At 48.6% G+C, this 69,369-nt stretch overlaps 1 protein-coding gene across 1 annotated transcript; it reads right to left on the bottom strand.

Moving 5' to 3' along the window:
• Positions 1 to 27,792: 27,792 nt before the first annotated feature.
• On the bottom strand, positions 27,793 to 37,201 carry CIMIP1 (ciliary microtubule inner protein 1). Its single transcript, XM_007185249.2, has 4 exons — positions 37,104 to 37,201; positions 35,041 to 35,122; positions 33,517 to 33,618; positions 27,793 to 27,986 (listed from the first exon to the last, which is right to left on the bottom strand). Exons 1-4 carry the CDS (start codon positions 37,169 to 37,171, stop codon positions 27,825 to 27,827), a joined length of 414 nt encoding a protein of 137 aa, XP_007185311.2. The 5' UTR covers positions 37,172 to 37,201; the 3' UTR covers positions 27,793 to 27,824.
• Between the last annotated feature and the right edge of the window lie 32,168 nt (positions 37,202 to 69,369).

Here is a 69,369-nt window from a genome sequence, read left to right as displayed (position 1 = left end):
ACGTCCAACACTTCACGCACGGCTCACCACGCCACCCCCAACGAGCGCGGTGCTGCCATCTCCACTCGGTACAGGAAGGATCGGGGGCTCGGGGGCTCCGGGAGGAGCTGGGGTTTGAATCCTATTTGTCCAGTGCATCCAGAGACGGCTGAGGCCTGGTCTAGTCTACACTGGGGGGCCCCAGTCTCCTCACCCCACCTGCTGGGCCGAGGTAACACCCGGAGCCGGTGGCCATCATGTCCCTTTTCACCTCAGATCCGCTTTCCTCTCACACCTCCTCACCCTCCATGCCCCCTCTGCTGTGTGTCTGTGTGTCTGCGTGTGCATGTGTGTGCACGCATGCATCTACGGGTGTGTGTCTGTGCACGTGTGTCTGTGTATTTGTGTGTCTGTGTCCACACATGCATGTCTATGATTGCACACACGTCTGTGCGTGCATGTGCATGCATCTGTGTATGTCTGAGTGTACTGTGTCTGTGTGTGCACCTGTGTGCACCTGTGTGTATATGTGTATGTGTATGCATGTTTGTGTCTCTGTGGTTTTTTTTTATATATTTGATATACAGAAAAGAAAAACTTTATTACTACCTTTAGGGATTATTTTTGAAAAGCAAAAATCAAATCTTCATATTTTAAAAAACATTTTTTAATTTAATTTTATTTATTTTTTTATACAGCAGGTTCTTATTAGTTATCCATTTTATACATATTCGTGTATGCATGTCCATCCCAATCTCCCAGTTCATTTTTTTTTTAAAGACCACCTTCTTCCTCATTCTTTTTTTTTTAAAATTAATTAATTTATTTTTATATTTTTATTTTTGGCTGTGTTGGGTCTTCGTTTCTGTGCGAGGGCTTTCTCTAGTTGTGGCAAGCGGGGGCCACTCTTCATCGCAGTGCGCGGGCCTCTCACTATCGCGGCCTCTCTTGTTGCGGAGCACGGACTCCAGACGCGCAGGCTCAGTAGTTGTGGCTCACGGGCCTAGTTGCTCCGCGGCATGTGGGATCTTCCCAGACCAGGGCTCGAACCCGTGTCCCCTGCATTGGCAGGCTGATTCTCAACCACTGCGCCATCAGGGAAGCCCCTCCAACTTCTTTTGATGTATCTACTCCAAGAGGCCGTTTCGGCTCATAGCGGATGCCTTCTGTGTAGGCGTGTGTGTTTACCTGTGTATACGTGTGTGTCTGCTCGTGGGTACACAGTCTGTGTTTGTGACCTCCGGTGAGACTGCTGTGTGGCTGGCAGCAGACCTGTGTGGCACTGTGGACGGTGGGGGGGTGCTGGTCACGGGCGCACCGGGAGGTTTTCTGTGTGGGACTGTGGACAGTGGGGGGGAGGTGGTCACGGGCGCACCGGGAGGGTTTCTGTGTGGGACTGTGGATGGTGGGGGGGGGGCTGGTCACGGGCGCACCGGGAGGTTTTCTGTGTGGGACTGTGGACGGGGTGGGGGGAGCTGGTCACGGGCGCACCGGGAGGTTTTCTGCGTGGGACTGTGGATGGTGGTGGGGGGGCTGGTCACGGGCACAGGCCTCGAGCCCCCAGTGCATCCTCCTGGGAGACACGCAGCAGTCGGGTCTGGAGGGTGGGGTGTGGAGAGCGCGGCTTCTTCCACGCATTGTTTCAGCAGCTTCTTTGCACCGTCCCCCCGGCGCCCCGTGCCTCTGTGGCAGGGAGGAAAGGGTTTATCTCTGTACGGGAGGAAGCAGAGGTTTCCCTCAGGAGAGAAGAATGACAATGTTTATTTTCCCCCAGCGGAGTTAATATCCATGATGACTTTAGAACTCAAAAAACAAATCCTCTGAAACAAAAGCAGAGAGTTTAGGAGCTGTGGTCGAGTCTCCTGGGTCGTTCCTGGGGGAGGGCGCCCAAGTTCCTCGGTCAGTGTGGTGGGCCCTCCTTGGCACGTGCCCTGAAGACCCCACTTTCTCCTGGGTGGCCCTCATCACCCCTGTCAGGGACCAACTCTTGGCCTCTCTGTCTGACGGCTGCTGCCTCTGCTCAACCTGCCCCCAAGTTTGGGACGATGTCTTTCTCACCTGAGTGAGTGAATGAATGAATGAATGAATGACAGAAATTCTCTGTATTACTCAGGACATGTTTGGGTGTAACTGATAGAAAATCAACTCAAACTGACTGTAGCCCAAATTGGACATCGTTGGGCTCATGAAGCAGAAAAATTCAAGGTACCACTGGGTCGAGGGGCTCCAGGGATCAAATGATGTCACCAGGTTCTCTCTTCTGCTTCTTTTTTCTCACGTTTGTGTCCCTCTCTTTTCCTGCAGTCAGGTCCCTCCATGTATCAGGGGAAAGTGGTGCCAGGAAGCTCCACCTTATGTGGTCTTCATGGCTTGAGAAAGAGGATCCACCTCCTCTAGCATCAAGTCCCAGGGAAGCCCCTGATTAGTCTGTTTGGGTCACATGCCCAGTAGAATGGAGTCTTCTCATTGGTCAGCCTGGTTCACGGCCCGCCCCTGTACATGTGTTGGGGCAGGGTACCATGAATGACACATGATTGTGGATTCATGGGACCGCTGGAGTGCGGGATGTGGTTTCCTGAAACAAAGAGTGTTGAGCAGAAAGAGTACATTTTTCTATTCAATACATTCTTTGATAATTAAACAAAGGCAACATCTCTTTTTTCCCCTAGATTGGCCTAGTTTGGAAATCAGACTTGAGGTATGGCTTTTTATCTAACTTTGAGAACTTTCACAGCTCTTGTGATACATGGAACTTAAAACAAAACAAAATTAAAGTAAAAAAGTAGAATTTGACAGTAATCTTCTAGCTGCTGCATTTTTGCTTTTAGCTGTCCATCCACTAAATGAGTGTATGTCATCAACTCAAAACGTGGCCCCCAAATGCGTTCTCTCTGCCATTATAGTCTGAGAATTGGGTTCCAGGACACATTACCCCAAGTCTCACTGGGGACAGTAAATGAGCAAGATCCATTTCCCTATGGGCTGGCGAACGAGAAATGTACAGCTGGTCATTAAAAGCCTTAGTTCAGGATATGTTTTTTTCCATTAACATGACTGAAATTGTACTGAAAACCAAGCAGTTATCTCTGGGAGGCAAGGGAGTTTCAGGTAGGAGTTGGGGAAGAGGTGAGTTTTAGCACATAAAGTGGGAAGTCTGTGGGAGCCTGAGGGGGGCCTCGGCCTTGCTGCCCGTGACCACCTGTGATTCCAGTGAAGGGTCTTGGCCAACTCCTTTGGCCTCCACAATGCCCGCGGCCACCTCGGCGACTCTGTCATCATCTGCGGATTCCTGGGGTCCTGGAAACTTTCTTCTTTCCGTGTTTGTCTGGGATAGTCTGGAAAGGATGGTCTTGGGGTCAGATGTGTCTGTTTGTGTCCTGGCTCCCCTACTTCCAAGCCCTGCGACTACCCTTACCCCCCACCGCCCAGCTGGGAAACGGACGCCCGTGAATTTATTTACAACAAACACCCTATATGCCTGCGTATATGGGGACCCAAAACAGAAGGAGATTCTTCCCACTTTCCTAATAAGAATTAAAAACAAAAAGACCATATTGGCCAAGATGTAGATGAAATCATCAAAAGCCTAGTTATAATATTTCTTTAACTAGTTACACACGTGTATTTAAAAATCACATAATGCAGAGGTATTACTCTGGAAATATGGTTAATCCCCTCTTTCACATTTCATGGATTGGGTTTTTTGTTTTTTGTTTTTTGAATTGTATTTTACTTTTTTATACAGCAGGTTCGTATTAGTTATCCATTTTATCCACATCAGTGTATACATGTCCATCCCAATCTCCCAAATCATCACACCACCATGCCCCACCCCCGCTGCTTTCCCCCCTTGGTGTCCATACATTTTTTTCTCTACATCTGTGTCTCTATTTCTGCTCTGCAAACCGGTTCATTTGTACCATTTTTCTAGGTTCCACATATATGCATTAATATACGATATTTGTTTTTCTCTTTCTGACTTACTTCAGTCTGTATGACAGTCTCTAGATCCATTCATGTCTCTACAAATGACCCAGTTTTGTTCCTTTTTATGGCTGAGTAATATTCCCTTGTATATATGTACCACACATCTTCTTTATCCATTCGTCTGTCGATGGGCATTTAGGTTGCTTCCATGACTTGGCTATTGTAAATAGTGCTGCAATAAACATTGGGGTGCATGTGTCTTTTTGAATTATGGTTTTCTCTGGGTATATGCCCAGTAGTGGGTTTGCCGGGTCATACGGTAATTCTATTTTTAGTTTCTTAAGGAACCTCCATACTGTTCTCCATAGTGGCTGTATCAATTTACATTCCCACCAACAGTGCAAGAGGGTTCCCTTTTCTCCACACCCTCTCCAGCAGTTGTTTTTTGCAGATTTTCTGATGATGCCCATTCTAACTGGTGTGAGGTGATACCTCATTGTAGTTTTGATTTGCATTTCTTTAGGAATTAGTGATGTTGAGCAGCTTTTCATGTGCTTCTTGGCCATCTGTATGTCTTCTCTGGAGAAATGTCTATTTAGGTCTTCTGCCCATTCTTTGATTGGGTTGTTTGTCTTTTTTAATATCAAGCTGCATGAGCTGTTTATATATTTTGGAGATTAATCATTTGTCCATTAATTCATCTGCAAATATTTTCTCCCATTCTGAGGGTTGTCTTTTTGTCTTGTTTGTAGTTCCCTGTGCTTTGCAAAAGCTTTTAAGTTTCATTAGGTCCCATTTGTTTATTTTTGTTTTTTTTTCCATTACTCTAGGAGGTGGATCAAAAAAGATCTTGCTGTGATTTATGTCAGAGTGTTCTTCCTATGTTTTCCTCTAAGAGTTTTATAGGGTCTGGTCTTACATTTAGGTCTCTAATCCATTTTGATTTTATTTTTGTGTATGGTGTTAGGGAGTGTTCTAATTTCATTCTTTTACATGTAGCTGTCCAGTTTTCCCAGCACCACTTATTGAAGAGACAGTCTTTTCTCCATTGTATATCCTTGCCTCCTTTGTCATAGATTAGTTGACCATAGGTGCATGGGTTTATCTCTGGGCTTTCTATCCTGTTCCTTTGATCTATATTTCTGTTTTTGTGCCAGTTCCATATTGTCTTGATTACTGTAGCTTTGTAGTGTAGTCTGAAGTCAGGGAGTCTGATTCCTCCAGCTCCATTTTTTTTTCCCTCAAGACTGCTTTGGCTATTCAGGGTCTTTTGTGTCTCCATACAAATTTTAAGATTTTTTGTTCTAGTTCTGTAAAAAATGCCACTGGTAATTTGATAGGGATTGCACTGAATCTGTAGATTCCTTTGGGTAGTATAGTCATTTTCACAATACTGATTCTTCCCGTCCAAGAATATGGTATATCTCTCCATCTGTTTGTGTCATCTTTGATTTCTTTCATCAGTGTCTTATAGTTTTCTGAGTACAGGTCTTTTACCTCCTTAGGTAGATTTATTCCTGGGTATTTTATTCTTTTTGTTGCAATGGTGAATGGCATTTTTCAGATTTTTCATCGTTAGTGTATAGGAATGCAAGAGATTTCTGTGCATTAATTTTCTATCCTGCTACTTTACCAGATTCATTGATTAGCTCTAGTAGTTTTCTGGTGGCATCTTTAGGATTCTCTAGTACCATGTCATCTGCAAACAGTGACAGTTTTACTTCTTCTTTTCCAATTTGTATTCCTTTTATTTCTTTTTCTTCTCTGATTGCCATGGCTAGGACTTCCAAAACTATGTTGAATAATAGTGGCGAGAGTGGACATCCTTGTCTTTTTCCTGATCTTAGAGGAAATGCTTTCACTTTTTCACCATTGAGAATGATGTTTGCTGTGGGTTTGTCGTATATGGCCTTTATTATGTTGAGGTAGGTCCCCTCTGTGCCCACTTTCTGGAGAGTTTTTATCATAAATGGGTGTTGAATTTTGTCAAAAGCTTTTTCTGCCTCTATTGAGATGATCATATGGTTTTTATTCTTCAGTTTGTTAATATGGTGTATCACATTGATTGATTTGCGTATACTGAAGAATCCTTGCATCCCTGGGATAAATCCCACTTGATCATGGTGTATGATCCTTTTAATGTGTTGTTAGATTCTGTTTGCTAGTATTTTGTTGAGGATTTTTGAATCTATATTCATGAGTGATATTGGTCTGTAATTGTCTTTTTTTGAAGTATCTTTGTCTGGTTTTGGTATCAGGGTGATGGTGACCTCATAGAATGAGTTTGGGAGTGTTCTTTCCTCTGCAATTTTCTGGAAGAGTTTGAGAAGAATGGGTGTTAGCTCTTCTCTTAGTATTTGATAGAATTTACCTGTGAAGCCATCTGGTCCTGGACTTTTGTTTGTTGGAAGATTTTTAATCACAGTTTTAATTGCATTACTTGTGATTGGTCTGTTCATATTTTCTATTTCTTCCTGGTTCAGTCTTGGAAGGTTATACCTTTCTAAGAATTTGTCCATTTCTTCCAGTTTGTCCATTTTATTGGCATAGAGTTGCTTGTAGTAGTCTCTTATGATGCTTTGTATTTCTGTGGTGTCCGTTGTAACTTCTCCTTTTTCATTTCTAATTTTATTGATTTGAGCATGGATCAGTTTTACGTCAACGTTCCACTGGGGTCTCTTCCACCCAGGCCTCTGAGGGTCCAACATTCTCCAGGGCTCAGCATCTTCACTCCCATCTAGTTGCATGAGACACAGCACTTTTCAAATTCCCTCCGTAAGGCTCTTACTCTATATTCTGTTGTAAGGTACATTTGTGTGATGTTAGGACAGTTTTCCCTATATGGCTGGTAGATGTAAGCAGGTGATCTTCATAGGGCAATCATTTGCTTTATTGCATTTTAAAATGATCTAAATAGACTCATTCTGTTAGTTTTCTATTGTTGTGTAACAAAGTAGCACAAAATTAGTGCCTTAAAACAGCATGCATCTATGATCTCACAGTTCTTTGGTCAGAAGTCTGGGTACAGCTTAACTGGCTTCTCTTCTCGTATCTCACAAGGCTGAGACGAAATGTCTCATCTGGAGACCTGGCTAGGGTGGGATCTGCTTCCCAGCTCTGTCAGGTTCTTGCATTTTCTTGAAATCCCTTCACCTTTGCCATAATCTGTCAGTTAGGAGTGGGCCACAGTTCTGTCCACATTCCAGGGAAGGGACCACACAAAGGTGTGGACCCCAGGGGCAGGGTTGTGGGTCATCTTAGGATTCTGCCTGTGACACTTGTTTGCAATGAGAACTGTGATCTCCTTTGTGAAGACACTTTCCTGATAATGACCAAATCAGCGGGGGTTTCTTTCTCCTCTCGTTGATAACATCAAGGGAAGCCTCCCAAAGTAGCATTTATTGGCACCCTTCCCCCCTTTTAAGACATGTCTTTCTCTAACACAACTTTGCTGTTAGAAATAAAATACTTGTGAGGACATCTGATGACATAGAAACTCAGGGCAGTTCCTTCTTTTCTGAAGGACTCGGTCTTGGCAGATCTTCTTCCCCAGATCAAAAGAGGGAGGAGAAGGAGAAGTACATGGGCAGGGGAGGGGGTGCTGTCTGCACAACAGGAGACTGACTTCTCTTCCCAGCTGGGTGTTTACTCAGCCCTGGTCCTGTGTTGAGGCGAAAGTGTTGGGGAGAAACTGCCGGTATGATCAGCACGCCCATCCCCCCTCCAAGCTCCATGCCGTGACAGCAGTGGGGGGTGGAGCCCACCCGTCCTGTACCCCCCAGGGCCAGGTCATGGAAAAGCAACGAAGTTGGGGGTTTCACCTACAAGGATCACTGCAGCATGGGGCACAGGGGCAGGTGTTGGAGGGATGTGGCAAGATGCCACCAGCTGGCATCGGACAAGAGACATGGAGCGGACCCCCTCCTGCCCCAACATCAGACGGGGGAGAGCATGGAAGACAGAGGGGGATGAACCCCGGAACTCTATTCCCCCCACACTGCAGCCAAGGTGGGAGGAGGGCCGGGAATGGAACATTTGTTCATTTACTCCACAAATTATTGAGTGCTGGGCACTCTTTAAATAAGATAGCTGTTTAGAACCAAATGGGGCTAAGTCTTATTTCTTAATTTATATTTTAATCGAAGTACTTGCTACACGTAGAGCCAAATAGTGCCATAAAGTTTGTTAGGATGAAAAAAGCAGTATCCATAGTGCTCACCTGATCGGGGAAATTCCATCCATCACTTTTACCTGATTATTTCAGGGATTTTCCTCTTTGCACCTAAATCATAAGCTTGGACGGCTCCTCCTGATCTTGCAGTTTTAGGTGTTATCCACAGACTTCCTACCATGGAAACACGATTTCACTCTCTTTCTATTCAAGGCTCTCAAGTGCATCAACCCAGGCAGCGCCATCTGTGTCTCAGGGAGCCATTTCCAGGAAGGGGAGAAGCAGATGCAAAGGTCTTGAGGTGGGAACTGGGCGTTTCTGAGGAACTGGAAGGGGGTGAGTGAGGCTGGAACAGAGAGTGCGAGGGGGAGAGTGGCGGGGGAGGGAAGCAGTCAGGGAGGGGGCAGGGGCTGGGTTGTGGAGGATCCTGTGTGTGTGGAAAGATGTTATTCACAGAGCGAAGGGAGCCATTGGGTGCTTTGAGCAGGGGAGCGACATGGTAGGATTTGCTCCTGTAAAGTCCCACTTGGACCACCTTACACCCACCAGGATGACTGTCATCCCCCAAATGGAAAATAACAAGTGTTGGTGAGGATGTGAAGAAATTGGAACCCTCGTGTGTTGCTGGTGGGGATGGAAAATGGTGTGGCTGGTGGACAACAGCCCAGTGCCTCCTCAAAGGGCTAAGCATGGAATTACTATATGATTCAGAAATTTTACTTCCGGGTATGTATCCCAAAGAATTGAAATCAGGAACTCGAACAGATATTTGTACACCCATGTTCACAGTAGCATTATTCACAACAGCCAAAAGGTGAAGCAACCCAAGTGTCTGTCGATGGATGGACGGGTAAACCAAATGTGGTCCATCCACACAACGGAATACTATCCAGCCATAAAAAAGAATGTCATTCTGACACCCACTACGACGTGGATTAACCTTGAGAACATTACGCTAAGTAAAATAAGCCAGACACAAAAAGACAAATACTGTATGATTCCGCTTATAGGAGTCAAATTCAAAGAGACAGAAAGTAGATTGGTGATTGCCGGGGGCTGGGTGGAGGGGGGAATGGGGGGTTATTGTTTGGAGACGGATGCTGGTGATGGTTGTACAACAACATGAATGTACTTAATGCCACTGAACTGTGCACTTAAAAATGGGTAAGATGGTACATTTTATATGCTGTGTATTTGTCGCACACACGTGCACACACATGCACACGCAGCTCGCTCAAGGCTGCAAGGTGGAGGGACGGTGGGGGGCTGATTAGGGGCTGCAGGCATTCAGGTGAGCAATGATGGTGACCCTGGCCAGGGCCCCGGGAGGTGATGGGAAGTGGCTGGATTCTGGAGAGACTTGAGACAGAACCAATGAGGATTTGCGGCCCGATTGGGTTTGGAGTGTGAGATGAGTCCTAGCTTGAAGGCCTGAGCAAACTTCTCGGTCTTGAGAGTGGGGTCACGGGGAAGAGCTACCTCGAGAGAAGGTTCTGGACGCGTCCCACGTGGGACACCCGCTGCTCACCCCCTGCCAGGTGCGCACCGCGCGTCACCTTGTGTAGCACTATCCGCCCCAGCACACGTGTGCACTCACACACGGCACGTGAACACGGGGGCGATGGCCCTGGAGAAGGCGAACCAAGGCTCAGATGCACCACTTCCTGCTCGTGGCCACACAACTAGTGTGTCCTGGGATCCCGCTCTAGGCCGACCCCAGAGCCGGTGCTCTTTACCGGATGGAGAAGCCGGCCGTGCCTCAGGCTCCCCTGTGCTCATCAGAATAAAGAAAATCAGAAAGGAGGTGAGAGGCGTTCATTCTCTCCCTCCAGAGGGGAAAGGGGACTTGCCCCTGGGGTAAATAGAGAGACCGGGTTTTCACGGTTCAGGGAGGCAATCGAAGCTGGGAGATGTGAGGTCACGTGCCCAAGGCCACAGACCTGCCCTGACCCCATGCTCTCATCCATCACTGTCAATTATGATTCTACTACTAAAGATAATATTAGCTAGTATGTAATGAGAGCTGTCCTGGTGCCAGGGACTCTTCAGGCACTTGTTCCTGGGACCTTACGGGACACGACCAGCATTCCCATTGGACAGAGGAGGAAACCGAGGGTCTAAGAGTGAAAGTCACTATCCCAGGGGTCCCAGTGAGGGAGGGTGGAGCTGGGGGTGGCATTCAGGTCTTCGGGACTCCCGCTCCCCAGGGCCAGGTATCAGGGACTCAGAAGAGACAGGTGTTCAGAAGGGATGGATGTTCAGTGACCTGTCAGGAAAAGCAGGGATGTTTTGTCCCAGGCTTTGCCTTCTCCGTAAGCATCCTCGGCAAGTGGAACGTTGTTCCTTCTGCTAATGGGCTGCACGCACACATCCCTCTAAACCATTGCTAGGTTCTGAATCGTGTACTGTAAAAACAAAGGCTGTCACAGGCTTTTGCAAAGACGCTGGCTCAAGGCTCATTACTTCACACGCATGGGTAGCTCACTTAATCCTCCCAACCACCTGTGTGGCGGAAAAGACTGTGATCCTATGTAGCAGATGAGGAAGCTGAGGGTCAGAGAGGTTAAGTAACTTACTCCAAGTGGCACAGATGGTAAAAAGCCACAATGGTACTCCACCAGCTCTGCCGGCCTGCAGAGTCCAAGGAGAGGGGCCCCAGGGCCCAGGAGTCGGGGGAGGGCCAAGCAGGTCCAGGACTAGGGTGAGGCAAGTGCAACATTCCCCTGTGGTGCAAAATTTAAGGGGACGCCAGAAACAGTAAACAAGATAAGTGATGTTTTCATGCGATTTGCAAAAAATCAGAATTAATGCAAAAATCCATGATGAACAAAATATTAAAGCTTTAAAGACAGATAAGTAACAGGGCTGTGCTGAGACGTATTGGAGCCTGAGGCAAAGGGAAAAATCAGTAATACTGATCCTGTCTTCACTTAAAAATTTCCACGTTTTGTTCATCATGGAAATTTTGAATTTTTAAAATAGCATTTATCTTGAACACTGTTTTTTGGGAGTGTCCCATTAAAATTTGCACCCCATTCGCCCCACTCTCGGCCTTGGGGGAGCAGCCCCCAGAGGCCAGTTAACATGAAAGGATGGATGTTGGCATTTCGCGTGGCCACCAGCGGGGCCGTTTTGACCCAGTTGCCACCCTACTCGCCTCTCTGGTTTGGGGCCGTCCTTTGCCTGGATCCCCTCCATCACAGCTCCCCAGCCTGTCAGCTCCCAACCTCTCTTCTTTAAGGCGTTAGGTGGCCTTAAAGAGACCCCAGTGCTCCGCAGGGGAGACGTGTCGCCCCACGCTCATGCAGGGGGAGGGGAGGACCCCAGCTCAGCGCCTCTCTCCGCAGGGACCCCGGCGGCGGCCAGCCTGGGCACCTAAGTCCCCGCGGCCCGCACCTCCGCTCCTGTAACTCCACATCTGCCCAGAAGGGGGCGGCGTGGGCACGTGCATTCCCAGCCTGCGACCTGGGGGCGTTCCTTCTTCCCACTTTTGCTGCTTTTCCTTCTTCTTCCCAGCTGTCCCAAGTGACAGCCGACAAGGCTGCCCTTTAACCCCCGGCTGACAGTCCCTCTCGCGGGGAGGGATGACGAGAGGGAGGAGCCTCTGGGCGCTGTTTTGGTGAGCAGCATTTTTTCCCCTGGATTTGAACTGAAAAAATTCACACGTTCACACAGACGAAATGTGTATGAATGTTTACTGCGTGCCAGGCTCTTCTCCCACTGACTGCACAGCAGCCCTGAGAGGTGGTCGCTACTGTAAGCCCCACTTTCGTAGATGCGCGCGCTGCCTGGGCTCAGTGGGGCAGGGTCTCCCGGGAGACCACCAAGCGCAGATCTGATCCCGCACTCGGTGGCGTCAGTGTCCTGTCCACTGCCTCTCGACGCTCACCATTCCAGTCCAAGCTCAAGTGCCAGGGAGTTAATGTCCCCCCAGAGCAGCCCCCAGCCAAGGCAGTGCGAGCGCAGGACGAACGCCCAGGTCCCTGCCCGCAGGTACCCTCTGGTACCCCTCCCCCAGTTTTCAGGTGGGCTCGAGCCTCTGGGGCCCAGGGTGGTGGTTTGCCTTGATAACACCTCCTCTATCCCATCATCACCCCCGCCAGCAGTAACATTTATTTTTGCTGTTTATTGAGCACTTACTGTACGCCAGGAGCTGTGTCTAGGGTTTTGCAGGGTTTACCTTATTGGACCCTTTCAGCGGGTCCCATTTTACGGATGAGGAAGGGGGCCAGGTCACAGGGTCACAGGATTCAGACCCAGGTCTGATGGCCTTAGCTAGCTGAACGAACCAGACAGTGAAGAAATGGCAGGTCGAGGTTTTCCAGGCGTGAAGGAGTGAATGAGTGCCGGGCCTGGGTTCCTCCCAGGACAGTCACTGTGGACGGCTCTAGGAAGCCCGACGTCGTGGATGGCGGTGTGCAGGGGGGAGCTGGGGCACGTCCCCGGCTCTGAGAGTCACACCCGGAGACGGAAGACTCCATCCCCGCTCTGTGCCAGCTGGGGTGGAGGGATCGTTGTTCATCTCTCTGCATTTTATATTTTACTCATTTTTCTCCCAAAGGCGAGTGTGCATCGCTTTTCATAATTTGAAAAGAAAACCATAAAAAAATTAAGACTTTCAGGTAAAAGCACAGTTGGACATAAATTAACTGAGGAAATGTAGCTAAAGTGAGCTCTTAGCAGGATGCTTGGTCAAAAGTAGTTTCTGGAATGCAGGCAAGTGGATGGCTGAATGGTCGGATCTGGTTGATAAGTGTCTGCCCACTGTCCGCTCCAGAAGGTCAGGGTGCATTGCCCCCCTCCGAAGAGCCCCACCCTCAGGAACCCAATAGTTACTGACATGCTGTGATGACCACGTGTCATTAACCCTTTCAATCTCCACAGTAACCCCATGAGGTAGGTATTACTATTATTATTCTTCTTCCCATTTCTCAGGAAGATGGAGGCCCAGAGAGGTTAAGTAATTTGCTGAAGGCCACACAGCACAAAAGGGGTGAATCAGGAGTCTAGTCTCAGAATTTGGCCCCAGAGGCAGCTCCTGACCCCTAGGGGATGCTGAGCCCCCCGGCTCCCTGACCCTCCCACCTCGACTGGGACTCCAGCATGGTCTGCATTAAAAGCAGACATTTCCACAGCTAGTGAATTCCCTTTGGGCAAATCAGAGACTTTGAGTTCCACAGAGAGACTGGTGTCCTACAAAGAAGGAATTCAGGGTCAGCAGACCTGGGTGTGTGAGGCCCTGCAGCTCCACTGAGGGGGAAACTGAGGCACAGAGATGCCAAGCCCTTGCCTAAAGCCAGCCGCCAAGGAAGCAGGCCTCCTGCACCCGCTGGGTGTGGACTCTGTGCCTGCCCACAGGTGGGTTCTCCGTGGTCTGTCTCTGGGCGGTGGGGACGGGAGCCAGCGGGGGTGGAGGCCGTGATGCCGTGCCAGCCCCCCATCTCTCTGGAGGACCCGCCCCAGCCCCAGCTCCTTTCTGCGTGCCCCACCTCAACCCCCTCCCTCTGCCCCAGTCCCTCACTCCTGGCCAAATTCTCAGCTTCACCGCGACCTTCTCGGGTGCCTCAGAGCGCTGGTCCCAGTTTCCCTCCGGGTCTGGGGCTGTTGGAGTGACGTCTTGATGAGACCATCAGCCCCAAGGGGCCGGGACACCCTGCGGCCTGGCTCAGTGCATCACGGGCACAGAGCAGGTGCTCAGCCAAGTGCGTGCCGATGAACCAAAGAATGAACAAATGAATGAGCGGACGCCGGTGAGCACTCAGCCTGGAGGTGCCACAGGGTGTCTGGGGGAGGCGGAGGCACCGCTGTCAGCTGTGGCCGGGCTCCAGTCCCGTTTTCTCCTCCAAGAAAAACAAAAAGCGGTGATGATCATGGAAGGAGCCCTTGGCTTTCCCTCCCCAGGGAAAGCGGCTGATCTTTATATTTGGACTGTCCTCTCCCGTGTCTGGGAGAAGAACTTTCCTCCCTCTGGTGGGTGGGGGCCGGCCGTGACACTTTGTCTTAGATGCCCGCCCGCCCTCCCTCCCTCTCTCCTTCCCTCCTACCCTCCCTCCCTCCTTCCCTCACTCCTTCCTTCCCTCCCTCCCTCCCGCCCTCCCTCCTTCCCTCCCTCCCTCCCTCCTTCCCTCCTACCCTCCCTCCCTCCTTTCTTCCCTCCCTCCCTCCCTCCTGCCCTCCCTCCCTCCCTCCTTCCCTCCTACCCTCCCTCCCTCCTTTCTTCCCTCCCTCCCTCCCTCCTGCCCTCCCTCCCTCCTTCCTTCCCTCCCTCCCTCCCTCCCAAGCATGGGGTGGCGGTGGCAGTCCCGCCTCCCAGCCCTGGGCCCTGCAATTGCACCGGGTGGCCGGCCAGTGGGGCTCACAGACTGCCTGGGGGATGGAGCCGGGCTTGTGACAGCCCCTCTTCCATTTCTGTGTCAAAGGGAGGAGGTAACGGGGTGTGAGCAGGGCCCAGCTAGGGAGGGGTCTGCACTTGCTGTGCTTTCACAGAGTTTCCTCCCCAGGGTGGGGACTACCACCTGGCCCAGGGTCCCCGGCTTCTCCGGGGGGCAGGGAAAGTGCCTCTTAGGGAAGCCCATCCTGTTGGACCGCAGGCAGCAGGGGAGGGTGCTGGGCCCAGGGGCCTCCTGGTCCCCAGGTGAGGGCACAGGCACCTCCTGCTGCTGCCTCCCGAGGCGGGTGGAGGGGGTGCCAGGAGTCGGAAGGGTGACAGGTGACGGTCCTGGCAGGTAGGGGCCCTGGCTGGTGCTCTCTTGCCTGTGCGGGGCTCTGCAAGCCAGACAGATGGGGGAGGAGATGGGGGCCGGGGGCGAGACAACGGATGGCAGGGGCCGCTGGGTGGGTGGTGGCAACGGCTGTGTTTTCCGCGGGTGTCTGGCTGGTGACCTTTTGGAGGAATGGATTCAGAAATCACTGCTATTTGTCGAGGCCCAGTTCAGAGACATCCTCGGCGTTAAATGTCAGGCCCCCACTGTCACCAGGAAGCAGGAAGTGCATCCCAGCAGGACGCAGGCTGGCTGACACCTGACAGGGTGGATGGACGCCCCGCCGGCCCAGGGATGGGGGTTTGAGGCGCCTCTGGGGGATTTGAGGAGAGCGTGGGATGTGAGTGTCTGGAGGACCCAGGAAGAGTCGGGCTCATTGCTCTGCTTTGCAGGAAGCTGGCCTGCCCGGTGTCGGGGGGTGTCTCCAAGGGTACCCTGGTGACAGCTGCTCCCCCCGCAAAAGAGCCCCTCCTGCATGTCACCCCAGTGGGTCTCCTCGGCGTCCTCTGAGCGGAGCTACGTGCCCCCGTTTTGTAGTCAGGAAGCTGGGACTCAGGGACCCCGGGGGGGCTGCCCCTGCTCGTGGCTGGTACGCCGAGCATCGGGGACCCTCGACATTGGCCTCAGCTGCCCTTTCGGGGCTCCGACTCCCCAGGGGAAGGCTCTGGTCTCTAGTGATGAAACCAGCTCAGCCCGGGCCCAGCGGTGCCCCCCCGGCCCCCCGCGGCTTCTGGCCTCTGAGCTCAGGGCTGAGCCCTTCGTGGGGATGGGCCCCCTGCGTCTTCTCTCCCTGTGAGCCACCTGTGCGCTCAGGAGACGGACGACAGCTCTGTCACTTCCTGGCTGCCCGACGGGGGCCCCAGCGGGCGCTCCTCCCACCCCAAGTCTCAGTACCCTATCTGTAAAGTGGGGGGATCTGCAGATCTGCCCCGCAGGTGCCGGGAAGGAGAAGCAGGGCCTGGCGCTCCCACTGCGCTCAGATGCTCCCCCGTCTCTTCCAGGAGCTTTTGCTCTTTTCTCCTGGGCAGGGACTGGGGGTAACCTGCAGATTCCAAGCCTGACTCTCGTTCTGAACACCCTCCCGTGCGGGGGCAGGACTCCCCCCGGAGAGCCGCTTTCCCCGGGGAAGCCCGGCTGGTTCCAGGGTCATTTCTGGGAACAGGGACCTGGTCTCCATCCCGGTGGTGTGTCCTAGCTGGCCCTGTGCTGAGCTTGTTCCTGGCCTTGCTTGTGCAATTCAGCCACAAGGCCACGGGCGTGAGCCGCCCTGGGGTGCTGGTGCTGGGGGTCAGCTTGTGCCGTGGCCAGTAGCGGGCTGTGGCTGTACGTGATGGCGGGAGGCTGTGGGCTTTGAACCAGAGCCCTGGGCTGCAGCTGACTATTGAGCTTTGCTGGGCGTCAGGGGCCACACCTGGAGCGCCAGATAACGGCAGGTGACACGTGGGGCTTCCTCTCAGCAGGTTAGAGCCGAGCACCCCCAGAGTCCTCTCTACACCCAGGGGTGTACAGAGGTGCTGCCCCCCCATAGCCGGCTCTACTGGGCTCTGTGCCCGCTGTGGGGACTTGACCTCGTCTGTACTAAGGGGAAGGCACAGGATTAGCTCCTGTAATCCCCGGCCTGCTGTTGGCCACGGATGCTGACAGGATCCGGGCTGAAACTGCAAGACCTGTTCAACGGGCCAGGTATGCAGGGCCTGGCTGGGCTTGGCTTGGGGTTGAGGGGGGCTCTGAAAGGCCATTCTGGGGGAGGGCACAGGCCTTTCCTGGGCTCCCTCCTAGGTGTCTGCAAGCCCACGGAGGGGAGGTGGGCGCCAGCAGCTTCTCCAAGGGCTTAATAACAGACCAACGCATTCGGATTCTTGCAGAAAAACATTAGAGGAGTGTTTGCCCTCCGCAATTCCACGTCTGTTTCCCTGACTCTAAGCCTGAGAACAGTTTGCTCTGGGGGGGGGGGGGGTAACGTTCCAGTCCTCCGTTTCCTTTCCCATGTCTCAGTGTCCACAGGAGCAGCTTTGGACCCTCTGCTCCCTGTGCTGGGTGGGGCTGAAGTTAGAAATGGCAGGTACTCCCCTCTTGGTCTCCAGAGGGGACCCTGAGCCGGGATAAGGCAGCTCTGTTTGCACAAGAAAGAAGTTGTAATAAGCAACTGTGATCCGCCTCCTGTGCGTTGATTTTCTTAAACGGCACCTGAACCCCACACCCCGGGATATGGAGGGCTGGAGCTACAGACTCGCCCATCTGGAGGTTTGCCACCTGAAGCCGAGCTCTGGGCCAGTGTTTCAAAGGTTTGGCAGGAAATTAAATGTATCCAATGGAATTTTGCATTTATTATTTACTTTCAAACTTTTAAATACTGAAGTCTAGCATAATACAGGAACATGCACACATCATAAATATTCAGCTGGATGCGTCTTCACCGATGGAACATGCCTGTGTCACCGGCATCCAGATTGAGACCTAGAATGTGACCTCCCCACTCCGTCCCTGCCCCGAAAAGATCCCACCGTCCTGACTTCTCTCAGCATCTATCTGGTTTGTCTGTTTTTGCACTTTTTGTAAATGGAATCATACAGCACGTTCTCTTTTGTGTCTGGCTTCTTTGGCCCAGCATCCTGCGGGTTTATTTTTATCTCTGACCCCACCAGAACAGTCTTCCTGAGGCCGGGAAAGATTCCGCTAAGCAGGTCCATGGGGTAGTGATGGCTGACAGAGGTAATGACCAGATGACCACCATGGATGATTGAGATCTGACGTGGCAAACTGACAGCTCAAGGGCGGATCGTACTTAACTTGCCCTCTGCAGCGGGTAATATATGTTTCCATACATATATCAGATGTAGAAAGAACATACAAAAGAATAATTTCATGCACATTACCCAGAATCGACAACTTAATAAACTTCCGGTCATTTAAAAAAATTGAGCTGAAATTCACATTGCACGAAAAGAACCATCTACAGTGTATAGTTCAGTGTTGTTTTGTATATTCACAATGTCGTGCAACCATCACCTCTATCTGGTTCCAAAACTTCTTCATTGCCCCAAAAGGAAACCCTGAACCCATTAGCAGGCAATCCCCAGACCCCCTTCCTCCAGCCCCCAGTAGCCACAAATCTACTTTCTGTGTCTATGGATTTGCCTGATCTGGACATTTCAGACAAATGGGACCATACAATAGGTGACCTTCTGTGTCTGGCTTTTTTGGGTCAGCATCACGTTTCTGAAGTTCTTCCATGTTGTAGCATGTCTCAGTACTTCCTTCCTTTTTACGTCATTTTTTTCTTTAAAGCAGAGGAAGCAGCTTTTATTGATGAGTTATCTCCAGAAACCAAAAAGACCACGTGCCCATTTTCAGTTACCCACTATCCCTCCAGGATCTCACAGCTCCTCCTGGGGAGAGGATACAAATTGCCTTTTGGTTTTCCAAAGCCCCAGTCCTCTGATGAGGTTTCCTCTCTTTGTACATAAACGAAGAAAATGAAGCCATCACAGCTTTTCCATCAACATCTGATTTAAGGATGGGCCTCTCTCCTGAGATGACATCTTCTCTTTCTCAGCATTAAATTGTTCTTTTATGAGATAACTGTGATACTAAATGGTGTAGTCCAGGGGTAGGCAAACTTTTTCCGTAAAAGGATGGATAGCAAATATTTCAGCTTTGTGGGACATACAGTCTCCGTGGCAATGACTCTGCTCTGCCACGTGGAAAGCCGTTTTACCAATGTGCAAGTGAATGAGGGAGCTGTGTGCCAATAAAACTTTATTAATAAAAGAGGTGGCAAGCCAGATTTGGGCCCCCCTCATTTAGTAGATAGTGGCAGTGTTTATACATATTTTAAATGTTCTTAACTTGTAAAAATAAAAACTTCGCAAGGGTAGAGGTGCTAGTCCCTGCAGTAGACATGATTAACGGTAATGAAGACTCCTTGCCCCTTGAAGTTCAGCACGATTGCGTGACTTGCTTTGGGCAATGAGATGTGAACAGAAGACACGTGTTCCCCCCCCACCCCGCCCCCCAGGATGAAGCATTTCCAGGCCAGTGTGCATGGACCACAATAATGTTTGTCATGGACCACGCTGTCTACCATCACTGTCACTGCCACAAAAGGTGAACATCATGGTGTTCGAGGCCTGTTCTTTTACAGAGATGCTGGTGATGGCGGAGGTGAAGTAGAGAGTTACACTGACCCGTATGCTGAAGGATTGTTGGGTTGGGGGAGACAGGGGAAGCCAAGACCCCCAGCGGCAGGGAATGCCCTGGTCACTGAGTCTCATGGGAACACTGAGGAGGGGCAGAGGTTTATGGGGGGGGGGGGCGGGGAGGCGACAGCTGGAATCAAGAATTTAATTTCTGAATGTCAAGTTAGATGCCTTTTAGACATCCAAATGGAGACGTCAGAAAAGCAGTTGGAAGTAGGAGTTAATTTTAGAAATTGTAAACTGGGGCTGCTGGCATATTTGGTTTAACTTGCATAGTGTTCAACAGTAATTTAAACATTAGAAAAATCAAAAAAAAATTTTAAGTGTAAAAATTTGGGAAACTTTACATTATAAAGTTCAGGTTGTTCAGACTCCTTTGACTGATTAGAAGGTCTGGCTTTCCTGGCCACGAGTTCCCCAGGGCGAGGCTCTGCCTGAGCCGAGGGGCAACTGCTCCTTACACAGGACCTGGGCTCTGCGGTTTGTGGCCCCTCCTCACAGGGTCCTTGATCCTGAATTTGTATGCCAGTTGCTATTCATCATTTTGCTCAGGATGCTGTGTTCTGTGTAGTGAAGAGGAACTTTAACTGTGTCTCTACACCCATGTCTCGATTGAAACTGGGAAAACAAAGGATAGTGCAAGAGAGTCAATTTTCAAAGAAATTACGATGGTGTATGCTTTTTCTTACCCTTGGTGCATTTCCTTGTGTGTTGGAGGGTAACCCTCGCCACACCAGCCAGCAGATGAACTTGAGCTGTCCTGTGGAGGTACAGCCTACATACCTGAGATCAGGATGGGCCCCAGCACCACATTGGTAGCTCCCTTGGCTTTCTTTGGTGCAAGTGTTTGAATGTGGTCCTATATTTCAGTATAATTGTCTTATAAAAATGAGTGGGGAAACAGGAACTTGCTGAAACCAGGGATGAGGAGTAAAGGTCTCCCCCATTAATGCCATTGCAACCAAGATGGGTATTGTATTAGTTAGTTGTGTTTCCAGAGAAACAGAACTAATAGGAGATCTATCTATCTATCTATCTATCTATCTATCTATCTAGCCTATCAGCTATCGATTTATTATGAAGAATTGGCTCACACAATTATGGGGGCTGAGAAGTCCCATATCTGCCATCTGCAAGCTGAAGACCCAGGAAAGCTGGTGATGTAGCTCCAGTTTGAGTTTAGCAGATGGTGTAAATCCTGGTCCAAGGGCAGGAGAACATGAGGCAAGATGTCCCAGGTTGAGCAGCAAGGCTGGAAGGAAAAGGCGTGAACTCCTCATTCCTCCATGTTTTGTTCTATTCAGACCCTTGGATGGGTTGGAGGATGACCACCCACATTGGGGAGGGCGATCTGCGAGTCCACCGATACAAATGCTCATCTCGTCCTGAAACACCCGCACAGACACACTCAGAAATCATGTTTAATCTGGGCACCTCTGTGGCTTAGTCAAGTTAACATGCAAAATGAACCATCACAGGTGTCTCAGACACCGTGGTACGTCCCTGGCCCAAGGGCTCATGTCACAGGAGGCAAATCTGAAGGCTTTCTATTTAGTCTTGAACAAAACAAAACAAAAGAGCTGGTGTCGAATTTGAAATATGGCACTAAAAAGCACCTCTAAAAGACAAAGGGTAATTAGGGATTTTGTACAAATGTTTTCACTCTCTAACAAGGAGAACTTTCCTAATGGCAGGTAAAGCGACTGTTGAGAGTTTCAACATCTAACTTTCACACATGTTTTCCGGAAATCTTTATATTTGGACCTTTGAGGTGCCTGTAACTTTATTAGACTTTTATACTGTGAAGATTATATTGAGCTGTGAATGATTCAAGGGCTGAGCAGCTGTGACTCCACCTCAAGCAGCGTCTTTCTTCTTTCAGCAAGTATTCAGCACCTATTATGCACTGTGTATTGTTCTAGATGCTGTGTGTGTAACGGTGAGGAGAGCCGGACATGATTCCTGGCCTGCCAGGAATGTCAGGCTCTTAGAGGAGTAGAATATTAGTAAAAATATTACACAAATAAAGGCGGACTTGCTGGGTGACGCGCTGTCGTGAGTGGTGTGTGTCACCCTGAGAGCGTGGAGGCCGCGATGGGGCAGAGAAGGTCGCTCTTAGGCAGGGCCGCTGGCAGAAGGCGGAAGGTGAGTTGGAGTTGCATAGTGAAAAGCGTGCCCAGGTGTGGGCAGAGGGGGCGAGGGAAGGGTGAGGCTTAAATGGTGTCAGCAGTCAGACATCGAAAAGTGGGGTCCGACTATTACACTGGCGCTTAGTAGAGATCCAATAAATGCAATAAATGTAAGCCCTTACTTTATCCACCACCCCCCCCGCCCCGCCCCAGTGGCTGTCCAGCCTCTCTTTTCCTATAAGGGGCACTAGCCTGGCTCAGCCCTGGCCAAGCACCCCTTCCACAGCCTCTGGCTCCGGGGCTGGTTCACTCCACACCTCTGTGCCCGCCATGCAGCACGTGTTGAGCGAGATCAACATTCTATGTATATCCTCGTGGGAATGTTATAGTCAGACATCGAGAAGCAAGATTTATTTCCTAATTAAAAGAGAGCTTCCTGTACAGCAAATCAATCGATCACAACCACACACAAACACACAGACAACAGTTGCTTACTTACACTCGTGCCTAATTCCTCTGGGGAACAAGCAAGCCGCTCTCTTCTGATGCCTGGGGTTCCAAAAGCTGTGGCTTAACCAGAAGTCTTGGTCTGCATTTCCTCTAATCAGAAGTCTTGCCCCAGAATAGGCAGAACACAGCCTCTTAACCCCACGATTGTGTCCTGAAACGAAAACCCAATCAGGTAGCCTGCTTGTACTACAATTATGTACAACGAGTGTAAAATCCACACTTATTCTGGGCCCCATTTTTAAAGTTTCAATGAATGGCTCCAGAAAGATATTAAAGTTTTTTTTTTCCCCCCATGGGGGGATGGGGAAGAGTTTAATTGATTTGTGGGTTTTTGAAGGAGTGCCCAGCTTTCTCTGGCCACAGCCAGCTCTTAAACACGGTAGGTGCTGAGTAAATGTTGTACACTTAATTGAAAAGCCTGAGGACAGTCTCACTTTATGGAAGTAGAATTGTTTTCATTACCAACGACAGCAATAAAAGTAGCACCAAGCGCCCTTGGCTGAGTCCCTTGGCCAGGCCAGACGTCTTAAATACTTCATCTTCACCCTGTTTCTGAAACGTCTATTCTTTTGCCGCCAGGGACGGAACAAGCATTTTCCTCCTCCGCCAACCCCTTTCCACCCTAATCCCCGTTAATCCTTACTCACCTCCCCCCGTGAGCCTGAATCTGTGTCCTCATCTCGCAGCTGAGGGGGCAGGGGTCTGAGTGGTCCACCCACCTGCCCGAGGTCACACGGTCTGAAAGGGGAGTGGTCAGGTTGGAGGGCAGGTCAGCCTGACTTCTGAGCCCGGCTCCTCACCCAGCCCACTGATGCAAGGGAAGCTCTACCTGGCCCTTGGTGGACCTGTAAGGACTGTTTTTACATCGTCGTTGGAGCTAGAGGGATTGTGGATTATTTTTCTGGCTTTGTCCCCCAAACTTAAAATGACAAGTGTCCCCTGGAATGCTGGTCCAGCTTCTGCAATTTTAAGGAAGAGCTTCCTGAAGGATATTTCACGGCATTTCCTTGCAAAAGAGCTCTGCTTCTTATGGTGACGTCAGTGTGCCTTGAGGGAATGTCCCTGAATCCCGGAACTCTGCAGAGCCTCTGGGGAATTCTCTAGGCTCTCCTGAAAATGGGGTGATCGGGTGGGTTTGCTATTTATTTGCTATTATAGCCTGTATTTGTTATCTGCTTCTGCATAACAAATTAACCCCAAACTTAGTGGCTTAAAACAGCATTTGTGATCTCCCAGCTCCTGTGGGTCAGGAGCCCAGGTGCAGCCTCGCTGGGTCCTCTGGGTCGGGGTCTCTCCCAGGCTGTGACCATCGCAAGGGTCTGCCGGGAAAGATCGGCTTCCGCACTTGTTCACATGATCACCAGCAGGACTCAGTTCCTTGTGCGCTGTTGGATTAAGGCCTCCTGAGCTGTTGGACAGTGGGTTCCCTCAGTCCAGGGTCCACTGGGTGGGTACCTGGGTGTGTTTGAACATGTAAGAGCAAGAGTTGTGTTCTCCACTAGTTTTATTTCATTCGGTCATGTCATTTTCTTGAAATTCAAGCGCCGGAGTTTCTACTTTGTCTTAGACAGAGCTGTGCTTGTGACAGCATCCATCCCAAGTCCTCGGCCCGATTACGTTTTGCTTCATTCCCGAGGTCACTCATTTAGACCGAGGCCCGTTTGGACGTTCATTGCTGTGATGTATTTCAGCATCATGAACCCAGGTTCACCAGCCTCGTCTCGACCTTGGAAATGTTGTGGCATTTCACAGCGTGTGGTGACATTTGTGAGCACATTTGGACACCCACAAAGAGGTTGATTTCCATAGATTAAATGTCAAGTTTGAGACGGTCCAGGGTGATGGAATCCTCCAGTGCTGTCCACTCCCATTCTCAGTGGTGGCCTTTGACTGGACATTTGTGCTCTATTATGAGCCCACGAGTGCAGCCCAGATTACTTGGGTCATCTGAGTCCAGGGGCATTGGTGTGGTGTGGAGGCTCCTGGCAGTGTAATTGGAGACCTGCAGAAATGTTGTCTCATTTTTATTTTTTTAAATAAAACACATACATGGTTAGTGAATAAATTATCGGAGGCAGAAAAAAATCCCATCAACTGAGGTTTCTGAGATGTTGGTTAGTTTATAAAACCATCTGTGTGTTGATCAGAGCAAAAGGGTAAAAAAGAATCTGTGCTTCAATGTTTTAAGTAGAAGTAGTTTTACGGGGCATTAAACACATGAACATAAACTTGGAGTAAGCGTCATCTCAATTAAGGGGTGGCAAAAAGCATCAAATAGTTTCCTAGAAGTTTAAATGTATTTGTGTTCTCCCTGTCTAAAGGATTTGTGTGTCTTCAGATTTTGATCTGACTCCCTCTCTCTCTCTTTTTAAAGAAATCTTAGAATTTATAGTCACCATGATGTACATTACATCCCCAGAATTCATTTATCTTATCCCTGGAAGTTTGTACCTTTTGAATCCCTTCACCCATTTTCCCCACCCACACCTCTGACAACCATCGATTTGTTCTGTCTCTATGAGATTTTTTTTTTTTTTAGATTCCACATATAAGTGAAATCATAGAGTATTTGTCTTTCCCTCTCTGACTCATTTCACCCAGAATCATGTCCTCACCATCCGTCCGTGTCATTGCGCTGGCAGGATTTCCTTCCTTTTTATGGCTGAATGATATTTCATTGTATACAAATATACCACATTTTCTTTATCCACTCATCCATCAATGGGCACTTAGGTTGTTTCCACCTCTTGGATACTGTACGAAATGCTACAATGAACATGGGGCTGCAGATACCTCTTCGAGACAGAGATTTCATTTCCTTCAGATAAGTACCCAGATGTGGAACTGCTGGATCATATGATAGTTCTATTTAAAATTTTTGGAGGAACCTCCATTACTGTTTTCTATACAGGTTGCATCAACTTACAGTCCCACCAACAGTGCACAGGGTTGATCTGGGTCTCTTGAGTTTTTATTCTCCCAAGGACCTGAAGTTAAGTAGATCTAAGTATGGATGTACCCATTTCCTCCACTGGTCTACGGTGGGTACCAGGGCCGGGACAGCCCTGAAAACCTTTACAACCCGGACTTCTGGCCTTTCTGAAGTTTCAGCTGTTCGTACTGCGGTGTGGCCCGCTCTGCTGCTCTGGGTCATTTCCCTTGACGGCCCTGACCTAGAGCCAGGATGCTGACCAACACAGACCAGCCAGTTAAAATCAGAATTAAAGTCGACCCACCAGCAAGTTTCAGGAGAGTCAAACTGGGCATGTTGAATTCCCATCCAGGCTTGGGGTCCAGACAGTCAAGGGAGCCCATCTTCTTTGCTAGACTTTTTTGTTGCCAAACTGTTGTAGAAGATGATTCTCACATTCATTTTATGATCAGGAATTAGAACAAAAAGCAGCACCTGACGTTGGAATTGTGTCCCAGGCCAAGGTGTGTGCTGCCTCATGCCTAGCACACAGAAATTCAACCCTGGCGGGGTCGAGGCAAAGCTTGAAGACAGAAGATTCTGGCTGCTCCGCTCAACCACAGTGGCGGCATCTGATCACAACAAGGGACGTGGGTTTCTTCGAGGGTAGATGCCTCGCCTGCAGCGATGACCGAGATGCCAAAACATTAGGATTTAAGTGGGACGAGTCTGGCCAAGCATCCCGTTGTTTAGTCTATATCAGGCTAAACATCTGGGTGATTGGAAACATCTCTGGAGTTGAATGAGCCACGTGACCTGGTCTCATGCAGACACAGCCTGAGTCAAGACCAATGAAGGACACGTGCTCAGAGGAGGGTATTTTCTGAGCTGGGGGAGAGGGAGGCAGCAAAATGTATTCAATACTCTGCTCTTCTCCTGCACAGCCGTAACCAAGGACCACAAACTGGGCAGCTTAAGTAACAGAAGCTGGTTCTCTCACAGTTCTGGGGGCTGGCAGTCTGAGATCAAGGTGTCGGCAGGGCCGTGCTCCCTCTGCAGCCTGTAGGGTAGAATCCTTCCTTGCCTCTTCTGGCTCCTGGTGGTTTGCTGGCAGTTCTTGGCATCCCTTGGCTTGTAGATACATCACTCCAATTTCTGCCTCTGTGGTCACGTGGCTTCTCCCCGGTGTGTCTGTGTCTTCACGTGGCCGTGTCCTCCCCATGTCTCTCCTCTTCTTACAAGGACACCAGTCACATTGGATTAACCCCACACCCCCACTCCAGTATGACCTCATCTTAACTCATTCCCTCTGCAATCACCCTATTTGTAAATCAGGCCACATTCACAGGTGCTGGACGATAGGACTTTGACAGATCTTTTTTTGGGGGACACAGTTTAGCCTGTAATACCTTGGTCCTCTTTTTTCTCAGGACCTAAAGAGCTGTGACATTTCTCCTTTAAATGTGTGGTCTGTGGGTGGCAGGTGGGATGTGAGCATGACGACCGCAGGATTTCCTGGTGGCCGTGGCCCATGTGACCCATGTGGCAGGTGATGAGTGTAGGCACCGCACTCAGAGGGAATGATGAGGCTTCTTGAAGGGCTGTTTCTCTCCTGTTCCAGCTCTTCCAGGCTGGGCAGCCCGTGAGAACCTGAGTTTCCAGCTCTGGGCTGGAGGAGGGCCGTGTGGGGCAGAGAACCGACGAGGTGGCTGGGAGGAGATTTTGCTCTGTGGCTCTGTTCTCAGCGCCCGACTGGCTGGCTCTGGAGCTGTCGGCAGTCAGCACCCCCTACCCCCGGGTGAGAAGCCCAATCTCTCAAAGCGCATCCTGCAGGCTTTATAGAGAACCACATCCCTGAACAAGAGAAGCTCTTCAGCCAGGGGCCTCTGGGATTTGGACACTGAGCCCAGAACTTGCAGGGGATGGCCCAGACTCAGGAGGAATTCTGTCCCCCAGCATTTGGTGCCCCCAAAGTCATGGAGTCCCTGTAGAAGTGTGCTAGAGGAGACCAGCGTCCAGGGTCGGGGGAAGGTTCTAGATGAGGGATTCTTGGATTGGTAAAGCACTCCCACCCACACCTGGACAGACAGGTGAGCAGGAAAGGTTTGGATGGGTGGGACTTGTAGGCGGATTCCACGAGGTACAAGCGCCTCCAGCCCCCTCACTCAAGCAAACCCAGGGAGGAACCCATCCCGTGAACAGTGACACTGGACCAACCAGAGGGAGGAAGGAACGTGACTCCGTGGAGGGCAGGTAACTGACACGGCTGCCCCCCACCTCTGCCCACCCCAGGTGTGAAGGAGGCGCCACCGCTGCTACTCAGAAACGAAACACCAACCCGCCTTCCCAGGCCACCTACAAACTCTCCGCTTTCCTACTGCCTGGGGTCCGGTTGGCGGGGTCTCAGGGCTTGCCGGCTCTTCCTTGTTGCCCTCTTTCACCAACTGGACACCGCACTCTCCACCCCCAGCCCCATTTGTAGGAGGTGAAGCAAAGCCTCAGGGACAGGCAGGGACTGGAAATCAAATGTTGACCAAGGGGTTAATGTCAAACGTCCACGGGGGACGGATGAGGACCTCGTTGCCCAGCTCGGCTGCTGTCTGCGTGGTGATGGGGTCAGGGGGGTGGACCAGGTAATCGGGGAAGGTTTTCTACGGAGCGCTTGGGAAACCCATCCTCTCCAGGAAATCTGCATCAGTGACACGTCTTGTGCTCTTTTTTGCTTTAAAGCTGTTGACGTATTGCAGGTATCCTGGGGAAGGAGTGTCGAGGGACGCTCAAAGCGCGTTATTCCTCCTGAAAAGCAGGCCCAGGGGTATTTGGGTACAGAAACACCTGGCCAACAACCTCATTACAACAAGGATGCTGAGAAGGGGGATTGAAGGTGACACTAAAGGGTTTAGACAAATATTTAAAAATGAAATCACATTGTGGTTTTAAAAGCTATACCTAGAAATTCCCATGGTATTAAAAAAAAATCAGAGAGTCTATTTTGCTTTATTCATTGCATTAGCCAAGAATGAATATGTTACAAGAATGTTCTGGAAGGGAGGCATTGGTGAATTGAAAACATCTAAGGGCTGTTTTGTGTTCTTTGCAACAATATCCCATGAGCAGATGGGGAGGGGAACCCTGTCCTTGGGCGGAGGCCGGGGAACTCTTCCTTTCCTGGGCATGGGCACCGGCGCCTGGCGGTCCACCCTTCCTTGCCCCAGGGACCGGGGTCTCTGTCTGGACTCAGTGGACACCTTGCTTTGGCCAGTTTAGCTCCTTGGCATACGCCCCTTTGCAGCTTCTGATCTCATAATCGTGCTCCAGCCACTTGTTCAGGCCCGGCACCCCGGATCTCCAGCCGATGAAGCCCTGGGTCGTCTTTGGGACTGGGGGGGATGGAAGCACCTGGAATAGAAAGGCAGGGGGTTGAGTCGCCTCGGGCCACAGCAGCACAAGGTGTGTCCACGGAGGCATCAGGATCGGCACGCCTGGTGTGGAAAAGACAGAAAGAACCACAGTACTGGCCCCAAAATAGACACACAGGTCAATGGAACAGAACAGAGAGCCCAGAAATGGACCCGCACTTCTGTGGGCACTTAATCCATGACAAAGGAGGCAGAATATACAGTGGGGAAAAGGCAGCCTCCTCGATAAATGGTGTTGGGAAAACAGGACAGCAACATGCAAAAGAAGCAAACTGGTCTGCTTCTCACACCATGCACAAAACTAAACTCAAATGGATTAAAGACTTAAAGGTAGGACCTGAAACCATAAAACTGCTAGAAGAAAACATAGGCAGCACGCTCTTTGACATTGGTCTTAGCAATATCTTTTTGGATATGTCTCCTCAGGCAAGGGAAAAATAAACAAATGGGACTACATCAAACTAAAAGGCGTCTTCTGCACAGAGAAGGAAACTATCAACAGAACAAAAAGGCCGCCTACTGACTGGGGGAAGATATTTGCAAACGTACGTGATAAAGGGTTAATATCCAAGATATGCAAAGATCTCATACAACTCGGCCTCAAAAAAGCAAACAACCTGATTAAAAAATGGGCAGAGGACCTGAATATACATTTTTCCAAAGAAGATATGCAGGTAGTTAACAGTCACGTTAAAAGATGTTCACTGTCACTACTCATGACCCCTGTCAGAGTCGCCATCATCAAAAAGACAACAAATGACAAGTGTTGGCAAGGATGTGGAGAAAAGGGAACCCTCCTGCACTGTTGGTGGGAATGGAAATCGGTGCAGCCACTGTGGAAAACAGTATGGAGGTTTGTCAAAAAATTAAAAATAGAACTATCATACTATCCAGCAATTCCACCCCTGGGTACTTACCTAAAGTAAATGAAAACACTAATTCGAAAAGATATATGCAACTCTATGTTCATTGAACCATTATTTACAATAGCCAAGATAAGGAAGCAACCTAAGTGCCCATCAACAGATGACTGGATAAAGATGTGGTCTGTATATACAATGGAATATTACTCAGCCATAAAAATTAATGAAATCTTCCCATTTGTGACAACATAGATGGATCTAGAGGATACTTAAAAGTGAAATAAGTCAGACAGAGAAAGACAAATACTGCATGATTTTACTTACATGCGGAGTCTAAAAAACAAAACAAATGGACAAAAATAAACAGAAACAGAGTCATAGAAACAGAGAACAAACAGGTGGTTGCCAGAGGGGTGGTGGAGGAGGAGAGAAATGGGTGAGAGAGAGTAAGAGGGACAAACTTCCAGCTGCAAAATAAATGAGTCACAGGGATGAAATGTACAGTGTGGGGAATATAGTCAGTAATTATGCAATATCTTTGTATGGTGACAGAGCATAACTAGACTTATGGTGATCATTTTGAAATGTTTAGAAATATTGAATCACTGCGTTGTATAATAAGAACGAACATAGTGTTGTGGGTCAATTATACTTCAAAAACAAAGAAACTCGTAGAAAAAGAGGTCAGATTTGCGGTTACCAGAGGCGGGGGCGGGGGAGGGGGAATTGGATGAAGGTGGTCAAAAGGTACGGACTTCCAGTTATAAGACAAACAAGTGCTAGGGATGTCATGTACAACAGGATAAATATTATGAGCACTGCTCTACGTTATATATGGAAGCTGTTAAGAGAGTGAATGCTAAGAATTCTGATCACAAGGAGAAAATAATTTTCTTTCTATTTCTTAAATTTTGTATCTATATGAGAAGATGGATGTTGGCTAAACTTATTGTGATCATCATTTCATGGTGTATGTAAGTAAACTCATGAAGCTGCACACCTTATACTTACTTAGTACTGTATGTCAATTATAGCTGCTTAATAAAACTGGAAGCAAAAATTAGAAAGAAAAGACAGAAGAGCCAGGGTCCCTAAGTAAGGTGCACCGAACGTAAGCACGCTCCAATCAGCTGGCCTCAGAGATCACATTTTCCCTGAAAGTAACGATCACCAAACATGTCTCTTTATCTTGTAATGCTTAACACATTTAATTCACGACCCAATGAAACAATTTTTATTTGGTAAAAGAGCGAAAAAGAGAAAAAAGTAAGGTGCAGAAATATCAAATACTACAGTTCACAGTGCCGCCCTTTATAAAATAGGTGGCAACATTGTCAGATGGTATCCTGGCAGTTATAGGTTTGATTAGAAGGTTTTATGATACATATGTGTGTACACACACACACACCCCCCAAACCATAGATGCCACAGGAATGAAAAACAATTGAATTTAATTAAAAACTAGAAGGGAAATGGAATTCTATCTGAAATGAAAGAAACCCCACGATTTTGTTTGTCAATTCCTTGAAATTTGGGAAATTTTTGGAAAATGAGGCTAAATGTTTATGCAGGTTTCTCCCTTCCATTTGGAATAATCTTCTGTTCTGCTCTTACGGGGGGATTTGAACCAAGACAGCAGTGAGGAGTATTTGTTCCAGCAGAAGAACCGAGATGAAGAGGTTTGGTATGCTTGGGGTTACGAGTTCACGCTTGGCTCAAAGGATCTTTGAGGGAGGCGGTGGCCGGAGGGGATGGTCCTGGTGGACGAAGCCCCTTAACATATATTCTTGATGAGGTATTAAAATTAATCTCTTGAGAGGCCCCATGCAAGGAGGGTCATGAACAAATGCCAGTGGGGCCAGAATTTCCTCCAGCGAGCCAGTTCTCCATGATGCTGAGACCTCGGGAACACACGGACCAGCTTTCAAGTCCGTCTCCAACTTGTAAGAGAAATGCAGTCAGAAACCCCCCTGGGATGCCACACTTCACCCACCAGATAAAGAGATGAAAACACCACCGTGAAGGAGCTTATGGGAGAATCTGTTGTTAATTCTCTGTGAAGGGCAGTATTACCGTCATCTACGAAAAATGAAAATGCAAACACTCTTTGACCTGACAATCCATCCTTAGGCATTTATCCTAAGACATCCTAATACCTGCACGCGCACATGCCAAGGCCCTGTTTGTCATAGCAAATGCCTGGACACAGCCTGCGTGTCCATCCACGGGGGACCCATTCAGCCACAGCCCCTCCGCACCATGGAAAACTATGCAGCAGTTCAAAAGAATGAGGTAGCTCTGTATATTCTCAGATGGAACGACTTTGAAGACAAACTGCTAAGAGAAAAAAAGATGCATAAAAAGATGTAAAATATGGTCTAATTTGTGTACTAAGGAAAAAGGGCTAGAGCCCTCCACATCCGCTTGGATAGGCATATTGCATCTGGGGAAGGGTGCAGAGACGGGGGCAACAGCTCTCAGGAGTCGGGGGAGGGAAGGAGGCTTTTCACGGCATTGCCTTTTGGGGTGTAGGATGCCTGTTAAACCATAAATGTATTTTTAAAGGGTCTATCCACCTGAAGCGGGGACGGGAAGGAGGAAGACGGGAACGGGAAGGAGGAAGACGGGAACCATTTCTTCGGCAAGGAAGGAAGCTCAGAGGGAAACAAGCAAAGTGCCTCCCTCTGCTGGATCGTGAGACTGGCCCTCCACTCCTCCCCTCCACAACCTTCCACCCCTGCAGGCTGTGACAGGGGTGTGGCTTCCACACCTGGCTTTCTCCTAAGCAGAGGCTCACACAGGGGGAAATCAAGTTCCGTTTTGTTCTGGTCCCAGGACAGTTCCTCTCTTCTCCCCCCCCAGAAGGGGATGCTGTTCTGATCTCTAGGTGGGAACGCTTCCTTTGAAAAGATGATGATTCTGGTGGCAGCTGCCACCCCGCCTGAGCAGGCACGGGGGCCATTTGTCAGGATGGCAGAGGGCGGGGCCCAGCTTCCCCAGGGGCAAGGCACTTACGGGGACCGCTCGTGGCCAGGAGAGACAGCGGGGTCCCTCACCCCTGTGTCCCCTCCTGGGGTGGAGGTGGGGGTAGGGAGGTGGCAGAATTAAAACCCAGCTGTGGAGAACTAGCAGAGCCTCTACCTGCCCCTCTTGCTCTGTCAGCTGGCCAGCCCCAGGCTTCCAGTCGGAGTTTGTGCGGGCAGAGTGGGTTCCGCACGTGTGTGGTTCATTGGAACAACCACTGCATTTCTGGGCACGTCTCCCAATAAACTTACTGACCCGGAGCAAAACACTGTGTCTACAAGGGTGCTCCTTGCAAACTGGGTACAACCTAGACGTCCAGAGATAGGGGAAGGGTATACAAATCATGGTCGACCCATACAATGGAGAAAAATGCAGTCATTAACATAATAATGATTTGGAGTGCTACAATTAACTGCATGGAAAGATATATAGGGTATATTGTTAAGTGAAAAATGGAGATTACAAAGCAGCCTGTGGAGTTTGGTTTTTAAATATATATATATGCATGTGTGTGTATGTGTGTGTGTTTATTGAAGGAGCAGTCAAAAAATAACATTAAAGAGTATGGCTCTGGAATCAGACCCACTTGACCTTGGGAAAGTTATTCAGCCTTTGTCAGCTTCAGTTTCCTCACCTGCCAAATGGGTTTGATGGCAATTATAGCCACTTTCCAGGGATGTTGTGGAAATAAGGTAACCATATAAAGCACTCAGTATGGGGAGCAACAAAAGGACAGTAATAAAATAAGAGCTAGCATTTATTGGTGGTATATGGAGGCGTAGAAAACATCTGGAAGGAACTCCCCAAAATGTTAACCATGGGTCAGGGTACATACGGATGTTTTAATGTATGATTTATATTTTGCTGTATTTCTAGAAAAATCAGTGAGTCTCTATTGTTGTATAATCAGGGGGGAACCCTCTCAACATCTCAGTGGAATGCATGCATTCATTCATTCATTCATTCATTCGGTTAACAGATCGTACCCACTGAGCAGCCACTGCGAACAAGCTGGCCACCCCATCAGACCCTGAGGGCGTCAGGAAAACAAAATCCAGAGCCTAACTCCCCCACCCCTGGCCGCCTTCACCCTGAGTTTTCATCCGCTCTCCCCATCAGGACACAGAAATGCCTTCTCCATAGCTGGGCAGAGAGCAGAACCCAGGATTAAAGTGACAGACGCATGAGAGGAGACCCAGGGACATACAGAGCTCAGCAACTTCTAGAGGCATCTACCCTACATCCACAGCTGATGGGTCTCAGGTGGGAACACCATCTAAGTCTTCACCCCTCCGGACAGCCTGGTCCCTCACTCAGCAGCAAGAGCGATCTCTTAAAAAGGCAATTCTCAACACGCTGTGGCCCTGCTTCCCACTGCAAATTGGGCTCAGATCCCAACTCCTTCCTCTGGCCTCTGAGGTCCCGCCCGTGTAGGGACCCGCTGTGTCTCCCATGTAGGCGCTTGGAAAGGGCTGGAAACCCGCCTCCCCGCAGGCCGGGCGCCGCTGTGTTCTTACCTGTGCAGGTGGCTGGGCCCACCAGCAGCAACACCGGAGAAACACCATTTCCGGTGGGGTTGATTTCTTACTTAGCAAAGCAAGTACTTAAAAGGACTTTGCTAACCTTGATGTATTTCTCCACTGGGGTCACTGGCCGGATGCGGAAGCGCTCGGGAAGCTCGATTTTGGGCTTTGGGGTGGCGGGCTCTTCTTCACACTTGATCAGCTGAAACACAATCCCCAGGGATGGGGCCCCGCAGGCTGAGACCTCGGAAGCTTCCCCTCACTGCCCCCCCAGGACAAGGCACTTTACAGGTAAGGCGGTGCTCAGATCACTGTTAGAAAGGGGCGGAGCAGGGACTGGCCAGCCTGCGTGCGAGCTCAGCCCCAGGCCCTTGCAGACTGCCTATTTACACCCCTGCCGAGTGATCTGAGAACACGTCACAGGTTATGAACTCAGACTAAAACATGGCAGCAAGGTTCAGGACCAACCTGTAAACTATGAGGAGAGCCTCCATCCCCCCTTTTAATTTTTAAAGCAATTTTGAACTCTTCAAAAACCCAACTTAATTACACATAAGGAATATTAATATAGACTCTTTTATGCATATTATATTAATAAGGACCCATTTTATGCATACAATTTCAAATTGTGTAACTCTCTAAGTATTAAAAAAAACTCATTAAGAATGGCATAATTTCAGCGCTAGTGGGAAGGGGTGAATTACAAAGGGGCTTTACGCTGCCTAGAATCATGAACATTTTGAATTATGCGGCCTTTGTGCGATTCTGCCTCCCTCCAGAGAAATGTGGTTTCCTCATGTTGTGTCCTGGAGATCACATGGAAGGTTGCAAACCACTGGCCACAATCCCAGTGAAGCTCACACAAGCATTCTGCGGGCCTGTTGGTGTCTTATAAATCCAAGCCACTATTCTAGACTCAGAAGATTTCATTAAAGCATCTGGATTTCTGGACTCTCTTGAACAGTCAGAAAATACAGCCAGTCTGCTTGCCTGGTAGCCCTCAGCTGGGCTGACGGTGGCTGCCTCTGGATGGGGTCAGTGGTCTCTTTGCTGGTGTCCCCATCCCTCCCTATTAATTATGCCTCGTCCTTTTCCTCGTTTTTGTTTCCTATCTGGTGTAGGAAATACCAAGAGTATTTTCCTAATAATCATGCCGATATTCACTTGGCCTCTCCTCTCTTTCCATCTGAACGTCACAGTCACTCAGTGAGGCAGTGAGGACTATCACCCCATTTTACAGATGGGAATTCCAAGGCAGAGTGGCCCTGGAATCAGCCAGACCAGCATCTCCCCCTGGTGCCTCTCTTTCTGAGCTGTGTGACTTTGCGCTTCTTTGAGCTCAAATTCCTCATTTGGAAAAGGGACATCAAAGAGCAACCCCCTCCGCACAGGGGTTGTCATGTGGGTTCAACGAGCTGGTTCGGATGAAGCACCTAGAACGTGCCTGGCACATAACATAGTAAGTGCTCAATAAATTTGTGAATGGGAGGAAACTTCAGATGTCAGCCGTCTTGGCCTACAGCATGCTCTTTAAATTTATTCTTGCAAATTATACACTTCATAACCATTTATTCTTGGAAATGATTGATTCTATAACCTCCGAGCTCATCAAATTTGCATTTACCTCCTCGAGGGGGGTTGTTAAAAATCCCCAGTTCGGGGCCCAGTTTTGCTGTGCTTCGTTTTCAGCCTTCAGGCGGTACTTCCTGAAAAAGAAAGCTCTTACATGCCAGACAACATTTGAAAAGGGTTAAAGTAGCAAACCCTAAGGTGCAATGGGGAGAAGTTTACATTCTTCAATGCATCTGGACTGAATGATGATTCCGTGTCAGGGAGGGAGCAGGAGTCCCTGTCGCTGGGGACTTCCCGCTAATGTGAGGGAGACACATGTCTAAGAACCAGAGATGCTGGTTGGATGATACCTCGGGGAGCAGACAGGACTGGGGCTGACTCTGCCCGAGGGGTCATCTAGGAATGGAACCCTTGTTTTGGGGGCCCCTGGACCTATAGTAATGGGGGAGTGTTAAATCATTATGGAGGTACATATAAAGTTCCTTTGTTTTCAGAGCAAGGACCAGGGCAGAGTGAGTGAGGCCCTGGGATGCAAAATTTAAGGAGGTGCCCACTCTCAGGTTCCTGCAAGTGCAGAGCCAGCACCTGCATGACCTTGAGATGGAGCCCCCCCCACCAACTATTGCACTCCAGACGTGCTGCTCACTCATCCCACCCTAATCCTGGCCCTGCTTTTCCTCCACATTGAATATAATTTATACATAACTACCTAGGAGCTGAACTGAGTTGCAATTGAAGAGCGGGTGTGTCACATTTTGCAAAAATCTGATTAAACATTTATTCATTTTGATTTTCAAGTTTCTTTTCCTATTTTGGAATCAATATCTGCACCCCAAGCCCCCTCTGATATCTCAACAGTTTCAGAGGCCCTGGCCAGGCTCTTTCCCTGGGCACTGAGCATCTAAAGCAGAGTCTTATTTCCAAGGGAGCTGTAACATGAGACAAAAATATGAGCCATATATGTAATTTAAAATTTTCTAGAGCCACATTTTAAAAAAAGTAAAAATCAACAGGTGAACTTAATTTTGGTATCACTTTTTAGGGGCATGAAGTTTTCAAAATCTAGTATTTTACATTTACTGCTCACCCCAATTTGGAATAATCACATTTCAAATGTTCAATAGCCACTTTGGACATGGGACACAACAGTCTAAGGGCTTAATTGACTCTGTTCACACAGGAGGGGCCATCTGATTTGGGTCTTGAAGGATGAGTAGGAGTCTGTTTGGTGGGGGAAGAGAGAAAAGGGCATTCTAGGCAGAGGGAACAGACCTTCTAATACCCTGCTAGGTAGTATTTCCTATCGTGGGTACTTGGATAAAAATAAAGATTTAAAAAATAATAATAGCATGTATTTATTGCAAATAATACTGGCTTTCCATTTTCAAGAGTGATATAAAGTTTCCTATAAAAATAAGTTCATTAAGTGAAACAAAGCTAATTTAAAGAAAAACATGAAGTGACTATTACAGGGTTTTCAAGGAAATGGTAAAAGTCATAGAGATGACAATAGGATAACTGAAGTTTAAGAGGTAAGCCATGACGGTTTGTTGTTGCTAATATTTACTTACTTGCATCTAAATTAGTAACTTCCCATACTGGTTAAAACTTCAAAGAGATGGGATACTATTTAGCAATGGGATAGAATGCCAAATAAAAACATCCATTACAGATGTCTGCTGAACATGAATCTTTTAGAAAATGGATCTAATCTTTATATTAAAACTTCTTGTTCAAAAACCAGGACAAGCAAGAGAGAATGTGAAGTGCTCTCATTCGAACTGAACAAACATTAAGATTTTTTTAAACATTTGGTAAATATTAAAAATAAGCACACATCAGTCGTATCTCAACAAGCAAAGCTTTGCAGTGGGTTGTAAAGCCAGATGCAAAAGCTTTCACGCCTTTGTGGTGTGCCTAAGAGAAGAGAAAGAAAGGCTCTTTCGTCCCTAACACTGCCCCCTTTCCGCAAGGCCCCCGACCGCCTCCAGGGCACGGTCTTCGCGCCCAGAGGTCGACCACCTCCAGGACTTGGTGGGGAAACTGAGGCCGCCAGGTTGAACACTTCAGGTGGGAACAGCCCAGCCCACTGGGTTCCCGGTTCCCGGGTGTTACCAGATCTCGTCCTGGGCCACAAGGTTCATGCGCTCGGCCGCGGCCCTGCTGATGGGCTTCTGCGCCATGGGGCCTGGGGTCTTGGAGCGCCTGGTACACTCGGGCCCTGGGCTCAGCGTCTCACGTCCCCTAGGAGACCGGTTGCCAAGCAACGCAGGACGCGGAGGCAGAGACGGCGCAGCACCTGGCGAGGTTGTGGCCGCCTGACTTCGCGGCTTCCGTGAGCCCACTGCCAACCTCAGTCCGCAGCTGCGCTCTTCGCCCCCCTCCCTGCCCACCTGCCTGGCTCGCGTGTGCAGCAGCCCTTCTCTGGGGAAAACCTTGGGGAAACCTCAAGACCTTACATTCCCTCTTCCCTTTAAAATTTAGACCTGTCATGCAAGTATACAGGCCAAGTGTACCAACCCTAAGTGTACCGAGCTTAATGGATTCCGTCATAGAGACCCCTGTAACCACCGCCTGGATTACGAAATAGGTCACTCGACGCCCCGCCCCCCAGACCCCGTCGACTTTTCTCAGCAGAGATTTGTTTCATCACAATTTGAACTTTGTGTAAGTGGAATCATCCTGGCGTCGTTTTTGCCTGGCTTCCTTGGTCCAGTGTTACGTTTGAGAGGTTCATCCATGTCGCTGCGAGTAGCCGGGGTGGGTTCACTTCGATGTGGGTGTCACTGGGGCTGAGTTTTGGGGCGTCCATGAAAGTGCTGCTGTGAGTTTCAGCGCACATGGCTTTTGGAGAACATATGCATGCTTTTCTTCGGCATCCACTCTTTATAACCATCTCCAAATGCAATTCAAAGATAATATTGCCTCCAGACCCTACACCCCACACTGTCTCTTTCATGCCCATCAACACCAATTCCCCATTATTGGGGTGCTTAATGGGTGTTTGTTGACTGACTCAGTGCTGACCACCCCCGGCTTCCATCACACCACATTGTCATAGGCCTGGGACTGGAAAATGTGTCTAAAAGACAACAGAACGTGCACGCTCTGCGTAGGTCAGGGGAATGTTCCTCTGCCTGAGAGCCACAGGATGAACAGGCGTCCAGAGCCTCATGGCACCGAGAGAAGGAGGCAGCAAGCTTCCGCTGACCTACAGGTCATCTCTGGATGATTAGCAAGACCCTTGGAGAGGACGTGGGTGCTTTCATCTCCTCACTGGGTATCGGCTATTCTCCCTGGCGGGCCTCCCTGACTCCCTATTCCCAACCTCCTCCCTTATCCATAGATTTATGCTTTTATGGGGATGGTTTGAGGATGTGTTTTCCCCTCTTGATGACGTTCCCCACACTCTAGGTGTGTGATGCTCTTCTTGGCTGCTGGAAATGCTGGGTGGAGGCCCAGGATTGGGGTGGTCCCTACTGCTGCCTCAGCTGAAATAGTGAGGGGGCAGGCAGGGGCTGGAATCAGAGCTGCAGGGATTCATCAGGGTGATGTGTAGCACGCCGTGGCCATGGCTGAGCAAGCCAGCCTGCCAGGCTGGGTCTCCAGCTGGGCCTGGGATTTTCTTCCTGCCCTTTTCTCTGAGGTTGCCATTCCTACAACGGGAGGGAAGGTATCCTGGGAAGAACTGTGAATAGTAGATGGCTAGGAAGAGAAGAGGATCCATCATGTAGCGGGGCAAAGTCTGCTTCTCTCTTGGGAAGCTTCTAAGATGATTCTGTTAAAATGATTAATTAAGAATAAATTCGTTTACTGAAAGTCTGTATGCCAGACACCAAGGGTTCATTCATTCTACAAATGTTTGCTGAGCACCTCCTATGTGCCTGGGGATCCAGGAGGGAACACGACCGGCGAAGTCATTGCCCTCCCGGGGCTGACTTGTCTGGAGGGAAGACACAGAATGAAGCAAGTGAAGACAGATAAACAAATGCACCATAACCCCAGGGAGAGATGCATGCTGTCAAGGAAGTTACATCAGGGAAGCAGGCTGGAAGTGACAGAGTCAAGTGAAGGGGTACAGAAGGGAGTATCCTAAGTGGGTGGCCAGGAAAGGCCTCTCTGAGGAGGGGACGCCTGAGCACAGAGCTGGAGAGGGAGGGACCCATGCAAAGGGGTCGGAAGAGTTTTCCAAGGAGGAGGGAAGTGCAGGGCAAAGGTCCTGACGTAGAACAAGCCCGGGCTGTTTGAAGACCAATAAGGAGGCCAGTGCAGCTGGAGAACTCCCTGGAAAGTGTGACTGGGTGCAGAAATGAGAAAGCAAGCACAACTTCTCCCAGGAGTTCAGTTAAGCAGCAACACGGATGTGAATGCAGCTTCATATATGAAATAACAGTAGGATGAGAGCACCCCAGATGAGTTAGAAAAGTGCAGAGGAGGTGATGAGTGAGTGGGGTTTTGAAGGTTGAATAAGAGTTTGCCATTCTTGCCCATTCTCCTCAGAAATATCTGCACAAGGCACCCTAGGGGATGGGTCCAGGTTGAGAAATGGGTAGAGAATTATGGTTAAGTGCACAGGCTTTGGGATTGGATGTGGGCTCAAGTTCTGGCTCTGCCAGAACTGTACCATCTCAGTGACCGTGGGCAAGCTGGTTAACCTCTCTGAGCCTCAGTTTCCTCATCTGTAAAATGAGCTTGTAGGGATCTTAGCAGGCTGTGAGGAGCAAATGTAAAGGGCTCCACACGGTGCCTGGAGGGTTGGTGCTCACCAATAATGGCGAGTGTTACCCAAGGAATAGCATCTTGGTAGCCTTGGCTTGGGAGGGGTCCTTGGCCCAAGACACAAAGACACAAAGGTTTGGGGGACAGTGTGGGGAGACGGAAATGGGGCTTTGGGTGGAACTGGGGTTGACTTCTTGAGGATGTCAGTTTTGAATAAGAGGCTGTGGATGGCTGGTGGACTGGCCTGGAAGGCGGGATTCCTTCTTTCCTGAGAAGTGAGAGAGGAACCCGAGCTACGCTGGCCTGGGTTCTCCCCGGGCCCCACTCTGAGGCCACTGCAGGAAGGCAGTAACCGTCATGGTGCAGCGTTCACCAGGTCCTGGCTGGACACTTCCCTCAGCCTCTAACTTCATGGAGATTCGTGAACTTCACGGAGGAGGGGTTCACTCATGACCAGGTCACAGAAGGGAAAACTGCCTCAAAGAATAGGTGGAAGAGAAAGGATCTGAACCAAACCCCAAAGCCACCCCCTGCATCTCACCGTAAACTCCTGTCTTAGAGGACCGCTCTTCCTTCCCAGGGGCAGGACCCTCCCGGCAGGTGCGGAGTCAACATCGCCTGGCTTTCCTCTCTCTCTTGACCAGTGAGGAGGTCCTCTCTTCTCTCTGGATGACTTCCGAATGGCTGAAGCTTAGCTGTGAGGGTCGAATCTGCTCAGCAAATGACAGCTGGGGAAGAAGCCCGGGCCTGGCCTTCCTGAGGTGATGTCTGTGGAAGGCAAAGTTTCTCCTTGGAGCAGTGCTTGCTGTGCCTTCAGGCAGCCGAAGCTGAGAGAGAACTGAGATCACATAGAGGCCCGGACACCAGCTCCCTGGACCTCCCTGAAGGCTCCTTCCTGACCGATGGGCTCGGGACTTGCTTCATCTAAGTATGAACAGAGCCTGGACTCACTGTCCTGTGGGAGTGTGTATTATCAATCCTTAATTAGCATAACCACTGGAACCTTCTATCAGTAGGGTTGCAAGATTTAGCATATAGAAATACAGGACATAAGTTTGAATTTCATGGAGCATACCCATACTATACTATATGCTAAGAAATTATGTCTTTATTAAAAATAGCTGGGCATCCGTAGCTTACATGACCACCCCACCCTCAGTGAGTTTCTTCACCAGTGTACCTACCATGCTCAGCAAATGAATACATTTGCCTTATATGAAATTCTCTTGATTTTTTATTTCTGGTGGCCTGTGTTTCTTTGCTTTATATGTATCCTCCTTCTTTCCTGGTTCTGGGGGACGAACCCTCCTCCCTGTATTCGAAACAAGAAATTCATGGACCTCTGACAGACACAATTTATTCACCTAATGCTTTTAGTTTACTTTATTTGGGAAAAGTGTTTCACAGCATATATATATATATATATATTTTTTTTTTTTTTAGTTTATTGATTTATTGATTTACGGTTGCGTTGGGTCTCCGTTGCTGTGCGCGGGCTTCTCTCTTTGTGGTGGCTTCTCTTGTTGCAGGACATGGGCTCTAGGCATGCGGGCTTCAGTAGTTGTGGTATGCGGGCTCAGTAGTTGTGGCTCGTGGGCTCAGTAGTTGTGGCTCGTGGGCTCTAGAGCACAGGCTTAGTAGTTGTGGCTCAAGGGCTTAGTTGCTCCGCGACATGTGGGATCTTCCCGGACCAGGAATTGAACCCGTGTCCCCTGCATTGGCAGGCAGATTCTTAACCACTGCGCCACCAGGGAGGTCCCTGCAGCGTAGATTTCAAACAGGAAGTTTGAAGGGAGAGCTGAGGGAGAAGAAGGCCGTGCTTGTTGATTATACCTGGGAAATGGAGACAATATTTACAGCTTGCAGAGGGTTTGCCATGTTCCTGTATATTAATATTTTTGGCCCTCTCAGCATTCTGGGGCCGTTGATTTCTCATTTTTTATTTTTTTAATCTTGCTGTTGCTTTTTAAAACATTCCAACAACTGGAGCCAACTGCTTCTTTTTAGTTTTTAAGCTTAAACAGTTTTCCTTTTTATTGCATGATTTTTTTTTTTTTTTAACCGAAGAAGGCTTTGTGTGGGGAGAGGTCCCTGCCAGCCAGTGTGCCTTTTTCTCAGCACGGGTGATTATTACCTCGACTGCACAACAAAGACGCGGAGGCTTGAACTGAAGGTGCTAATTTGCAGGGAATGTGCTTGATGGCTTAACCGAGCTTCAGCTTAAGGAGCTGGAAAGTTCTAGCCTTCACAAACACATTATGCTGTCTTCAGTCCCAGCAGAAAGAACTCTTCTCTTACTTCACAAATAAGCTACACTCCACACCCCTAAGGTAACAATGAACACATTCTCTGGGTCTTGTTGTAGAAGAAAAAAGCTGAGTTCCCCACTGTCGCCTCTCCTCCCCTCAGCACCCTAGAAGTCTCCCTCCTGAGCCTGTTCAACATTTGGCATAATTATCGATTATTGCTCCAATTAGAGACCCCGCACCAGGGCGAGGGTACAGTTTGTCCTGCCCTTTCTCTCTCCCCTGCCTCTCTTGTCCCAGCTCTTAGGATGTGAGAAAAGCCCAACCCCTGTGTGAAAAGGAAAGTGAGTTTGAATGCAAGGGAAAAGAACCGACTTTGATTTCCAAGTGTGAACGTGGCTCGAGGATCTGGGTCATTCAGGGTGGTGAGTGCCCAGGACCCCCTTCCGGTGGCTGTTAGGATTGGAAGCAGAAGGTATCTGTGCATCTGCAACGAGGTGCTTGAGAAGGGTGCTAGTGAGAGATGCATATGCTCTGAGGGCACGGGCGTCATCTCTGAAGGGTTTAGACGTAGCTTTAAGTCACAAAGACTGAGCTTGAATGGCAGTGTAAGTGCAGTAGTTATCTATTACCCCAGAGATATTTTATGGAGCTGGACTGGCCACGTGGAGGGCTCTGCTCCCAGAGAGGACCCGCTGCCCCGGGTTCTGCCGACAGAGGGTTTTGACGGGAAAGCGGATCACTGGGATGGGAGGTGAGGAGGGATTACAGCCCACACTCATTTACTCACCGGGTGGTACCAGGCAAACTTCTCGCATCCTCCGCTGGCTGAGGCTTAAGCGAGCTGGCTTTCATTCATTCAACCAACAAATATTCATAGAGTCTCTCCTATGTGCTGGGCTTTGTGCCAGGCCCAGGGAACCCAGCAGGGACAAGATAGGTCCACTTCCAACCTCAGGAACCTTCCAGTCCAATAAACAAATAAACCAGGAGAGTTTCGGGTGGGGACGAGTGTTATGAAAACGTATAAAGCATGGTGTGGAGTTGGGGTTCTCTAGCGGGTGGTCAGGGAAGGTGGCATTTGAGCAGGGACCCACGCGAAGCATGGAGGCCACCCCCAGAAAGAGTAGAGGCTGTCCATGGGGACTGGGTCCAGCAGGCCTTGCGGGTTGGGGTGGGGAGTTGGGACTTTATTCCAAGTTCAATGGGAGGTCCTTAGTGCATTTGGGTAGCTCCGTCCAACACACAGGCCTTCCTGTAGGAATGATGATCATTCTTACTTTGCAGAGGCAGACCCAGAATCAGAGAAGTTAAGCCACTTGTCCGTGGTCACACAGCAGTAAAGGTAGGAAGCCAAGATCCAGATGCACCTCATCAACAACGTGGCAGATTGCAAGGAGAAAGATCACCTGGAATACCTGTTCAGGCCTCTTAGATGGTTAATAGGAATACATTGTTTCCCATGTGACGGTTTGCACAATCTTAATGCCTATAAAGGAAGCCAATAGCATTGTGTGCTTCTGTGTCCGCCCCCCTGCCACCCCTTACGCCTCATCCCTGCAACCTGGGCCTGAGTGGAAGGCCCTCCGGATGAGTACCTGCCACGCGATTGTTAAGGACCTACCACGTGCCAAGCTCCCGGTGTGGTGGTTGGGGTCTGTCTCATTCCTCCCTCCAGACCCGCCACCAGCCAGGGCCCAGCACACGGTAGGCCCTCAGCAGATTCCTGTTTGGTCGCGTGAAGGCTGTTCTGACCATTCTGTGGCTACAAGCCTCACCCAGGGTGTGAAACTGTAACACGAGAGGCTAAGAAACGTGTCAAGGAGAGGCCTTTCCTGTCATCGACGTGGAGGTAGGACCCACTGGGACTCCACAAATTTGATCTAAAAGGCAAGTCGATCTTGTGCCTTGATCTCTTTCTGCGTTCTTCACGCTGGTGTCTGGGGAGACATCTCGTGGGGGCTCCTATTGCCCATGCTCAGGTAACTTCACAGAAAATGGATTTTAAATGAAAGCTTGGAGGCTCTATGAAATCCGGAAGGCTAAGTTGGGAATAGCTATTATTTCAGAGATTTGCTGCTGCTGTGATTATTGAGGGGCTACGTGCGTGCCAGGTCTTTTACAGCTGGTTAATAAGAATAGCAGCTGCGGTGGCTCCCGGCTCCTGCCCGTCCGTCTAATCGTTGAAGAGGCTTAAAAGGGAGCATTCGGATGGGAATCTGGGGAGACCATCCGGCACACAGCCGAGGGGGCCACTGTCCGCAATCAGCCTCACTGCCCTTCAGTTCTTTCTCTGTGATTGGGGGGCGGGGAGAGAGAGAGAGAGAGAGAGCAAGACCAGGGGAGGAGACAGCCAAGATGGAGTTCCTGAAGTTTCTGTGGTTCTCTGAGGCTGTACATTGTGGAGGTGAGCTCCTAGGCTCCAAGAGATGGGAATCTCCCAGACCCAGCGGGGAGGGTGCTGGTCCCCCTGGATGAGAGAGAGCTTGGAGCCTCCAAGAAGAAATGGAAGCCCACTTCTGGAGACCCCTAGAGCCCAACTGACAAGTACAAGACCCCTACACGCCCTGTAATCAGCTTGGACTTTGTCCTAGATTTTGCTCTGGGGAGGGGCGCACCGTGCCCTATTTTGTTTCGGTTGCTCTGGTCTGGAGAATGGACTGTATAGCGGACTGGAGGCCAGGGGGCCAGTCTGGAGGTTGGTAATGATACCTAGACAAGTGGTGATGAGGCCTGGGACCAGAGAGGTGGCATTTGGGGTGGGGAGAAAGAGTCAGATATGGTGGGATAGGGAGAAATTAGGAGGACGTATTAGCCAGGACTCTTACTTGAAAGTGTTACACATTCAGCTCAAATCAGCTTGAATAAAAAAGGGAGATGGTTTAGCTCCTGTATTTGAAGACTTCGGAAGCTTCAGGTAAGGCTGTATCCAGGAGTTAGAGCAAGGCCATCAGGGCCTGGTCTCCTCCACCCCTGGGCTCTGCACACCTCCCTGCTGGCTCATCTCTGGCAGGCTCTTCTGGCAGTGGCCACCAGCAGCTCCAGGCTTCCAATGGATGGAAGCTCCTCCTTTCCCATGGCTCCTACACCAGTCTCAGCATTCTCTCTGACTGGACTGTCGGAGGTGTGTGCCCATCTCTGGCAGGATCGCCACGGCCAGCAGACAGAATGAGCTGATCAGTGGGCTGGGGCCACGTGTCCACTCCAGCACCTGGAGAAGTGGTCAAGGTGCGAGCGGGCGATTCCGACAAATGTCCCTGCACGGGGTGTGGAGGCCCAGTGGACATGGGGAGGAAGTGGACACCACAGGTGATTTTGAGCATCACACTGAGGTGTAACCAGGGGCTGGGGCTGGGTGCCATGAACTGAGCCCGCTGACAAGGGGTAGGGGAGTGGCAAAGACAGCAATGACATTTGGACCAAATTAAACCAAAACAACCCTCTGGCTCTGCCCGACTTAAGTGTTCCCGGTTTATAGATTTGTGACGATTGGCCTTCATTTGCCTGTAACTCAGCTGTCATTTCCTCTTTATCTCTCAGTGAAGATCTTGTCACCCTGCAACGTGTTTAGTGTTCCTCGATCAGGGGAAAAGGATGAACCAGTGCAATTTTGCTTTTTATCTCCAGGGACAATCAGCTTATCACCCTGGCAATAATCAGGATGGGTTTTATAGGAAAACCATTTTTTTTTGGTTCAATACAGAAAACATTTTGCTGGTGAGTGCGTTGGGGGGGACTGTTGGAGTCTGGGTTCAGGGTGTCTTTGAGTGTGTTAGGGCAGCTCTAGCCATGTGGTTAAACTGTGAGGCTCCCTCCGCACCCAGCCTGGGGGCCTCCAACCTACCTCTGGCCCTTTGCTGGGTCTTCTCCCATCCACACCCTCCTTGCCCTTTAAGACTGACCGTGAGTCCTTTGGGATCATAAAATCCCCCATTTGTTCTTGAGGGCCCTGTGCTTGTGGCTGGTCCCTGTCTCTCAGTGACCATGTGCCCAGGCTCCCCTCTCTTGGCTGTGGTTAAAAATTGGTGAAAGTCATGGGCTTGAAGGACCCTTGGGTTCCGCCGTGCCTGGACTCCGGTCCCTAATAATAACACAGGCGCCCCAGGTAGGAGCCCTTCCACTGAGCCAGACAGGGGATCCGTATCTCCTTCATGACCTGGTGGAATCATAGGGTGTATGTGGTCACAGATGCCACTTACCCACGGATGAGCATAGTGGCCCCTCAGATACCACTGGTGACATTGCCGTTGATGATGTGATTTTGTGAAACAACTCTTGACTGTATCTGAATGCAGCAGTTTTATTCCTGGTGAATTTAAAGTCAAATAAACCTGTGCAAAGAGGACTGTGTTCTCATGTATGAAATGGCTTTGCGTTTATATGAAAAACAGAGGGCTGCTCCCGGCTTAGATCATTATAAGGGAGATTTTCATGAATGACCCTCGGTGAATGTACAGCAGGGGGATCCCGAGTCGTTGGGGGTGGGGATCTTTCTTGGTGGTGCCCCCTGTCCTGTGTATTTTTCTTAGCACACCACGTGGCCCCATCATTGTGATAAACCCCAAATGCTCTTCCCCTCCCTGGCATTTCGTGTGTTTTTTGTTTTTTGTTCTTTTTCTCCCTGGCATTTCTAACATGTTCCCTAGGCCCTGTGGAGAACCCCTGAACCGTATGTTCAAAACTCACAGCATTCCCAGGGCAGATGTTCCCGTTTCCATTTTGTAGCCCTTGAGCTCAGCCCGGGGACCCTGCAAGTGAGTGGGGGGGTCCCCCTGTGTGTTAGAGGTGCTCACAGGCTGGGCCGATTTCAGAAGCTGGTGACATTTGATAGTAAGAATAAGCATTTCCAAACCGCAGTACACGCATTTATTCATTTTTTTAATCAGACACTTATTGATGCCCTACATAGGTAAATGAGCCCCAGCTCTGCTCTCAAAAGGCAATTATCTTGCAAGGTGGTGCACGGGGTTGAATAGTGTCCCCCCAGCATTCATGTTCCCCTAGAAGCTGTGAATGTGACCTTCTCTGGAAGCAGGATCTTTGTACATGTAATTAGTTAAGATGAGGTCATACTGGATTGGGGGGCCCCAAGTCGGTAACCGGTGTCTTTATTAGAGGCCATATGACACGCACAGACACACACGGGGGAAGAGAGGCCGTGTGGAGACAGAGGCAGAGGCTGGAGTGATGCAGCTACAAGCCGAGGACACCGAGGAAGCAGGCAGCCACCAGAGGCCGGAAGAGGCGAGCAAGCATCCTTCCCTCGAGCCTTTGGAGGGAACATGGCCCTACTGACACCTTGGTTTTGGACTTCCAGCCTCCAGAACTGTGAGAGAACATGTTTCTGTTGTTTTAAGCCCCCGAGTGTGTGGTCATTTGTTAACGCAGCCTCAGGAAATGAATACAGGGGACACACACGGGTCGCAGCAACCGCTGTGCAGGCTGCTGAGGGCTAGGACTGGAGATCCATGGGCCTCTAATCCACGCTTATAAATCCGGGAGAGCTTCCTTGGAGGAACCTGAGTAGGACAAGGAAAATGCCCAGCATAAGTGGGGCTCTGAGCAGAATGTGATCCAGTACGTTGGTCCCTGGGGAGAGGGGCTGCCTTTGCGTGTGGACTGTCAGGTGTCCTCAGTGAATTGGAACCATCCTGGCCCAACACACCCTGACCCCGTCTCTAGCCACCGTCACCCCACCCTCCCCGTCCCCCAGGTGACGAGGGTGCAGTGTGGAGGGAGGTGTGGGATGTGGCTGGATGGCTCCAGGGCTCGGTCCTCAGCCTCACAGACCTGGGCGCACACCCCAGCCCTGCCAGCCTCTCGCTGTGAGCTCTCAGCCCAACCCTCCGGCCTCTTGGAGCCTCCGTCACCTCTGTAACATGGGTAAGAGAGTGGTACCCACCTTCCGGGCTCAGTGGGGAGTTAGCAATTTGGTGCATGGACAGCCTTGGGAAGGACACCTGCCTGCATCATTCGAGGGTTGTAGCATCTTCCTGGAGCAGGGGGGGCCACACCCCCACGAAAGCTCCTTGTGCACGTGACCCGTACGGAGTATACTCTATAATTATAATGGGCTTTCCCTGAAGGTACAAAAATTGGGAGCAAGAAGGCAGAAGGATGGAGAGCTGAGTGTAGCAGAAAAGAGTTTAGGAAGAAACACGTAACTATTGCAGAGGGGAGCTCACACAGAATGCTGAGATTTCAGGCTGCTTTGAGGATCTTCCCTGAGATGTCTGCCTGAAATGTTAATACTCCCAGGTACCTGCTCAGCCTGGTACAGAAAACATCTGAAATTACCCTGAGCTCTGTTGTGTAATTCGTTTTACTTGTAAAATGGCTACACATTAGCTCTCTTTAGATCTTCCCCAGGAAACAGGGATTTCGGGAAAATTTCTGGGAAAGACTGGGAAAAAAAAAAATTGACTTTTTCTAGAAAAAACTGCAAATTTTAATCAACGCAGCCCAAGCTAAAGAAGAGCTAAGTGATCTTCATCTGGGGTTGTCAGTGTTTATCAGGCACTTACTATGTGCCGGTATTATGCACATGTAACACTCTGTTGACTTTCTGCATTCATCCTGCAAGGTAGGTATTATTATCCCATTATGCAGATAAGGAAACTGAGGCTCAGGGTGGCTGTACTACCAGCCCAGGTCAACTAACTGTTACCGAGTCCAAGCTTGTACTGCTCACTGCATGACAGGCCAATAAATTGAGAGATGAGTTGTCGGGGTGAGGAATAGTGACTTTATCTGGAAAGCCAGCAGACTGAAAAAATGGTAGACTGATATCCCAAAGAACCATCTTACCCCAGTTAGAATTCAGGCGTCTTTAACACTAAAAGGGGAGGGGGATTTTGTTGGTTGTTGCAATCTTCTTGGTGTCAGAATCCTTTGTTATTACAGGGGACCACGCAGGTCAGTTCACGATGTTCCTGCAAACCCCAAAGACAAATGTTATTCTCCGTTCTGCAGCTTTTTATCTCAATATGAATGGAAAAGTGTTCTACCCTTAAAGGTCAGAGCCTTGAGAAGGGGTTCTCCTGGATATTTCAGGCTATAGGCAACATTCTTGACTTGTAGCAAAAGCAATAGAAGACAAAGGTTAAAGTAAAAGAAACAGATCCCATACGGGGTCAGGTTTGTCCTTCCCCATTACATAACCACTGTATGTAATGAAATCTAAAATGCCTTTGATCATGAGACACCCTGGTATTTCCCGCGCCGTACACATACAAACGGTCAAATTTGCTGCTGAGAACTTGGCCGAGAAGAAGCTGAGTGCACTTGGGCCCCAAGCTCTTGGGAGGTGTGCTGTGGCCGGCAGTGGCTGGACGGGGTGCAGCTCAGAAAAAGCCCAGGCAGAAGGATTCTGTCCTTGTCACGCTCTCCCCATGGACAGGGATGGCGGCCAGGGAATCTCTGACAGCTACGGGAGGCCTGGCTGGACCAGACAGCCTCTGCAGCCTCACAGCTGAGTCATCCTGTTCTTTGCAGAGCAAACTCAGACCCGCGGGGCCAGCTCTTTGCTCCGCTCTCAGAAGAGGGAGGAATCAAACCTCCACCGCCATCTGGGTGTCAGCCTCACTCTGCCCTTTAAGTCTGACATCCATCCAACGTAAGTTGTATCTCAGTTTCAGAGATGTTAAAATGTGAACTCACGTGCATTTAGGATCAGCAAAATACAAGGCCTTGAACCCAGGTTGGGTGAGAACAGAGAGTGCGTCTGGCCTGAGGAGCCCGGCCAGATGCAGCCCCTCCTCGGCCCTGCGCCGGGCTCCTCCTCAGAGCCACAGCCCTGCATTTGCACAGGGTGCTTCTGTCGCTCCCTCCCGCCTCGTGCACCGGGCGGATTTCATCTCCCTGTCTCCACGAGGGGCTAGTGTTGACTGTGAGTTGCAAGGTCTTAGCGGCAGGGGCGTGGAGACAGGAGACGAAATTTCCCTGCCAGAGGTTTGCTGAAGCACGGGACACGCGGGGAATTGGACCACAAGGCGAGAGGGGGCCGTCCTCCTGGCTGCAGGGGGCGGTCAGGTGTTCTCGGGTGACTGACGACACAGCAGTCCCCTAGAATCTCAGCTTTTGAACCAGAAAAGTGCCAGAAATCCATGCCGTCATCCCCCCTGGAAGACTTCAATGCTCCTGACGCCACGGTTTGTCCCGTTTAGTTCAGTTTGTGCAGAAATCCACTCAACAGAAGTCTACAAGGGTCCCGTGTGCATGTGGTGAGGGGGGAAGGCCGTGTGGTCCCTGCCTTTCTGGGACCCCCAGGTGGTGGCAGGCCCGAGGTGGACAGGGGCGTGCGGTGGTGAGTGAGCCCCAGGCCGCGCCTTCAGGAGCCCCCGGCCCGCAGGGTGGATGGCGGGCTCCGCTGCGTGCGGACGGTGAGGGAGGCAGCGCAGGGCTTCATCGGGGACCCGCCCCTGCAAGCTGGTCCCGGCACAGCGCGGTCAAGGCGCATCCCGCCAAGGCTGAGTCACGAACGATGAGCAGGGGCTAGCGGGGTGGGGGGACCAGGAGGGGGAACCGCTGACTCAGCCCTGGGGCGGGAAGTGGCACGTCCACAGCCCCCCAACCACGTTCCCCTCCCATCTCACCTAATCAGCACCCACCAGGCCCCCCTCTTCCACCCCTCTCCACGCGGCAGCCAGAGAGTGGGCTGGACACTCACAAACTGGGTGGAGTCACCCTCCCTGAGTTAAGCCCCCAGTGGCGCCCTCGTTCCCAGCGGTGACGCTGCAGCGTGGGGAGGGCTGGGCTGCTGAGCGAGGCTCCTGGGGTTCGAATCCTCTGCTATTCACCAGTTGAGCAAAGTTGAGGAGATTCTTGCCTCATCTGTGAAATGGGGATCATGATGCTACCCACCTTGACAGTTGTTATGGGGAAGAAATGAATTAATACCGTATGGGAAAGGCCCCACATGTGCAAAGGACGATGAAAGTACCGGCCCTTAGGGGCAGGTGGAGGCTTCTCATGGTGGACACAGGCCCTGCCTGGGCTGACCCATTACCTCGACCCTCACCTCCACCCTCTCTCAACTCCTCCCCACAATCTGTGCTCCTGCCACCCTGTCCTGGTTTCCATCGAGGAAACACTTCAGGCAAATTCCTACCTCAGGGCCTTTGCACTTGCCGTTCCCTGGCCTGGCATGTACTTTCCCTTTCCTCCTCTTCCCTTAGAACGTAACTCGGCTGTCACTTCCTCCAGGAAGCCTTCCCAGACCAGGCCAGATGACCTCCCCACCCTTTCATAGCACCATGTCCTTTCTCTTAGAGTGTCTCCTCATAGTTTCCATAGTTGAATTTTGCCCAACGCTGAACTCTCAGGGTCTAGGACAGTGGTGGCTCTTGACACTCAATGAATATTTGTTAAACAGATGATGGGGACAATGATGAGAGAATATCCACCTGCTGTTCTTAGCACACGCTCATGCCCACTGGATCCAAAAAACCAACCGAGTCATGAGTGTTTTGAGCGTACATGGAGGTGTTTGCAGAAATCAGGAAAAGGCGGGAGCAAACCAAGGCTGTCTTTGCGCCTCTGTCTCCTGCCTTCTTTGGGGTTTCATGCTCGCGGCTCTGAGCGCTGCAGACCAGGGAAGGTGCACACCCTTGCTGGCCGTCCCACGCCCGCACTGAACCACTTCTGGCTCCGTCAAGCGTGCTGGGGCAGAAGTATGAAGGCCCAACTTGAGTTCCTTGGCTCCTGTGGGTTTAAGTCAAGCTCTTAGTGTAATTTCAAAGTAGGTTGTTTTTTTTTTCCTTTTGGGTGTACTTTATAGAGAGCGTGTTTCAAATCAAAGGGAGAGAACATTTCCCCCTCTTCTTCTTCTCGTGAAAGGCAGGGGGTCTAAGACATTTTAATAGCTTTCATATTCCTCGCTCCAAATATATTATTTCAGCACAATAGTTTCTTTGCGGGAGAATTGCTTAAATGATTCAAAATGGATTTAAAAATATATTTCAAGTTTTAATTTTATGCACAGAACATTAATGAGCGGAGTGCCTTAGAGACTGCCTGTCAGTTTAACATATTCACAATATTCTCAACACAGATGTTATTCCATCTAAATCCTTTCAGAGGGAAGAAACCAGTAATTTTTTTCTCGGGGGATGTCAGAAAATACATTATTTTTGAAGTTGTATTTTGATCCCAGAATTCTGCGTAAAATACCATTGCTATGGTCTGGGTTTGTCAAGTCACTTGGACGCCAAACTTTTAAAAAGTCGAGAAGGGAGAAGCAGCCGAGAACTTTTTATTTGTTTTATGTTATTCCTGTTATCTCATGAGGACTTTGAGCTGGGACAAATGAAGGTGAAATAATGAAGATTTTACCATGCTGTGCATTTGAAAGTTTCGACATCCTTTAAGCAACAGCAAGGGGTTGAACAGATATTGGGTTTGATGCAAAAAACACTTAGAAAGAGTGATTCTCATTTTTTTCTGTTTTTGTTTTGTCTGTTCGAAGATGCTGGCTGCCAGCATCAATACTGCTGTATCTCTTTGCTTGTCAGATGATGATTCAGGCTTAGTCATTTTTGTGTATATATATGCTAGCATTGAGTTCATTTGTTTATACGTATCCATACATCAGGGAGATGCATATTCAAAGACCAATATTTTCCTCCAGGGTGCTGCTGGCAGTATATTTCTTGCTCTTGCACTGAGCGTGGTATGTGTGTGGAGTGAACAACTCAGCTCCAAGTGCCCCGAGCTGTGTGGACACGTGTGAAAGAACTAAGCTCTCTGAGATGCTGATCTGTGAAATGGGGTAATGATAGGTATCTTCTAGGATTCAGGCCAGGATGGTGACTGCACTTGGGGCTCCAACTTCCATCCCTCTGCCTTCCTCTTTCAGAAAGTTCAGGGAGCCTCCTAGCGGACGAGGGGCCAGTGCCAGAGGTACCCTCAGCCACTTTCTGTTTATGATGCTGGCATATCTTACTTCTTGGTATATTAGAAAGAGACTTAAAAGGCCCTTTCCCCATTTTTAACAATAAAAGAAAATTTGTTTTGAAAATGATTGAAGTAACGCATAGTCACATAAAACTCTTAGAGTTCATATGGAGGAAGAGATGACCCCAGAATGGCTAGGAAAATGTGACCAGTGATGGGGAATTAACCCCACCAGATATCGGTATGTGCTCTAAAGCAGCGGTCCCCAACCTTTTTGGCACCGGGGATCGGTTTCATGGAAGACAATTTTTCCACGGATGGTGGGGGAATGGTTCAGGCGGTAATTAATGTGAGCGATGGGGAGTCATGGGGAACAGCAGATGAAGCTTCGCTGGCATGCCACCAACCTCCTGCTGTGCGGCCCGGTTCCTAATAGGCTGCGGACCAGTAGCGGTCCCTGGCCCGGGTTTTGGGGGCCCCTGCTCTAAAGGTCCTGCAAACAAGTCCGTTTTGGTGCAGGGAGCAGTAACTGCCTTTCTGACTCAGATGGTGTCTATAGAGAGAGCCCATGGCATAGTTCAGTTTAGAGGAGGCAGGATGGACCCACTGGCAAGTGGGAGAAAAGGAAAATGGAACCAGTCATCCACGGCACACAGAAATAAATTCTAGAAGGGTTAACTAGGTACAAGTAATAAATTAATAGTAATAGTATTGCAAGAAATTTACGGTACTACATGTACAATCTAGGGGGTGGGGAGACCTTCTTAACCAAGATTGGAAACCCAGGAGCTATAAAGAAAAGATTGATTTTTTTTGACTCTGTGAAATTAACAAGTTTTTCATGCCAAAGATACCGCAAAGGCACTACACACACGACCAATCTGGAAAAACATGTTCATAACCGAGACGTCAGACAAACAGGTTAATTTCTGGGCAACACAAAATTTCCAAATAACCCACATGTGTTTAAAGTAAAAAATGAATGTTTTCCCCCTGTCCCCAAGCCCCTTCCCTAGGGGGAATAGCTTTTAACGGTTTAGTGAATTTCCTTCTGGCCACTCTTTCTTCTCCTCCATCACACTGCAGAGGGAATTAACTTTAGTTTCCGTTTGCTCTGCAGCGATGGGAAAGCAGGAGAACCAAGTTGGATTTTCTTTTCATTGATGGTACTCTTTCCCAAGCCTGTCATTGGCACCACACCTGTGACACCTGTGCTATTATTTACTTAGTCTTTTCTTTCAAATTTTTACACACTTTTGAAAACATACATCTATTCAAAATGGAAACTTTAAATCATTACCGTCAACGGAAAACCAATGTTATTTGCCGTGTGTAGAAGGCGGTCATAAAAGTAACGTAAGCCGATGTTATTAAATTCCAGTTCGACGCTGTAGCTGCTCAATCTGTTAGAAAGGGTGGAGGCACCGTTCGGGATGTGTTAACTCTTGGCTAGTTCCCCGGCGGAGGCTCTCCTTGGCCGAGTCAGACGGGTTAAAAACGAATAACTTTGTCAGAGTGTGTTTCTGTGCTTTGTGATGCCACCTTACGTCCAAAATCACCTCGTGACCTCCCCTTGGGACGTGTCCCCTCCGGGCATTGCTAGTTTGGTGGCATCGTATGGAGGGAGATGGCAGGGCTCCTTGAAGTCAGCACCGCCTGCAAATCAGTCTTCCATCTTCTAAATGCTACGATTTATACTTAAAAAAAACCCACGTCCTCAGAGGAAGCCTCAAATGGAAGGAAAATTGCATAACCCTACCGGTGCATTTTCAAAACTCCCAACGCAGTTTTTTTATGATTTGAACCTGTCAACGCAGCATCCTGAGCTGCAATGAAATACTTAGAGAAATTTGGTTGTAGCCAAGGACAACTAAATAGCCTCACCATTTTTTTTTTTTTTTTTTTAATAAAGGAAGGAGTAATCATTTTGTTTTCGAGGTGGTTGCCAGTCACTTCTGGGAAAGGTATCATTTGTTTCTGGTAAGTCAGAAGAGAGTGAAGAATCAGATCTTGAGATTTCTTTTTTCTTTTTCGTCTCTGTACTTTTCTTCCTGACACAGAAAGGTTTGTCTTTTTGAAAGCTGATGTAGAAAGCAGCACATCTGTGACCCAAGGAGAAACTGGAAAATATGTTTGATTATAGAGAGTTCAGATATTGTCTCTTTAGTGTGAATTTTAGAAGTGATCTCCCTAAAATATGCCTCTTCTGATTGCATCCTGTGACCAGCTCAGGGCTCGGCATTGAGGACCAGAGGATGCAGCCTGTGAACAAAAAGAATATTGGAGCCCGCCACTGGCTATGGTGAGGAATGGATTTGACTTCAAACAGAATATTTTACAAAGCAGAGCTTACTCTTGTATGAAAGGTGTGCTCCTGTTCGCCTTCTTCTAAAGAACTCCAGAGAGAAGGCACTATTGCAAAGTACTATTTCTTTGTGGCCTTCTTTGCACCCTGTATTTACATGTTTCTGTGTGTTACTATTTGTTAATGCCTGTGTTCCCAGCTGCTCTCCATAAATGCGGGCTTATCTCGTGCCCCTAGTTTCTTGCTCACTGCCGGGCACAAAAGGCAGAACTGAAGAAAATGGAAATGAAGGTTTATATCCCAAGATATAAATAGATACAACAAGTGAGCGTGTTCTGAGCGATTCGCTCCATAATTGCAGGCAGAGAGCTTCAGACCTTCCTCTGGTCTCCTGAGGAGTGTTCAGTATCTAAAAATCTCCCAGCATTGTCAAAAGCAAGTGCCCTAATTAAGTTAATTCAACAAGGGGAAAATAAGATGGCTTCAGTTTGTTGGGAAGGAATCAAGGAGGATGAAAATAAAAGAATTCACTACAGGAGCAAAACTGCCAACCCATCTGAACAAGGTTCTCATTCGCTCAGACACGCTTCCCCCTGAGAGGCCAAGTTCAAAGCCATCAGCAGAATGATTCCTCAGCATCCACTGGACAGATCGGAGGGGGCTGGGGGTGGGGCGAGGAAAAAGGAGGAAAGTGGATTGACATTAGCACCCACACACCCACCCACCCACCCACACTATTCGACAAGCCCAGAAGGGCTTGACTTCCCGATATGAAGCTGTAGAGGAATAAAGTTTGAAACAATGTTCAAAACCTTCAAAAATGTTCAGAAACTGCCCTAAGCCTGAATTTTAAAAATTGTTTTTAGGGCTTCCCTGGTGACGCAGTGGTTAAGAATCCGCCTGCCAATGCAGGGGACACGGGTTTCATCCCTGGTCTGGGAAGATCCCACATGCCGCGGAGCAACTAAACCCGTGTGCCACAACTACTGAGCCCACGTGCCACAACTACTGAAGCCCACGCGCCTAGAGCCAGTGCTCTGCAACTAGAGAAGCCACAGCAATGAGAAGCCCGTGCACCGCAATGAAGAGCAGGCCCCGCTCGCCTCAACTAGAGAAAGCCCGTGAGCATCAACGAACACCCAACGCAGCCAAAAATAATAAATAAAATTTAAAAAATTGTTTTTAATTTTCATAAGATACGGCATTTTATAGTTTCTGTCTGTGCCAATCATTCTTCCTGCTTCCTGGGGGCTTCCCGCAGACCTCAGCATGAACTGGTTTTACCTTTTACTCAGCAGTGGAGTGATCCTGGGTGTGTTCTCTTCCTGTTTGGGCCTCAGTGTGCTCAGCTGTAAAATGGGGATGTGAGAGCCCTAGCTTTCCGGGCTCTTGCAGGATTCCGTGAGTGATGTTGCAAAGCCCTTACTGGCAGAGCCTGGGGTCTGCCATTCTCTAGCTGGGACCTCAGCAGCCTGTAACTTCCGGTGACTGATAATACAATTGACCTCTGGAAAGGAAGTGATTGAGGAGGGGGGAATCCAGAGAAACAGAAACGTGAAAATACTCTGATTTTCTGTTGTAAATCATAGCACTAATAGGTCATACTTATTCTCTGCCCCTGCCCCGGATTACAAAGTGCTGTAACCTGTTATCTCAGGCACATGTGTGTGCACACATGTGTGCAATCATTCCCACTTTACACACCAGGCACTCAGGCTCAGAGACGTTAAGTTCCTTGCCTGAAGCCCTACAGCTAGTGAGTTGTAGGAAGTGCAACCTGGACCAGCTTTCTTGGCTCAAACTCCTGCAGACCCCAGGCTGTGCATTACTAGGATGGTGGTCCAGCTTCCTGAAGATGGGACCTCAGAGGGGGATTTAGTTTGCTTTAAAAAAAAAAAAAAAAAGGAACCTGACAGTTTGGGGGCCCCAGAACTTGTGGCTGTAGAGTTATATTTGGTGCACCAGCCTGTAGGCAATTGGCTTACAAATCCAGGAGGTGTTTATGAATGACCTACAGAGTGAAAGGAAAAAGATCTTAGTCTCTGCCCCGCAGAGCTCTGTGTGGTTGTGGGGAAGTGAAGGGTGTGGTCACAGAGGCCACAGGGGAGCCGGTGAGGCGCCAGTAGATGAGCCACTTCGAGAATGCAGCCGGGTGATAAATGCTAGCGTAAACCCAAGGACGACAGGCTCCCTGCAGCTGGTGGCACAGGTCTGAAATGGGCAGCCTGACAGCATGAGTGCTAGGGAGGGAGCTCAGGGCTGGGGGTGGGAGAGAGAAGACGTGGGACGTGTCTGCGTGGGTTGCAGTCTCTCCATTTTCTTGGTTGGCTGCTGAAGTTCCATGGCAACCTTCAAAGTCTGCACACGATCCCCTGTGAGTGCAGCAGAAAAACTTACAGAACTTTTGGCTCCATGAAATCCTTATTAACAGCTCAAAAGTCAAAACTTGAGTTTGAGAGGGGTTGAAGGGAAGAGCTGCACTTTAAAAAAATGTTTTCTTTTTAGAGATTTTTTTTTTTTTTTGATGTAGACCTTTTTTTTTTTTTTTTTTTGGCTGCATTGGGTCTTCATTGCTGCACGCAGACTTTCTCCAGTTGTGGCGAGCGGGGGCTACTCTTTGTTGCGGTGCTCGGGCTTCTCATTACGGTGGCTTCTCTTGTTGTGGAGCATGGGCTCTAGGGCATGCGGGCTTCAGTAGTTGTGACATGTGGGCTCAGTAGTTGTGGCACACGGGCTTAGTTGCTCCATGGCATGTGGGATCTTCCCAGACCAGGGCTCGAACCCCTGCCACCTGCATTGGCAGGCGGATTCTTAACCACTGCACCACCAGGGAGGTCCAATGTAGACCATTTTTAAAGTCTTTATTGAATTTGTTGCAATATTGCTTCTGTTTTATGCTTTGGTTTTTTGGCCACGAGGCATGTGGGATCTTATTTCCCCGACCAGGCATAACCTCTGGACCACCAGGGAAGTCCCAAGATACACTTTTAAAGTCACTTGTGCTTACCCTGAATCTCCAGAGATGCTTGGAACGTGGTGGCAGTTGGGTTAGTTCCCACCTGATGCTGTGGGGACACAGGCTTGCCTGTCAAACAAACACGTGGACAATAATGAGGTTGGAGCTCGCGAGAGAGGAGCAATTTTGACAACACGGTTGATGGAGTGGAATGGTTTTTGGTTGGGGTCCATGACTTTTTGTTCCCACCAATTAAACAGGAAACAACAATTCTGAGCAGGTTCCAACCCTCGGCTCAGAGCAGCTGCTCCATAAACACGTGGGGACACTCAGTATTGAAGCCATTCTGCCGTGACATGGAGTAGAATCTGGGAGGCACCCACTTGCTTTGATTTTCTTCCTTTTAAAAACAAGAATGGATTTCATGGCGGTAGGTCTGGCCTGGCTTTTCTAGAAATTATTGCTACACTTCTGGGGTGGCCTGGAATTGGATCCAGGTTGGGCAAGTCTACTCACTGACCGCCCTTGGAGTGACATGTACCTGGCGAGGAGGCGTGTACGTGGGGAAGGAGAGGAGTCACTGTAGGGGAGGGTGCACCCACAAGAGGGGTGCGGGTGCTGAAATGCAGTGTGTGAAGGCCGAAGGCATCATGTACAGCCAAGTGGGGTATGGATGCTGAAATGGGGGTGACTGAGATGAGATGGAGTCTCTGGGGTGTGCCCACCTGTTGTGAATGTGCTAAAGCAGAAGAAACCCTCTGAAGTGGGTGGACACGGTGAAGGACCCACGTCTGGCTGCACCTTGGTTAAACCGGTTGATGCTAGTTCCCACTCTTATAGTAGCACCAACTTCACTGAGTTGCCGTCAGGATGAAATGAGATACGCTATGTCAAATGCTGAGAACAGTGCCTGGCACACGGAATACCAGATGTCTTCGGTACCCTGACTGATAACCTCTTGTTTCCCCTGGAATTTCAGCTGTGTCTGCTGTAGTTTCCATGAAAGCTCGGACTCGCCTCACCCTTGTAGAATCTAGCCTCCAAGTGTGCCATGTAGCTTTTTAAAAAATTAATAATTAATTAAGTTGTTTATTTTAGTTTTTGACTGCACTGGGTCTTCGCTGCTGTGCTCAGGCTTTTCTCTCTAGTTGCGGCGAGCGGGGGCTACTCTTCATTGCGGTGCGTGGCCTTATCATTGCAGTGTCTTCTCTGTTTCAGAGCACGGGCTCTAGGCACACGGGCTTCAGTAGCTGTGGCTCACGGGCTCTAGAGCGCAGGCTCAGTAGTTGTGGCGCACGGGCTTAGTTGCTCTGAGGCATGTGGATTTTCCCGGACCAGGGCTCGAACCTGTGTCCCCTGCATTGGCAGGCGGATTCTCAACCACTGCGCCACCAGGGAAGTCCTGCCATGTAGCTTTAATTAATACCCCTGCCCTGGAGATGCTTTGATGCTTGGTGATCAGGTGGGACCCTGATCACCAAGCACAGACATTCAGCCTGAATGTGTACCCCAGTACCCCAGGAGAAAGCCTCAAGCAATGGGGAGTGGAAGCAGATGACTGAATAATTCTCCAGGTAGATCCTTAGGTAGATAATTCTGAGAGGTGTTCTCTTTCAGACATTCCATTGTCTTCTAGCCCCCATTGTTTCCAAATGAGATGTCAAGAATAATTCTTATCCTTGTCCCTCTATATATAAAGCATCTTTTTTCTCTGGTTGCTTTCACAATTTTCTCTTTGGCTTTGGTTTTCAGCAGTTTAACCAATCTCCTTTCTCTCTGTTCTTCAGGTTAGATAATTTCTATTAATTTGCCTTCAAGTTCACCAATTCTTTTGCCATGTTCCATGTAATGTTAAATACCCTAGGGAATTTTAAATTTCAGTTATTGCAGTTTTCAATTCTACAATTTCATCTGATTCTTTTTCGTAATTTTCAATTTGCTGTTGAGATTCCCTATTTGGTCAGCCATTAAGACCATGTTTTCCTTTACTTATTTAAAGATCTTTATAAAAGTCTTTGCTAAGTCCAACATCTGAACCATCTTGTTTAAATTTCTATTGATTAATTTTTTTTTTTTTTTACTGTGGATTACATTTTCTTTTTTCTTTGTAGGTCTAGTGGTTTTTGATTGAATCCCAGAGATGTAGAAACTGTATTGTAGAGACTCTGGATTTTGTTATCTTCCTAGTGTGAGTCTATGTAAAGAATTAGATGGTTCCCAAGCCTCTCTAACTTAGTAAGACTTAACCTCTAAGCACTGCAGATTCCTGTAAATCTTGTGAGGGCTTGATATAGGCTTTGTTAGGGAAGTTCTAGAACAGGCCCTACTCTATGGTGTGGTTCTTACTCCTAAGAATAATGTGATGTCTCAGCTGGATGCCAGGCATGTTAATGAGGTATTAGTAAGACCTCTCCATTCTGGTGAGGGCCAGAACTACATCCCCAGTACTGTTCACCTCTGATATGCCTGCACTCTTGACCACATAGCAGCCACTACCTGGTAGAACTCAGATGGTCTACAGCCTATCCTCAGTTAAGGAGAGCATCCCCACGTGGATCTCTGGGGCCCTTTGTTGGCACAGCTCACATATTTCTGATGCCCCAGTACAATGTTACTATTTTCTATGTATTGAATTGTGTCTCCCCTTCCCAAATTCAGATGTTGAAGCCCTAACACTCAATGTGACTGTATTGGGGACAGGGCCTGTAGGGAGGTAATTAAGGTTAAATAAGGTCATAAGGGTGGGGCCCTGATCCACCAGGATTAGTGTTCTTGTAAGAAGAGACATCAGAGAGACTTCTCTTGCTTTCTCTGTGCTAATACACCAAAGAAAGGCCATGTGAGGACAAAATGGCCGTCTGCAAGATAGGAAGAGGGCCCTCACCTGAAACCAAATTGATCAGAGCCTTGATCTTGGATTTCCCAACCTCCAGAACTGTGTGAAAATAAATGTCTGTTGTTTAAGCCCCCCAGTGGTGGTATTTTTTTGTGGCAGCCTAAGAATAATGGTTTCTCAGCAAACTAAGAAACCATTATTACTTTAAAGAGTTATCTTTAAGTCTAAATACAAATAAGAAAAATAAAAGATTTAATTTTCATTTACATCTCCTCTGATGCTTTTTCTTTTTTTTTTTAAATGTACATTAAAAAAATTGTGACCTTTATTATTTTCTTTCTGCCTGAGAAAAATCTTCCAACATTTCTTGCAGAGCACACCCACAAACAACACTTTCCCTTAGTTTTTATTTGTCTGAGAAAGTCTTTATTTCTCTTTCAGTTTTGAAAGTTAATTTATCTGGAGATAGAATTCTAAATTGGTCCTATTTTTCTTTCTATTCAATATTTTTAAATATTTCACTGAACTCTTCTTTTTTTTTTTTTTTAAATAAGGATTGCAAGACTTTATTCTACATCAATTGAATGTAAAGCAAACATTGTATTTAAGCCAAATCTTTATGAGATTGATGAGTTTTTTTTTTTTTTAATTTTATTTATTTATTTATTTATGGCTGTGTTGGGTCTTCGTTTCTGTGCGAGGGCTTTCTCTACTGGCGGCAAGCGGGGGCCACTCTTCATCGCGGTGCGCGGGCCTCTCACTATCGCGGCCTCTCTTGTTGTGGAGCACAGGCTCCAGACGCGCAGGCTCAGTAATTGTGGCTCACGGGCCCAGTTGCTCCGCGGCATGTGGGATCTTCCCAGACCAGGGCTCGAACCCGTGTCCCCTGCATTGGCAGGCAGATTCTCAACCACTGCGCCACCCGGGAAGCCCCACTGAACTCTTCTTGCTTGCACAATTTCTGATGAGAAATCTGCTGTAATTCTTATCCTTTTTCCTTTAGAGGTGAAGTTTTTTTCACCCCCTCTGGCTTCATTCAAAATTTTCTCTTTATCTGAGTTTCTGTAGTTTGAATGGAATATGCCCAGGTTTAGCTTTTTGGTATTCCCTGAGCTTCCTGGATCTGTAGTTTGATATCTGTCATTAATTTGGGAAAGTTTTCAGCCATTATTTCTTCAAATATTGTTCTCCATTCTCTTTCTTCTCCTTCTGGCATTCCAATAATGCCAGAACACCCCACACTTCTTGGATGTTGTGTTTTTTTGTTTTTTGTTTTTTTTAAACAAATTACTTTTTTTTTTTTTTTTTAATAAAGACAGTGAAATAGAGAGAAAGTCTTATTTATTTATTTATTTATGGCTGTGTTGGGTCTCCGTTTCTGTGCGAGGGCTTTCTCTAGTTGCGGCAAGTGGGGGCCACTCTTCATCGCGGTGCGCGGGCCTCTCACCATCGCGGCCTCTCTTGTTGAGGAGCACAGGCTCCAGACGCGCAGGCTCAGTAATTGTGGCTCACGGGCCTAGTTGCTCCGCAGCATGTGGGATCTTCCCAGACCAGGGCTCGAACCCGTGTCCCCTGCATTGGCAGGCAGACTCTCAACCACTGCACCACCAGGGAAGCCCGGATGTTGTGTTTTTATCATTTTTTTTCTCTTTGCTTTTCAGTTTGGGAAGTTTCTATTGATGTATCTTGAAGCTCACTAATTCTTTCCTTAGCCATATCCAGCCTGCTTAAGAGCCCATCAAAGGCATTCTTCCTTTCTGTTAGAATGTTTTTGATCTCTAGCATTTCCTTTTGATTATTTCTTAGAATTTTTATTTTTCTGGTTACAATACCCATCTGTACTGCATGTTTTTCCATGAGAGTCCTTAAAGTATTAATCATAGTTACTTTAAATTCCCTGTCTGATGATTTCAACATCTGTGTCATATCTGAGTCTGGTTCTGATGCTTGCTTTGTCTCTTCAGACTGTGTGTTTTTTTCCCCTTTTGGTATGCCTTGTAATTTTTTGTTGCAAGACAGACATGTCATATCAAGTAATAAACTTTCAGCTGTAATCCACTGCTATTATATTGGAGCCCTGTTGGTGTGGTGGTCAGGAGTGGGAGAAAGGGAGTGTTCTGTAATCTTTAGGTTAAATCTGTCTTTTAGCGGGCCTGTGTATCAGGCTTGTGACCTTCACAAATGTTTCTCATCCATTACCCCATCCTTAGGTGAGACCAGGCTGGAGGGGGTTAAAGTAAGAGGATTGCTCTTTCCCTAGCTGGGATAATGCAGAGTGAGCTTTTATTATGGAGACATCTCTGAGTGTATTTCACAAGGATTAGGTTTCCCTTCCCCCTGCCAGAGCCCGGAAGGGATCTTTCTTGGATATTCACAGGAAGACAGGAAGAACCTGGTGGAGTTCCTGGAGATAAAGCCCATGAAATCCACTCCCCACCCCCCTCAACCCAAGGACCACAGCTTCCAAGAGTTCCTCTCTCTCAGCTAGTTCATACTCCGCCTTCAGCAATTCATAAAAATTATCATTTAGGGATGTCCCTGACAGTCGGTTCAGTGGTTAAGACTCTGTGCTCCCAATGAAGGGGGCACCGGTTCGATCCCTGATTGGGGAACTAAGATCCCACATGCCACACTTCAAGGTCAAAAGAAAAAAAAGCTTTAAAAAAAATTACCATTTAACTCTTCCTACTGATTCTGGCTCCAGCAGCTTCTGTCCCAGGTAAGCACGGCTCAGCTGTGCCTCTGGCATCATCCATCTTTCCAGAGTTCAGAGCAGAAGTTTATCTTGAAAACTCAGGTATCTGATGGGTCCAAGAAAAGTCATTGATTCTTCAGTTAGTTCAGCTTTTGTTGTTGTTGTAGAACTGGGAGTGACGACTTGAAGCTCTTCACGTGTTGGAGCTGAAACTGAAAGTCAACAGTGTTTTTCATATCATAGAACAAGTTTTTCCTTTTGGTATGTTTTCTTCTTTGACAGACAACAAAGACAAACTTTGGAAGGAGGGAGCCAACACATGTCATTCACCAGCAGAGCAGCGGATCCTCTGCAGTGGGGATGCCATTTATTGCCGTTGTCATGACGACCCCTTGCCAAAGGGACTGATACCCCAATTTACAGTTGAGAACTTAATGAGATTAGGTCACCAGTCCAAAGTCACACAGTCTGTTGTGGCCAAGCTGAGTTTCAAACATGGCTCTGATGCCAGGGTCCTTCCCGTGACTCTAAGCCATTAGCCCCTTCTGGCGTTGTCTTTGGTTGAGATGTCAATGAGCTGATAAAAATCCCTATCTTTCTAGGTGCTTCTCACATCCATCCCAGTAAGTCAGGTCTTGGGGTTTTTCAACATCAACTGTGAGACTGGGCCAAGACCTCCAAAGATGATGGTTTTATTCCCTTGAATGAAAGTCAGTAAACTTCCTGTAAGGGAACTATAGTAAATATTTGCAGCTTTATAGGTGATGGCTCTGTTGCAGTTACTCAACTCCACCATTCTAGCACAAAGTATAGCCAGTACCTAAATAAATGGGGGTGGCTGTGTTTCAATAAAACTTTATTTGTAGACCCTGAAATTTGAATTTCATTTAGTTTCCACACATCACACAATAACAGTCTTCTTTGGAAGAAGATTATTTTTCTCTTTCTATTAAAAATGTAGAAACTGTTATTTAACTCAACAGGTGTACAAGACAGGTGGCAAGCAGGGGATTTGGCCCACAAGCTGTAGTTTGCCCTTAGTCTCACAGACCTGTAGGTACCAGGTTTAGAATGGGGTCCGAGGACTGCACTGAAAGGGCAAGGTAAGCTTTGAAAGTATCTTATATGATACTTACAGAGAAATAATGCTGACGCTGATGATAACAGGTCTTGAAGAGACACGCACTGTGCTAAGTCCTTTGCATACATTCTCTCCCTCAATTCTCTCACAGCCCTAAGAAGGAGCTATTATTTTTATACCCATTTAACAGATGAGAAGGTTGAAGCTCAGAGTCGCATACTTACCGCACAAGAGAGTGGACCTTCAGGCTGTCCTAATGACCCCAGGCAGTTCCATGTTGGGTGGGGTGAGCTGGGAATATAACTGGTTTATGAAATATGAAATCTGGGACAGGCTCTCTATCACACATTAAAAGGATGGAAATAAAGGCTTATTTATTCTGGATTCAGGAGCTGGGACACCTTTATTCTTCAGGTTTCGTAGACTCAGCCTCCCTTTCCCGGGTGACTGTAGGACTGTGTGTGTGAATCACACCTGTCACCGTCCCCGAGACGGTCCGTTCTCTCTGAGTGACCCCTCCTGGACCACCACACTGGATGTTTCCCGGGGATGTGAGTTAGTGGGAGAGGCACATTGCTGAGCTCTGCATGTCTCTGTGAGCTTTGGCATTAATGTGTCTTATTACCGTGAAATGGTGGTTAAGCCGTCAGAGCGGGTGGATGTATCATTTAACCTAGAACATAATTTAACGAAAGCCTGCTTCTCGGCCCCTTAGCCTGTGGAAGAGCTTCCTGCTTTTGTACAAGGCGCTTTGCACATTAAAGTAATTGCAGAAACTTATGAGGATGAGAGGAAAGCTTACTCTTCCTCTTTATGGAGAAAACAAATGTGTTTTTCTGCAGACTGCCAAGGCTCAGTTTTAATGATTTAGCAGGTGGAGCCGGCACATGTGAGCCCGCCGGGCACAGCTGTCTGCTTTTTCCAGTCTGAGGGGTTTGTGACTGCCCCGATAGCACAGACGTGGGCAAAACAACACCTCTCTGGGCAGCTCCACTCTGCTAACCTGCGATGTCACTTAAGGTGTGGGTGGGGACCTGTTGGGAGATGAGGGTAAAAATGAGGCCAAAGCATCAGCATTTGGAAAAGTTGACTGATTTCCTTCATTGCTTTACTTGCGTTAGGACTGAAGTCTCTTGATATCTTCTGCTCCTGCTGGGGTGGGTGGTCCTGGATGGCCCACGAGCTAGGACGTCAAGGCAAAGTTACTGCATTTCTCCAAAAGCCCTGATGTTTTGCTAACACATGCTCCATCCAGTAAACCATCTGAGTGCAAGAGACAGCAAGAGGAAGGATGGGACATTTGCTTTTGAAGATTCACATGGCTGTGAGGCTTTTAACTACTTTGGCTGAATGTGAAATTGTTCTTTCCATTAATTGCTTCTTGTTTGGAATTCAACCAGAATTCAAAACTTGGGTGCATTCTTTGATTGACCCATCTTCTGTATGAATAGTTGAGGGGAAAAGAAAACAAGAGTTTAAACAAGTTAAGGGCTTGGGCTTATGAAAAGTACACTAGTCAAAGTTGTATTGGTTTCCTACTGCTGCTTTAACAGATTAATACACTCTTAGTGACTTAAAACAACATACATTTATTACAGTTCTGGAGGTCAAAATCAAGGTGTTAGCAAGGCTGCACTCCTGGAGGCTCCGGGGGAGAATCCATTTCCTTGCCTTTTCCAGCTTCTAGAGCACCTGCTTTCCCGGCTCGTGGTCCTTTTTCCTTCATCTTTATTTTTTTATTTATTTATTTTTTAAATTTATTTTATTTTATTTTATTTTTTATTTTTTATTTTTGGCTGTGTTGGGTCTTCATTGCTGCGCGCGGGCTTTCTCTAGTTGTGGCGAACGGGGGCTACTCTTTGTTGCGGTGCGCAGGCGTCTCATTGTGGTGGCTTCTCTTATTGTGGAGCACGGGCTCTAGGGTGCGCGGGCTTCAGTAGTTGTGGCACGCGGGCTCAGTAGTTGTGGCTCGCGGGCTTAGTTGCTCCGCGGCATGTGGGATCTTCCTGGACCAGGGCTTGAACCCGTGTCCCCTGCGTTGGCAGGCGGATTCGTAACCACTGCGCCACCAGGGAAGGCCTTCCTTCATCTTTAAAGCCAGCAGCACAGCATCTTCCAGTCTCTCTCTGACTCTTCTGCTTCCCTTTTCCTCTTATAAGACCTTTAGGATTATACTGGGTTGACCTAGATAATTCAGAATAATTCAGGATAATCTCCCCATCTCAAGACCCTTAACGTAATTATATCTCAAAATCCCTTTGCCATATAAGGGAGCATATTCACAGGTTTCGTGGATTAGGATGTGGAGGTCTTTGGGAGGCCAAAGATACCTGTCTACCACAAAAGTGTTTTGCATTAAATGTCCCTTTTCTGATGGGCTAAGAACATTCATAGGAATAAGGTCTCTGGGTAATGGTCATAATCACAAAACCAAATTATGTGGTTCAGGTTGCTTTGGTTGCAAGTAAGCTTAGCAGAAGGGGGGAATTTGTTATTCCCGAGATCTGAAGACCAGAAGTAGAGTCAGATCCCATGAAGGCTCAGAAACAGGAAAGACTGCAGGAGCCAGGGAAGCTTTGTCTCTCTCACCTTCAGGCTCCTCTTCTCTGCTGACCAGTTATAATCATCAGCTCGGGCCGCCAAGACAAAGGACCACAGACTGAGAGGCTTAATAAACAAGAGAAATGAATTTCCCTGCAGTTCCAGAGGCTAGAAATTGCAGATCAGGGTGGGGGCAGGGTTGATTTCTTCTGAGGCCTCTCTCCTTGGCTTGCAGATGGCCGTCTTCTCCCTGTGTGTTCACATGGTCTTTCCTCCGTGCATGTCTGTGTCCTAATCTCCTCTTCTTATGAGGACATCAGCCATATTGGATTAGGGCCACCTCGTTGAACTTATTCTAACTTAGTTACCTCTGGAAGGATCCTATCTCCCAAAACAGTCACATTCTCAGGTACTGGGGATTAGGATTTCGACATATGAATTTGGGGACATGACTCAGCCCCTAACGCCAGCTTTCTCCTCTCCTCCGAGCCCTGGACCACCCCATGGCTCCTGCTCAGACTTACCTTCAAGCAGCAGGTACAAACCACTTAGGCCCCCGAGCACTGAATCCAAGCTCCTTGGGGAGGAAATCTGATGGGTCTAATCGGGTGGTGTGATCACCCTCATGCCAGGTGCCGCTGGCCAAAAAGGTAAGGGTCCCCTGGTGTATCAGTCAGGGTACGCCAAGTACCGTGACAAACAACCCCCAAATCTCAGTGGCTTCACAGCATCAAAATGTGTCCTCCTTTGTGACACAGCCCAGTGTGGGTGGCAGGGGGGCTGCACTGTGTAGTCACTCGTGCACCCAGGCTCTCCCAGCAATTCTGTGCAGACACCTGGGAGACTGGATAGACTATGTTTGAAGGCACAGCTTTGCTCAGCTTAGTTCCACTAAGTGAAGGTCAGAAGAAGTGATGTTTGACCTGAGAGTCTGAGTGGCACGGTCCCCACTGTGGCCACAGTTATTCCCCAAAGGGTCTTTTTCCTCTTCAAACCTATGAGCTCCCAAGTGGGCACAGCCAGATGGCTCACCGAGGGTCTCTTTGTTAAGGGGACCAACTGTCCTGGTTTTGAAAGGGCCCGAGGGGGTCTGTGGGAAGCAGGACTTTCAGTTTTATAACTGGGACAACCCAGGCAAACCGGCATGAGTTCGTCACTTTACTGGTTGCTCAAATACATGTTTTCAGTAACTGAGATAACACTGATTTGCCACCCTGGAAGTAATGAGAAACAAAGGAACCCTACACAGAGTCACGACCAGCTACCCTGCTGACAAATGCCTGTTTTCCAAATCTCATTGATCAAGGTCTTTTGTTTAATATCTGGCTTGAGGGCAGAATCCAGTTGGAGACTCGCTTGGCCAGGCACCTGTCCAAATCCTTTTTTACTTTATTTTTAATTTTTTTGGCTGCGCCACATGGCATGTGGGATTTTATATAGTTCCCCGACCAGGGATCGAACCTGTGCTCCCTGCAGTGGAAGCACGGAGCCCTAACCACTGGACCGCCAGGGGATTCCCCAAATCCTTTTTAACAAATATGAATCGTTCTCATTATTGGGAGATTTGAATTTTAGATAGAGATATCTAACTTCTATTGAAAAATCAAGAGATCTGGGGGCTGTATTTCCATGCAGCGACGATTGTCTGGAGCCATGTGGAGGGCCCCAGGTGAGACGGCCCTGGCTTCTGGGCTTCCACAATTGTCACCATTCTCTTTTCTCTTATGTCCCACTGACCGTGACATCACTGGCCTAGCTGCTGAAGCAGTTGAGTTTGTAATAGGTGATGTTTTTGTTTCTTGACTTTGACCCAATCAATCTTAGAAGAAGAAATCTCAGTCCTGATTTCTTCCCATAAAACACGAATCTCTTCGGGGTAGTTGTAATCTTCAAATTTCAACACCCATCTCAGTTGCTAGGTTATCTGTTACTTTCATGGGGAGAGAGAGGTTGGGAAAAAGACAGAGGGCTGGGTACAAGTTTAGAAACTCTTTTTTCCTGGAGTGTTTTTGAGTCAATCAAGCCCACTGCCTGCTTCTGCCAGCATCCTAACATCCTTGTTCTAACACCCAGACGTGCAGCCAAGGCTGGGGAGCCTCAGGAATTGGG

Source organism: Balaenoptera acutorostrata, chromosome 15 (assembly GCF_949987535.1).
Source record: "Balaenoptera acutorostrata chromosome 15, mBalAcu1.1, whole genome shotgun sequence".
In the NCBI taxonomy this organism is placed as follows: domain Eukaryota; kingdom Metazoa; phylum Chordata; class Mammalia; order Artiodactyla; family Balaenopteridae; genus Balaenoptera; species Balaenoptera acutorostrata.
This window is presented reverse-complemented; position numbering and strand designations above follow the sequence as displayed.

Coding starts and splice junctions, on each gene's coding strand:
- CIMIP1 (XM_007185249.2), bottom strand. CDS start 37,171: ATGGCGCAGAAGCCCATCAGCAGGGCCGCGGCCGAGCGCATGAACCTT. Junction 35,123..37,103: donor GTGGCCCAGGACGAGATCTG/GTAACACCCGGG, acceptor TTTCTTTTTCAG/GAAGTACCGCCTGAAGGCTG. Junction 27,987..33,516: donor CAGTGGAGAAATACATCAAG/GTTAGCAAAGTC, acceptor TTTCTATTCCAG/GTGCTTCCATCCCCCCCAGT.